The sequence below is a fragment of the Nicotiana tomentosiformis genome, chromosome 4 (genome assembly GCF_000390325.3).
Source record: "Nicotiana tomentosiformis chromosome 4, ASM39032v3, whole genome shotgun sequence".
NCBI classification, from domain to species: domain Eukaryota; kingdom Viridiplantae; phylum Streptophyta; class Magnoliopsida; order Solanales; family Solanaceae; genus Nicotiana; species Nicotiana tomentosiformis.
This window is the reverse complement of record NC_090815.1, coordinates 115,486,649-115,547,596: the sequence shown is the minus strand read 5'-3', so window position 1 is coordinate 115,547,596 and position 60,948 is coordinate 115,486,649. Positions and strand designations below refer to the sequence as shown.

At 35.7% G+C, this 60,948-nt stretch overlaps 3 protein-coding genes and 1 long non-coding RNA gene across 5 annotated transcripts; 1 reads left to right on the top strand and 3 right to left on the bottom strand.

Annotated features, from left to right (window-relative positions):
* Window positions 1-354: 354 nt before the first annotated feature.
* On the bottom strand, window positions 355-984 carry LOC138910401 (uncharacterized). Its single transcript, XM_070201637.1, has one exon. It carries the CDS (start codon window positions 982-984, stop codon window positions 355-357), a length of 630 nt encoding a protein of 209 aa, XP_070057738.1.
* Window positions 985-19,755: 18,771 nt separating this feature from the next.
* On the top strand, window positions 19,756-29,856 carry LOC104100558 (QWRF motif-containing protein 2-like). 2 transcript variants are annotated; one of them, XM_009607814.4, is made up of 6 exons: window positions 19,756-21,513; window positions 22,530-22,649; window positions 23,222-23,338; window positions 23,456-23,545; window positions 29,065-29,172; window positions 29,465-29,856. In XM_009607814.4, exons 1-6 carry the CDS (start codon window positions 20,056-20,058, stop codon window positions 29,537-29,539), a joined length of 1,968 nt encoding a protein of 655 aa, XP_009606109.1. In that variant the 5' UTR covers window positions 19,756-20,055; the 3' UTR covers window positions 29,540-29,856. The 2 variants fall into 2 exon arrangements, with proteins under 2 accessions (XP_009606109.1, XP_009606110.1); XM_009607815.4 differs by lacking the exon at window positions 29,465-29,856 and adding an exon at window positions 29,323-29,432.
* Window positions 29,857-35,442: 5,586 nt separating this feature from the next.
* LOC104100559 (uncharacterized) lies at window positions 35,443-36,581 on the bottom strand. Its single transcript, XR_011415602.1, has 2 exons — window positions 36,198-36,581; window positions 35,443-36,059 (listed from the first exon to the last, which is right to left on the bottom strand). It is a non-coding gene; the product is annotated as an uncharacterized lncRNA (long non-coding RNA).
* A 21,802-nt stretch (window positions 36,582-58,383) lies between these two features.
* Window positions 58,384-58,917, bottom strand: LOC138910399 (uncharacterized). The gene has a single exon (XM_070201636.1). The coding sequence runs from the start codon at window positions 58,915-58,917 to the stop codon at window positions 58,384-58,386; it is 534 nt and encodes a 177-aa protein (XP_070057737.1).
* Between the last annotated feature and the right edge of the window lie 2,031 nt (window positions 58,918-60,948).

The following is a 60,948-nucleotide window of genomic DNA, read 5'->3' as shown; positions in this document are numbered from 1 at the left end:
GGGGGCTCCTCTTCTACTTGACCATATTAATTTTTGCGTCCATGCTTAGTTTGTAAGTGGTTATTTCTGGTGGGATCCATGTCATATCAAGATGGGACCATGCAAAATAATCTATGTAAACTTACTATAAGAAATTGAATAATTTTTTTCCTGAGCTCGGGAGTTAATCTCGTGCCCAAGTATACCTTCAGATCGGGTAAATGCTTGATTAATACAACCTTGTTCCAGCTCTTCAACCATCGATTTAATTGCGTCGGAATCATCGGGGATTATAAAAGATCGAGGAACCCCGTAATCATCATCTTTGTAAGTCTTTTGCTTATCTGATCGGATCGTTACCAGAATTGGTAATTGCTATTTGGCTTTTGGATCGGCGCCAGAATTTGGTTCCTTCGGTGTTGTAAGCGTTGATATCGGAACCACTTCTTCGATGACAAACATCTCTTGTGCGGCTGGTTGTTCCTCGTAGATTGTCTTGATCCCCCCTGGGACTGAGAATTTTAACACTTGGTGAAGATTTGAGGGTACTGCTCTCATGTGGTGGATCCATGGCCTTCCGAGAAGGGCGTTGTACCTCATATCCCCTCCGATTACATAAAATTTAGCCTCTTGTACGATTCCGGCGGTGTTGACCGGTAATGTTATCCCCCCTTTGGTGGTTTCACATGCCATGTTGAACCCGTTTAGGACTCGAACTGCTGGCACCATCCTGTCTTGTAGACCGAGCTGCTCTACGACCTTCGATCGAATAATGTTGGCAGAGCTACCTGGATAAATTAACACACATTTGATTCTAATTTTATTTACGAGTACAGATATTACCAGTGCATCATTGTGAGGTTGTATGATCCCTTTTGCATCCTCATCGCTGAAGGATAAAGCTCCTTCACGTATGTAGTCTCGAGTTCGTTTCTCCCTGGTGACGAAGATTCTGGTGCGTTTCAACATTGGCCCTTGTGGGATGTCGACTCCACCAATGATCATATTTATAACGTGTTGAGGTTCGGTATCGTCTTGTCTTTCTGTTTGATAGAATACCTATTTCTAAAGTGGTTCTTTGCTTGGTCGCTCAAGAATTCTCGAAGGTGCCCATTGTTAAATAAACGAGCTACTTCTTCTCTCAGTTGTCGACAATCTTCCGTTCTATGACTGTGAGTTCCATGATATTGCACATCTGGTTAGAGTCCCTTTGAGCTAGATAAGATTGTAGAGGTTTGGTATCACTGATGCGCCCGATAACAGATACGATGGAGGCAACATCGATATTAAAGTTGTATTCTAATAGCCTCGATACTTCTTTAAGCTCGAGGGACCTGTCGAAGCCATTTTTTGTCATGAGCCCCCGATTTCTTCGACCTCGATCACTTCTCCTGTCGTTTCTTACGGGGTTCCACCCCGACCCACTGCTCTTTCGATCTCCAATATAGGGCCGATATCGATCCCCATTTGATCCTGGTTCACGATCGATGTCCCTCTTAGATCTATCGAGAGTCCTGGCGGCATATATAGACTTCGAAAGTGCCCCGAGTTGATCATCTTCGACTCTGATTTTCGATTGATACCGATTGTGTACATCGGTCCAGGTAACAGTAGGGTATTCTATCAGGCTTTGCTTTAATTGTTGTGAAGTCACCGAGCTTCGAATATTGAGTCCCTGAGTGAAAGCCTGAACAGCCCAATCACCAGCGACCGGCGGCAGATCCATTCGTTCCATTTGAAAATGAGACACGAACTCCCTGAGCATCTTGTTCTCCTTCTGATTTACTGGTTTCGACCTTGATGGCACCGACATGTGCTTTTACGAAAGAGTTTGCAAGCATAGCAAATGAGTCAATAGAATTAGGAGGTACGTTGTGATACCATATCATGGCTCCCTTCGACAGGGCGTCCCCAAATTTTTTCAGCAAAACAGATTTGATTTTGTCGTCTTCTAAGTCGTTCCCTTTGATGGCACATGTATAAGAGGTTACATGCTCGTTTGGATCGGTCGTTCCATTGTACTTAGGTTTTTTGGGCATAAGAAATTTCTTGGGGATCGGTTTTTGGGCCGCGCTTGGGGGAAAAGGTTTTTGCACAAACTTCTTGGAATCCAGTCCCTTCAATATCGGGGGTGCTCATGGGATTTGATCTACCCTAGAATTATAGGTTTCAACCCTTTTATCATTCGCTTCGATCCTCTTTTCCTCTGACTCTATCCGCTTTGTCAGCTCCTTGAGCATTTTTATAATTTCGGGGTTAGTCCCCAATTCTTGTTCATTCGACCTTACCACGGCCGATTCCGTTTTGCGAGTGACTTCTTGGGGCAGATCAGGTTCAACCCTGATCAGTGCCTGGGTTTGGCTATGTATCTGAGCTATCACCACCTGTTGAGCTTGAAGCATTTTGAAGATCATGCGTAGGATAATCCCGTCTTCTTCAATATTTTATGTGTTTCGAGCTGCAGATCGGGCTCCACCATGGACGCTATTTTCAGGGTCGGTAAGCAAGTTCACGTCGATGGTCACATGTGAATTTATATCAATTGGATCCGAAATATGAATTTCAATGACATCAACAGGTGGCCCCGTATTAGCAGGTGCCATGTTTTTATTCTCACCTTGATGACCGACCTCGTTGTCGATATGTAGATGTGCTATTTGAAAGTTTGGCATTTTTGGCCTGAAATCAAAGATACTTCAAAGAGCAAGTATAAAGTAGTGTGTGTTATGAAGATTTGTATCAAATAACCATTATTATCCTTAGCTCCACGGTGAGCGCCAAACTGTTTACCCCCAAAATCGGATAACAACTGAATTTATATGCGGTTTTAAGAATCTGTGATCTAATTTGATACAAAGTGAGAAATCAGATTTAATATGGAAGAATAAGTAGAAAAATAAATGCAAACCATGAAGATTGAACAACTTAAGCCTCGCAAGGTTGATTTCCTTCAAATTTAGATGTGATATTATTGAAGCCGGAATAATATGAACAAAGCTGGAAAAAATAGTATCTTGTTCTCTTAAGTATGTTACAATGAGTCCAATGGATTACTCTATTCCCATTATATATACGGGGAGATGAAACCTTTAAGACATTATTTTAGAAGAAATTATGTAGACCGTTGGTGTTAAACCCCATATTTTCGTGCATAAAAGTACGCCATAAATAAATTGATGGAAGCTCGAAAAATAAGATGTTACATCCCGCATTTTCGTACGTTAAAATTTCGTCGTAAGTTAATCGATGTAAGCTCGGGAAATGAGATTATAAGTATTATGCTATTTCAAGCAAGTGATAAGTAAATTCGTGAAGGTGAGAGGGTAAGCAAATTGATGGAAATAAATTTCGTCGAAGTTTGGCATTTTGGATAAAATACGACCCGAGCTAAAATACCCGATATTTATGGACTAGTACCATACAAGGTACCACATGGCCATGATAGTAAGGTGTATAAAGTGTATTAAAAGTGAGTAGTATTTTAAGTAATTTGAGATCATTCCTAATTATGTGGGTAACTAGTTAATTATTGGGTAATGGGATATTACCTAATTAATTAGGGATATATTGGATAAGAATTAAAATGGCATTATGTGTCAGCCCCCCCCCTCCCCATTCATATTAGGTGACTCATAATCTAGATTGAAGGTGGCCAACTAAAAGTTATACACATGACACTTACGTGTAAAGACATAATGAGAAGTTTGCCATTTTGGCTTCATTTGGGCATAAGATAATCAAGTAAGTAATCTTATCATTTTCTTCCTATTTCAAACATTGCAAAACAGACGTTAGCAATTCCTACAAGTATTCATAATATCTTCAAAGAGAATTCATAACATCTTCAACCAATTCCTACAAAAATTCCAACGATATTTCTTAGCACCTTAGCAGCGTGAGATTTTGCGATTCTAAGGGAGTACGGTGTAATCTTTTCCAAGAATATCATACGATTTTTTCCCTACTCCAGGTATGTTAAGGCAAAGCCCTTCCTTCATTTTGGCATGATATCGTAATTACATGTGTTTGATAACGAGTTATAAAGAGAAGTTCATACTCCCGAATTTATATACATTATCCTAGTCTTATAAATTACAGTATTCTCTTTATCGGGACTTCATATTTAATTAAGTATTATCTTCTTCCAGTCAAGAGAGCAGAGAGCCTATATATACAGTATTACAGTATTTTCATTACCATCGAGCTATAATAGATTGGCAGGCCCCTATTGGGTAACCTTTGATCAGATGGTAAGTTATATACGGAGCCTACTGTGGTCGAGCGCCTATGAGCGAGCCTACTGCGGCAAAGCTGTTATATATATACCGAACCTTATAGGTTCGGAGAACTATTTTACTTACTATATTGAGAGAATTGAGTCCGTATCAGCAAGTAAACATATCTTCATATTATCTTTGACTCCTTGTTACTTTCAGTTATTATATTATCAGTTCAGTTTCAGCTTTCAGTATATTGCCTTACATACTCGGTACATTATTTGTACGGACATCCCTTTTTCCTGGAGACGCTGCGTTTCATGCCCGCAGGTCTCGATAGACAGGCCGAGAGTCCTCCAAGTAGGTGATCAGCTCAGCGGAAGATGGTGGTGCACTCTATTTGCTCCGGAGTTGCTTTCTTGGTCAGTATAATTTAGATGTGTATTGTTTGGTATGGCAGGGCTCTGTCCCTACCTTTATGACAATTATTTATTCTTAGAGGCTTGTAGACAGATGTCATGTACGTAAAAAATTGTATGGCCTTGTCGGCCTATGTTCAATGTACGAGTAGTTATTTTGGTCTTATAGGCTCATATGTCTTATGTATAAGTTGGTGTTACATGTTGTATTCTACGTATCTTACGGAAGCCTCTCCGGCTTAGTTATCTATGATAGTACGATACGAAAAGATACGTTATGTTGGTACTCGGTTGAGTAAGGTATCGGGTGCCCATCGCGACCCATCAGTTTGGGTCGTGACAAAAGTGGTATCAGAGCAGTTCTGTCCTAGGGAGTCTACAAGCCGTGTCTAGTAGAGTCTTGTTTATAAGTATGTCGTGCACCACACTTATAAGCAGGAGGCTGCAGGGCATTTAGGACTGTCACTTTTTCTTCTTGCTCTAGATCGTGTGGTAGAGCTCACTTATAAGACTTCACATTCCTAAATTCTATTTTATTTATAATACAACGATACCTACATCCAAAAGGACAGTTGGTATGAGATTGAATATGGCTATGGAAGAGTTGAGTAAGAGCAACTCGATTTTTCATGATGCTTATGATGAGTAAATGTAAGGTCTTCAGTAGATCATGTGTGTACTAATATATGTAAGCTTCTTGATAAGGATCCTTAAGGCAAGAATGCCTATCCACTCTTACGGTAAAAAGGAATAAGAGAATCGGAAGGTAGACACAAGTTTCAGCAAGTAAAAGAAGCAAGGTGAAGAAGGGTACGAGGTACCCAGTTAATGAAGATTAATAGTATTTACAATTCAAGCAGAGAAATATAAGCAGTTTGAGTTACCTTCAACAGTAACAGAGGTATGTAAACAATTGGCCATACCCATCTCAGTTATGCCCTATGAGGGCTAACAGAAGTAGTATAAGAGAAGGACGGATATCAGGATCCGGCTAGGGTTAGAGTAACCCATAATGATAAATGGATTGTTTGTGTTAATTGACATTTCCGAAGGATATTGCAAATGTGCTAATAGATCTTCTTGTGAGACACCCAGATGGTACACTCTAAAATAGTACAGCTAGATATGAGTACTACAAAGATAGGCACTGGAAGCCTTGAAGGGATAAATATTACCTTAGTATAGCTCCAGTCCCTAGTAGGGAGAGAATGTTAGGCAATTCGAAGAACCAGTGGATGGAACAAGGGGAGCTAAAAGCAAACGAATGTCTTGTTGAAGTTTTCAGAATAAAGTGATAGAAAGAAATATTAGCAGGGAAAAAAATAAGAGAGTTAATGAAACATTATGAGTAAGATGTGATACATGGATGACAACGGTAGAAAAAAAATGACAGTATTACAGAGTCTATAGTCAAGTAAAAGAAAAGACGAGAGACGACAGGCCTTGTGACAACAAAAGAGTATGGGCCATAAAGTCATATCCTCATTTCGAGAAATAAGTTCGTGACTCTAACGTGATTACCATATGGAAAAGTTAGACCCCAGAGTAATAGAAATCAGTATGGACTGATGAACAAGATAAACTAAACATGAATTAGGGACTGAGTGATTTAACAATGGTCGGCATTATGAGAATTTCATATTTCATTTCGGCGATAATAGAATGGACAACAGAAGAAGATTCATGAGAAATTCAGAGAATGGTCATTCAGGAAGACGCTTCCCTAAAGCAAGCAATGTGAGCAAAGTTAAGTTTAAGGGATTGTGTGTGCCAGTTACACTAAGTACCACCCTCGCGAGTAAGGAATTTTGTTATCCTTGGTACAAAAGGATTACCGCAAGGCAAGTAAGGGTCATTGATGATGTGAAAAGATGCCAAAAATAAAGAGGCAAAACATCTATAGGTAGATCGTCGAAGCTCAAACTCTTAGAACTCCCCTAAAGGGGGGAATATGGAGTGATATGGCATTAAGTCAGAATTAAGTGGTTCTAGTAATTATGGAATAGTAAATGAAGAATGCGATAAAAATAAGAAAGGGATGAGATTGCACTTACTCAAATCCTACAGATATGCTACGATTCCAGAACATTATACAAACACAATGTCAAGGAGAGGAAGTAAGGGTTCTTGCCCGAGATGTTATTCATAGATAAGGAGCCAGTGCAGGACGTAGGTTAAGACAAAGGAAATGACCCAAGAAAGATTACGCGTAATATTAATATGAAAATTGGCCAACGAGTAGTTAGCAGTTGGTTCAGAAAGAGCCTAGTTATGGCTAGACAGGAGGTTACAGACGAATCAATAGATCATGCAAGATAAACATAGTAAAACCCAATATAGTGAATTCAACCTCGCAGTTATGACATTGTGATCCTTGAGAAATATTAAGATAGAAGTTGGGGTAGTAACGGTACCGTATGAGGGTTACGGAGATAAAAGAGAGTGCCACTGGGAAGACAATCAAAATATCAGCTCATAAGCAACCCTACGAGATGAAGGTAAGTAAGTAAGGATAATTACAAGTAAGAAGGAACATCAAAAATTCTATCAGGAATGAGATGTAATAAGATCGCAGCTTTACAAGAGTCAGAGGGTCCTCCCTAAGTACTACAACGAAAAACTAGCTGAGGAAATAAGAAAAAAGACTCAACCTAAGCACAGTGACCCAAAGAGGAAATGGTCTTGTAACAACAGTCTCATAACAACATTTCACGCACTCCATGAGAAAATGGCACCTACCGTGGCTAATGATCGGGAAGTAAAATCAAAAGTAATACTCGAGATCATAGGAGTTGTACGAAAATTCCGGCATGCATGGGAACTAAGATAAGCTAAGTATGCACGCAACAACAGGGCAGAAAGATCAGGAAAAGTAATAGCTCATGTTTAAAGGAAGCTGAGAAGGAGCGAAAGGAATTATTCAATCAATGATCCAAAGTTAGTTACGTTATGAACGCACTTAAGGTTTCAGAGTATTATCCATGCAGTATATATGTTGGCAAAAGTGGTATCAGCCGTAAAAGACTCCGGTATAAGTTAAAAGAAAGAATTGAGCCCAGGGCATAGACAAAGGATTGAATTGTTAGAAGATTGTAACATGGATATTCCATAGCACCCATGGAAGGCAAAAGTAATAACTAATACCATGAGCCACACATCGGAAGATAGCTTAAGCCTACATAAAGGTTGCTCAGAGGAAAGAGGAACCTAAAGAGATACATCAACTAAGTACATCAGGAGTTTGATTATTGGACCCATAAAATTATAGACATAGTGATTGAGAACATTGCAGGATCACTCTTAATATCAGAGGTACAATAGAGACAATACAGTAGCCATATTTTATAACGGCTCTACGATAAAGCCAGTTAGAAGTGTACCAGCCTCATAAGAAGTCACTACTAGAAATTCGGTAAAAACTGACCAAAAAATCGACCAACGGTGGTCGGTAATGGCCAATAACCGACCAAAACGCAACCATTTACGTGTGGACGGTATTTTAGGGGTCGGAAAGGCATACCGACCAAAGTTGGTCGGAAATTACCGACCAACTTTGGTCGGTCAATAAAATTAAAAAAAAATATTGCAAAACAAAACCGACCAAAGTTGGTCGGTTTTTTCCGACCAAAGTTGGTCGGTATTTTAATTATGTAATAAAAAGATTCACCATTTGAGAATCGAACCGGGGTCTGTACTGTGGCAGGATACTATTCTACCACTAGATCATTGGTGCATTTTATTTTAAGACTGTATTTTATTTGATTTATACTCTTTAATTATATTTTCGCACGAAAATAACCAACCAAAGTTGGTCGGTTTTATTAAAAAGTAAAATTACTGACCAAAGTTGGTCGATTTTTTTAAATGACCGGCCGAATTAACCGACCAATTTTGGTCGATTTTTGAATATTAATTTTTATTTATTTTAATTGAAAAACTGACCAAAGTTGGTCGGTTTCTTGAAAAATAAATTTCGCAGGACTCAAAAATAGTTTTCCGTATTTTTGCGCCAAAGAAAACCGACCAAAGTTGGTCGGTCGACCTTGGTCGATTTTTGCCGAATTTCTAGTAGTGAGTCAGTATGAAGCTCTCACCGAATCATGTAAAAAGATGCAATTATTATAATAGAAGTTCAAGTTGTGGATGTGAATTATACCTATGTGGAAGAGAGGTCATGAAAGAGAGAGAAGATGTGATGTGAGATTTTAAGGTAAGTAAGGTAAAGGTGAACAACGTACGAGATACTCAAATGCAGAAGGTTGTGAATAGTCCATACTTCGGATTGAAGGCTAAAAGCGCGGGGATTCAGTATCCAGGAATGATAGCGGCGTCGTCAGTGGTATATCTTCCAACCTATGGTTTCTAGGTACTAAGAGATCTAGCCAAGAGAGTAAAGAAGAGTTAGAGACGATGTGATGTCTTGCTTGACGTTCTAGAATAACATAAGGAAATCTATGGTGCAAGCAAGTTGAAGGGAGGTTGCGAGCAGTATAAATGGATATATGTAGGTCGCAAGCTAAAGTATGATAGAGCGACAAGGTTTTAGGAAGACAAGAGTAAGGACAAGAAAGGGTGAGCGAGAAGGTAACGAGAAACGGATGAGTCCTCGGGATTAAGCCCATGAAAACAAGATATTTGATGGCTTCTCTAAGTTATAGAAAGCTCAGTATAGCCTGAATGAACTCAAAGGAATCTAAGACTAGCAGCATTTGGAAGAGATGAAATGTTGCCCTGGTAGTAGAACAAAGGTATAATTGTAATAGATAAAGGATGACGTTTGAGCCCTCGATTGAGTAATGATTTGAAGAGGATTTCATGGATTGTACAGAAGTAAAATACCCACGTACGGCAAATCATATTGGGATGCTATAAAATACGATTACTGAAGTACAGTATCGCCCTTAAAGGGATCATGAAGATCACTTCAAATATTCCTCGATGCAACATAAGCCCTAGCGGCAATATATTACATAAGTTTCAAGTCTTCAAATGGTAGATTGTAGATCAACATTGAGGTGAACCAATAAGGGATGGATACAAGTTACAAAGTATGAGATGAGATTAGGCCATCAATCTTAAGATAAACAATAATGAAGGAGCGTTAAAGGACTTAGATTTATACATATGGGATAAGCAACGAAAGTAACCTGGAGTTTGGTAGCAGACCTCAGTAACGACAAATCGAAGTAAGAGTTTTGGTACAATATGATTTACCTAGATGCAGTAAAATTATGTGGATGAATAACCGGGTCTATAAAATAAGATATAACAATATTCGTAAGTTCAACAAAGTACCGAGCAAAGAACTTCAGTGTACTTATAGATGCCTTGAGGAACATCTTGCCAAACTCTATATATGTTCACAATGTAAAGACTAGAGATTGGCTAAAAACTGGAGGAAAAAGAAGAGAAGGGTCACATAGGCGCACTTACAAGGTCAGAATCGTACAACTTGCATGATAAAAGGTAGCAACAGTTATGAGATTGAAAGGATTCCGACCACAAGTCGTGGTGCGAGAAAGAGGCCTAAAGGGGGGAATGCCCTGGCCTTTGGATTTATCCGCAGAACAGTTACCTAGATGGCAAGAAGAGTACTAAAGTATTCGGAAGACATAAGTTACGAAAATAATAAGTACATCAGTCAACATTCGAGAACGAATGTTCCAAAGGGGGGAATGATGTTACACCTCATATTTTCGTGTGTAAAAGTACGCCATAAATAAATTGATAGAAGCTCGGAAAATGAGATGTTACATCCCGCATTTTCGTACGTTAAAGTTTAGTCATAAGTTAATCGATGTAAGCTCGGGAATGAGATTATTTTGAGATTATAAGTATTATGCTATTTCAAGAAAGTGATAAGTAAATTCGTGAAGGTGAGAGGGTAAGCAAATCGATGAAAATGAATTTCATCGAAGTTTGGCATTTTGGATAAAATACGACCCGAGCTAAAATACCCGGTATTTATGGACTAGTACCATACAAGGTACCACATAGCCATGATAGTAAGGTGTATAAAGTGTATTAAAAGTGAGTAGTATTTTAAGTAATTTGAGATAATTTCTAATTATGTGGGTAATTAGTTAATTATTGGGTAATGGGATATTACCTAATTAATTGGGGATATATTGGATAAGAATTAAAATGACATTATGTGGCAGCCCCCCATTTAGATTAGGTGACTCGTAATCTAGATTGAAGGTGTCCAACTAAAAGTTATACCATGACACTTACGTGTAAAGACATAATGAGAAGTTTGGCATTTTGGCTTCATTTGGCCTTAAGATAATCAAGTAAGTAATCTTATCATTTTCTTCCTATTTCAAACATGGCAAAACAGACGTTAGCAATTCCTACAAGGATTCATAATATCTTCAAAGAGAATTCATAACATCTTCAACCAATTCCAACAAAAATTCCAACCAGATTTCTTAGCACCTTAGCAATGTGAGATTTTGCGATTCTACGGGAGTACGGTACAACCTTTTCCAAGAATATCATACGACTTTTTCCCTACTCCAGGTATGTTAAGGCTAAGCCCTTCCTTCATTTTGGCATAATCTGATAATTACATGTGTTTGATAACGAGGCATAAAGAGAAGTTCATACTCCCGAATTTATATACATTATCCTAGTCTTAAAAATTATAGTATTCTCCTTATCGGGACTTCATATTTAATTTAGTATTGTCTTCATCCAGTCAAGAGAGCAGAGACCCTATATATATAGTATTACAGTATTTTCATTACCATCGAGCTATAATCAATGGGCAAGCCCCTATTGGGAAATCTCTGATCATATGGTAAGTTATATACCAAGCCTACTGTGGTCGAGCGCCTATGAGCGAGCCCAGTTGGCCGAGATACAGAGCCTAATATGGACGAGCGCTTATGAGCGAGCCTACTACGGTAGAGCATTTATATATATACTGAGCCTTATAGGGCCGGACAACTATTTTACTTACTATATTAAGAGAACTGAATCAGTATCAGCAGGTAAGCATATCTTCAAATTATCTTTGACTCCTAGTTACTTTTAGTTATTATATTATCAGTTCAGTTTCAGCTTTCGGTAAATTGCCTTACATACTCGGTACATTATTTGTATGGACTTCCCTTTTGCCTAGGGACGCTGCGTTTCATGCCCGCAGGTCTCGATAGACAGGTCGAGAGTCCTCCAAGTAGGCGATCAGCTCAGCGGAAGATGGTGGTGCACTCCATTTTCTTCGGAGTTGCTTGCTTGGTCAGTATAATTTAGATGTGTATTATTTGGTATGGCAAGGCTCTGTCCCTACCTTTATGATAATTATGTATTCTTAGAGGCTTGTAGACAGATGTCATGTATGTAAAAGATTGTATGGCCTTGTCGGCCTATGTTCAATGTACGAGTGGTTATTTTGGTCTTATAGGCCCATATGTCTTATGTATAAGTTGGTGTTACATGTTGTATTCTACCTATCTCACGGCAGCCTCTCTGGCTCAGTTATCTATGATAGTATGATACGAAAAGATACATTACGTTGGTACTCAGTTGAGTAAGGTACCGGGTGCCCGTTGCGGCCCATCGGTTTGGGTCGTGATAGTTGGCTCCCTTTTTGACTCAATCCCGTAATTTTTGCCGTAATAATTGGTCAATGGCGAGAATTACGGATACTTTTCATGTGAGTTGGGAAAACTTTTCTTCGCGGTCGTTAGAAGTGGGGTCGGTCGTGCCCCCGATAAACGCGAGGGCAAATCTGATGGCCTTGTTCGAGCTTCGATCCTCGATATCGAGCTCAGTTACATCTGTAACTTCGATCTCTTACGTAGGTGCCGAGCCTTGACCTATTGTTCCAGATGCCTCGATCAAGCATAGAGCTTGGTTCTACCCGTATACATCCCTCTTTCCAAATCGTTTTCTTTTCTTCCCTTTTTCTTAATTTCTTTTATCTTCATCTTTTTCTCTCTCTCTGCAATCCCATTTTTATTAGTTATTTAGATTATAAAAGTATATTTGCTTATGTTTTCTTGTTCTAGATCTCAGTTTTTATTTGAATATGCTTTTAACTATTTTGTTAATCTAGTTAATGTTATTTTTTTCTTGAAAGGACCAAACATTTTCAATTTAGTTATCAAACGTTTATTCATGTACCAAAAAATCTTGTAAGCAAACTGAATTAATTCAACATGGGTTGCACATAACTGAATTAATTTAAAACACAACGAACTGACCAAATGCACACCCTAATTTAACCTCGGTATACGTTAAAAGATAGTGGCACTCGTAACCATCAAATCTTGAATCTGCTTCTACTCACATCAGTGGCGTAGCCACCTTATAGGAAGGAGTGTCAAATGACACCCCTTCGCGGAAAAAATACATTGTGTAGGTAGGTAAAAGAAAATTTTATATGTATATATACTATGTATTGACTCCCCTTAATTTTCTGATATGTTTACTTTTATATATTTTGATACCCCTTAATGAAAATTCTAGTTCCGCCACTGGTTCCCATCGATCCGATATTTAAATAAAATCTAGTAATTTTCTAGCATATAGTTTGCTAGTCGATTATTAAAGTAAATCACATAATATTGTAACACTAGAATGTGGGGAATAGAACTTGTGAATAACCTATCACTGATGGCTAGAGTAGTAAAAATTGACAAAATTGTTGATCGAAGCAATTGACGTTGAAGATGAGATTCATGCAAACAACATAAGATTTACCCCTATAAATTCCTATAATATATCGTTTCTCGCCTTTTGGTATAACGAATTAAATCCACCAAATATCAATAACTATTTATTTTTACATATATCTGTGTTTGGCTTTTTTAATCATCCTTTCTAACTTACCAGTTTTTGCATTCTCCGCTCCCCCATCAATTGAAGAAACATCATTTCATCATATCATTTTCATTTTCTTTTTTGGTTGGTGAACGGAAAGTAATACGTAATCACATTTTTCCTTTTTAAAAACTTTTTCACAAAAAGAAAAGAGTTTAGAAAAAGAGCCTAAATGCATCTTAAATCAGTAAACCCAATGACGGAGGGAGGGCCGACGAGGGAGAGTCCAGTAGGACTGATAGGTTTCTTGACGGGCAAGCTTCTGAAGGTGCACATGTCCATTCTAGACGAATCTCACATCTGAATGAAAAAAGAAAGTAAAAACTTTATAAAGCACATTACAAGTTCACGTGTTACGCGCGCTTTTAGACTTCAAGATATCTTACCCAAAAGACAAATTTGTAAGGTTTGTTGGCCCCAAAACAAACAATGTGTGTCATGAGCTTTGATCGTGACACAATATGGCACCAGTGACGTACTTGAGGTTTGGGCATTAAGTAGTAAATTAGTTTCGTTACTTTATTAATTATCCAGCAATTATAGAAGCCAGAAGTGAAAGTTAAGTCATAACTCCTTTCCCTAACTGCCATTATTTCTTAATATAAATATGGCTTAACTGATCAAGGTATTAACAGGTGGACCTACTTATGATCATTAACACTTGATGTCGCCTGGGACCAAGATGTTGATTGTAGTTGCTCCAATTTTTGGAAAAGGTTTCATTGTGATTAGACCACATTATAAAAAATACCTATTTTATAATTATTTATGAGCTACTCCTGGTATTGCTCACAAATTACGCAGCTTATACAAATAGCTTAATAAGATAATCACCTCTGGAAAAAAAAAAGTAAATCATAACTTGCATATTTCACTAAGACGAGAAGTTGTTTGTGTTTTTTAGATCATTCAATAGGTTATAAACAATACAATGAAGTAGTATTGATTTTAATCTCTGTACACTAATAGTGCAAAAATTAACAATTTATATTATTAAATTATTTAAATGATAATTACAAGTAATCGTAATTCGTACATAAAGTGAGATCTTAATAATCTAAAATATAAGATAAATTACCTATTCTAACATATAAAAATATATATATATACTATAATACAAATAGTGAAACTTGTTATTATACTGTTAAAATTTCTCTATTATTTCTCGTACTCTCGTTTTCCTCAATTACCTTACACGTGCTAATTACATGATATATTGAGGATATTTGCATGGCTCATTTCCGTACATATATTTAGCTTTGCCGTAATAAAATGGTCGTTCAAGTTCCAAGTAGCAACGTAACTTCCTTTCCCTAAGTTAGTGTTCTTCCCAAATTGCGTACGCAAGGAATACTTTTTCCTTTGTTAGGAAGATTTCGATTCACCTCTTAGACCTAAAAACTAACAAGTCTATTACAAAATCGAATTATCAACTTTTATACAAATTTTCAAATGGATGAGATCGGTCAAGTAGTCTCAACTGAAGAAAAATTACACGTGTTTATGAATTGAACGAGATTCAAGCTGAAAAAATGATTAAATTTGTCAACGGTACGAAAGGAATAGCCTTGAACGTTCCCCACATTCTATTTCTACCTCAAATACTACAAGTAGTCAATTTTAAAAAATTTAAATCATAGGGTATCGCTTTCGCCACAACTCCTTTTTATATATAGAGAGACACACGACCCTTCTCACAAAAAGAAAAAAATGGTTAAAAAGAGAGAGGGAAGAAGAATTTATATAGTCGTGTCTTTATATTGATCTCACAAGTAGAATTCATGTAGCCAAGTTAAAAGGAACGGAAAGTTGACCGTATGACCACAAGTGGAATACAGAAAAAAAGTTGGACAGACAAAGTGAAGATATGATAGCAATATTCATATTCCCGTAAAAGAAATGAGAATAGTTATATTTAATATCCGAAAGAATACGATGAAATGATACAAATAGCTGGTTATAATTTGAGTAGAAGAAAATAATTCTACAAAATATTTTTGTATTTTATGTTACAGAACTATTATACCTTAGCTAGCATAAAAATTTGGGGTGAAATGAACTACTACAGTATATAACTAAAAAACATTTGTAATTGGCCATATATACCGTATTAAAGGATCCGGGAAGGGACTGCACCCCAAGGGGGTGTAATGCAGACAGTCTATACTAATACAAATATCAATGACTGATTCCACAACTCGAACCCGTAACTTATAGATCATACAAAAATAACTTTTACCGTTAATCCTAAGCTCACCTTGCAGTATACTCTATTAGAGGGGAAAAAAGAACAAGGGGAAAAAGGTGGGATCCAACCAGCAAAACATAACACCACTCAAAACATTAGAAGAATATTATAGGCAACAAGAGGAACTTTATACAAAATCAGGCAAATCATAGCTATGGACTCTCTCTTTAAGCTATGTTGGGTCGGTTAGGTTCCTTGCATTGGAAACAAACCATGTTTCTTGCAATAATAATAGTAATCACTTTTAATTTATTGCTATTATTTTAATGAGCTTAACTAATTTTACATCATAAGTACATTATAAAAGAATTTTAAACTATCATGTCACTTAAAACTAAAAGATAAAACACAATACATGTTAATAAGTGCCGTTATCAATCTGGAATATATAAGACAGATTACATGTTATATTAAGTTAAAATATTCTTTACACTGTTATTATATATAAGTTAAATTTATTATTAATTTTTTAGTTGAAAATAATATTGGTAATTAACATTTGGGTAGGTACTAATGCCAAGAAAAACGTACAGTTTCTTATCTTTGCACATTTCTCTCTCAAGAAAAATGATTACTAATCATGATGATTACTTTGTGAAAAGCTTATCGTTTATCATCATAATACTCCTCACTAGGACTACACCATATTTATCTTCTGTTCCTTCATTACTCGAATATCTTCTCTTTTACTTGCAATTATTGAATAGACATTTATGAATTGTCTTTTCAAAATTTTCTAAAAAGCCCTTGTCTGAATTTAAAAAGAAAAAAAAATTCTAGAAAAGGCAAAAGATAATGAAGTGGCTTCACTTTATAAATGATTCTACAACACGTAAAAAGGAAAAGTTTTAGTAGAGGTTTCTTGCTGGCGAAGGCATAAAGTATATATACAATGCATGTGGTAGTGTCAATGATATGGTCTTGTTTTTCATATTGGGCACCTCATATTTGCATAGGATCTTTAATTAATATGATCAACAATTACTAAGGAATAATTAGGCACTTGAGCCAAAAGCAAATAAGAAAAAAACTAGAGATGGTTGGGCAAAGTGTAATTATCAAGTAGTCTCTCGTGGTGGCAAAAGATACCACCAAATCGCAATTATCTTTGTCGAAGTTCAAAAACGTGCAATCATAAACAATGCATTCATTCCTTAACTACCACTTTTGAAAATTAGTATACTTAGTTTATTAAACATTTATACCATGCATTTCAAATAATAAACTTTTTAGATTCTTCTCTTTCTCAAAGAATAAGTAATAAGATTCAACTTTTTTTTATTGGTTTCTCACTAGGTGTCCGATACTCACTCTTAAATTTGGCTAAGCTGGATTTGCGTCGCGTAAGGGGACTAGAAAGCGTTCCCTACAGGAATTTTTTTCCCATTCTCAGAGCTTAAACCCTATACCTATGATTAAGTAAGGATAAATGGATTCTATCTATCTCACCATAACTTGATAGTAATTTGAACGATATCCGATCAATTTTATGGTTGAATCTTTTTGGATCTATGTGCCAATTACTGTCCTGAGAACTGTTTACATGTTGCGTGCAGATTAAAATCAAGGACAATTATATAAGTAAATAAGTGATTAAGATGTTAAATTAAGCTCGAGAAGATACAAAATTTGGTAAGGTTGTTTAGGTATAAGAGTAGCTAGCTAGCTTATGAAATTTCAATTAATTATTAAAGGTGGCTTAGGATGAAAACAAAGAGGGTAAAAGAGTTAACAGAACTCAAAGGGGTTTTGAATAAAGCCATCTTTTTCAATTTCTAGGGAGGTTTGTTTGTCGATGAAAGTTTGTTTGGCTTTAGCTATTGTTGAAGTTAATGACTTTGCTTAATTTAATCAGTTAATTCCTTTTCTAAGTTAGTTGGAGACTCTTCGTTCTTATGTTCCTATCTTTGTTCACTTCTCTCTAGAACTTTGTCATGGCCCTCAAAATATTCGTAATGAAAAACAAAATATAAAAAAAGGAGAAAAAAAAAAGAGATACTGCATTTTATACATCAATTATGAGATGTTCACATATAATTGTTGTATAAGAGCAAATTTTTCAGACATATTTTGTTGAGATGTAGAATTTCACCCAATTTTATACCCTTAGTGTTTCATTTTATATGAACCTAAGACAAGTGAAATAAAGTTTTTTTGATCATATTTTTATAAATACTTTTTAAATATTTTGAATTATTAGTTATTATGACTTATATAATACTTTTTATATAATTTTTAACTATATAAATTTTACTTAAATTTTTTTAAAATTCTATGTTCAAATTCACACAAAAATTAGTTAATTTAATGCTCATGCTTCGAAAAGATTCACAAACTGAAAGCATGATCTATTGTCACGATGTGCGCATCCACCATTATAGATCTTTTGCTTGAACTGTAGTAGATTTTTTTTTAAAAAATATTTGCTTTAAATTAACAGTAGACATTATTATAGATGAATTATTGCGAGTGATACTCTGTATTTATGTATTTAAAGTTAAATTTGTTGTGTTGAAAAAGATGTCACAAGATATCACCACAGCTTAAAAGGAAACCCTAACATCCGGTATTTTTATTGTATAGCTATAATTAACTACAACGAGAAAGTAGTTAATTATAGCTACAACAACGACGACGACGACCCAGTAAAATCTTACAAGTGGGGTCTGAGGAGGGTAGTGTGTACGCAGACCTTACTTTTATTCTGAGGGGTAGAGAGACTATTCGGTCTGGGGAGAGTAGTGTGTACGCAGACCTTACCTCTATCCCGAGGGATAGAGAGGCTGTTCGAACAGCTCTCTACCCCTCGGGGTAGAGGAAAAGTCTGCGTACACACTTGACCCCACTTGTAAAATTTTACTGGATCGTCGTTGTTGTTACTGTAATTAACTACTTACCCGTTGTACTTCACGTATAAACCCCAATAAGCATGCAAGTAGGTATAAACAGGGGACCAAATAGAGAAAAATACAAAATGAATATAAATGTTCTCCTTAAAAATAAATACCAAGCAGGGTGGAGGTCAAGTTGGGGGATGGGTGTGTTAGTTGAGTTGGGTAACCATTGATTACATGTATAGGCAGTTGTATAAATTAGCTCACCTTACAAAAACCATAGCTATTAAATTATTAGTTCTAGAAACAAAGAAAAAAGACGAAAAATACTATAATCGTTCTTTATACACTTTTCACTGCTCATAGTTGCAATCAGGGGCTGAGCAGCAGATCGAGGAGCGGGCTCGGCCGAACTCAATAACTTTGGTTCAAATTCTATATAAAACTCTATATTAGTCTTAAGAAATTTATTTAATACGTTCAAATTATTAATTTAGAACTCAGTAACTTAAAGTGACTAAAATACTGAACTCATAAACTTCTGGTCGCAGTGGCTCAAGCTAATGTTGAAGACTTGATTTAATTAATGCATGCGATGGCAACTACCAAAGTGTCCAGTGCTAGTATATTCTGCAGGGTATTAATTTATTGCTTTAATTTCTGGTTAAAGTCCTGTGAGTAAATATAAATTTACAAAAAAATATATTTACAGAAGCTATATAGTACATTATTAGAAGTATATTAAAGACAACTTCTAATATTGCAATTGGCAACTTAAAAAGTTTTGCTAAAACATTTCTGAATTTTGTATACGAATAAGACGAGTATGTAACAGTAATACAACGCTTGGATTGATCCAAAACTATCGCACGTATTAATGTGGGAAAATTCCATTAGAAGAGACATGATTTGTGCTGTAAGTAATAGTTATGATTTAATTAATCAGCATGATATTGGCTTTTTATGATCCCGTAATTCCATATACCTGATTTAAGCTCCACGCTTGGGTACTCTCTGAAATAAATAAACAAAATAAAAGATACTCTTAAAACAATAATAAAATACTAAGATAGGTTATTAAGTAATCATATAATTTACCTAATCTAGTCATTAAAGTATCATAATCAACTATCAGAGTACAAACCATAAAGCCTAAAAGCACAAGTTCTCAATGCGTTTCCCTTTTTATCACTTCGAAAACTCACTACAGTGGTACGACAGTTATGCTCGCAAATCTTTCCTTCAGGTCCCACTTTCACTCTCTCTCTCTCTCTCTCTCTCTCTCTCCGTATATTTTCGTCGGACGTTCGTAACGGTCATATTTTCCGATAATCTTTCTTTCTCAAAAAACTCCCAATCTAATAATCTCTACACATAAATACACGCATTAATATACATAATTTTCCGCTTAATCTTCGTATTTTGCACTGATTACTCTATAAATTCAGCTGAATTTTTGGAGAATTAGGGTTTTAAGATAGTGAAATGAAAAGTTTCCGGAGAGATGTGAAGATTGTGTGAGAGTAGGAATGGTAGCTGCAGTATCAACAACGAAGCTAAATCCTAAGGTTACGTCGAATTGTTCGAGTTATCAGAATCCGAAAAGGCCGCCATTGTTGCCTTCAGAAGCTGAGAATAATGGACGTTCTAGAAGACCGAAAATCAAAGAGGTTAGTTCCCGGTACCTTTCGACTTCTTCTTCATCTTCCGTCTCAACGACGTCGTCGAATAATACATCGACTACTTACTCTTCGTCGTCAAACTCCGTTGCCTCATTGCGGAGTCAATCGCCGATGCTGACTAGGACGGTTCGACCGGTTGCGACGCCGGTTCGGGATTCCGGTTCGGTTAAACGGTCCCAATCAGTGGACCGGAGACGGCCGGTGACGCCTGTATCAACAGAGACGTCTACTGCGGCAAAGCAGCTATTGAATTCCAGTAGGAGCTTATCCGTTTCGTTTCAAGGTGAATCATTATCTATACCTGTCCGTAAAGCAAAACCTGCTCCTGCTAGGAACAATTTTGGTAGTACTGTAAGGAAGGGTACGCCGGAGAGGAGGAAAGTCACGGCGGAGTTTGTCACGCCGGAGAGGAGGAAAATTGCGGCAGCTGCAGAGTCAGTTACGCCGGTGAGAGGAGATCGGACTGAAAATGTAAAGCCGAGTGATCAGCATAGGTGGCCGGGGAGGTCAAAGTCACTGAATTCAAGTTTTCTTACACGAAGCATGGATTGTGGTACTATTGACAAGCCAAAATTTGGATCTGAAAGTGTCATTAAGTCATCGATGAAATCAGTAATTGACATATATCACAGAGCTAGAATTGAAAGTAAATTGAAACCTCAAAGTGTTAATGATAAGATTGATATGAAGTCAGCTTATGGATCAGCTATATCTGTTGATGCATTGGCTTCAGATAGTGAAAGTGTCTCTTCAGGGAGTACTACAGGTGTCCATGATGGTCCAATTGTGATTCAAGGGCGAGGAAGTCAACGAGGTATAGTTGTGCCTGCTAGGTTTTGGAAAGAGACTAACAACAGGATCCGACGAGGGCCAGAACTTGGTTCTTCTGTGGAGAAAAATGGTACATTGAAAACAATGGCTCCTTCAAAGCAAATTGGTAATAAGAAGTTTCTGATTGATAGCCCCACAACATCACCTCGGAGTGTCCCAGCTTCTAAAGGTTTATCTTCTCCTCTTCGAGGGGGTCTAAGACCAGCGTCACCAAATAAGGCATTGACATCTCCTTTAAGAAGGATGCCAAGTCCTACAAGAACAAGAAATGGTATTATGGGTTCAATATCTAATAACTCATGCATCATGCCTTCAATTTTGAGTTTTGCTGCTGATGCAAGAAGAGGGAGGGTAGGAGAGAACCGGATAGTTGATGCACATGAATTAAGGCTTCTATATAATCGTCACCTTCAATGGCGATTCGTCAATGCGCGAGCAGAAGCTGCACTAAAGGCACAGACAACAACAGCGGAGGTAAAACTTTTTTAACATGCTTTTCATTCTCTAAATTTTGCTGGTGACAAGTTCATATACAATTTGTATTTTGTTCAACAATCTACAAAGAACCGGAATCATCATCTTGGATTTTATTATCAGTTGCGAACCTTTGTAATGAGTGTTATTTGTGGAAATGCAATCAATCTATCAACTATGGCTTAATTCCAAATTAGTTGGGATTGGATTTATGGTCTATATCCATTCCACCTAATTTAGCTCATTTAATTCCAATACTGGTAGAGTAAAGAGCAATTAGAGAGATGAAAATTTGCCATTAATGGTGAAGGATTATCTCGGATCAAATTAAATAAGGAGAGTATATGAGGAATTCAGTTCACGGTTTAGATGAAGTGCATTGAGAAATAGCAGTAGACTAAAACTTAGGAGATTCGCTTTTCTGTTTCAGTTTTCAAGTAGATATAGAAATACCTCAACCAGCGGTGGTGGGGTTATACTGTTCAAAATACGTGATTGAACGGGATAATAAATATATCCTTCTTTCTGATCTATAACATTCTATACTTGAGGATTAGTTCCTATTCAGGGTTTTGTCTGATTTGATGATTTAACCCAGGGGAATAGTTAAATATACCGGTATAAACTCCAATACTTAATAAATACATGATATGCGTTGTTCTTTTTTACTTGGAACTTTAATTGCTAAGCAGACATGTTTTGCGTATGTTGAATCAAAGCCTAAGACAGTAATTTCTTCTTAAACTTATTCACTTACTTTCATACTCCATGTAAATGTAATAAAATCATGTATCATTCTTAACAATGTGAAAAACCAAACTTCAAATTTTAGAATGAAAACTGTAAAATGTGTAGCAACAGTTCATTATCAAGTTAAATTTAATATACAAATCAACCCGCATTAGTGTAAGTTTCTTCTACCCAAGAATTTACAGTGTAAACAGAAATTCAGCTGTGGTTTAGATTAGAATCTGTGAAGATTTGGTGTCACTAATGTGAAATTTTCTTTTTACCAGAGGAACCTGTACAATGCTTGGTTGACTACTTTAAAATTGCGGCATTCTGTTAAGTCCAAAAGAATTCAGCTGCTGCTGTTGCGGCAAAATATGAAGCTATATTCCATCCTCAAAGGACAAGTAAGCCCTCTTTTCAGTTCTTTTTCTCTTCAAACCAAATTATTTTCAGATATATAGATAGACATCAAAAAGATGCTTTTAGATACACATACATCGATGAGATAACCACTTCTTGCTTATAGATCCACAAAGTCATGTATGCATTTGAAAAGGAAAAACAAGAAACAAAGATGAAGAGAATAAAAGTTTACTTGCTATGTAGAAAGAAAACTGAAGGCCCCCGGGGGTTTGGGGAGGGGGAAATGACATGGAAATTATTGGAGTTAATGCATAATGTTTGGTTGATTTGCTGTAACTAGTGGACAATATATTGTTGAAGGAAAAACGTCTGCCAATTACATTTATTATGCGCCCTGTTATATCTCAAATTGGTGTTCATCATGCGCCTGAGGTGTACCTGCTGCCTAAGTTGGCTGATACTTTTTTATTTGGTGTGAAATGAAAAGTATATATACTTTGTTTGATTTCGTATACTAGCTTTTATATTGTTTACTTTGATTCGTTTATTTTTTGTTTATAAATAAACTTCAACCTTCTTTTACTGTCACTTTCTCTTTTATGGACAAATTCAGGGGCCATTTTTGGATAATTGGAGTATGATTGATGGAGATCATCGCAATGCATTGTCAGGGGCTATATGTGCTCTGGAAGCCAGCACTATTCGTCTCCCTGTTGTGGAAGGAGCTAGGGTACTTTTTCCTTTTCATTCTAATTGAAATGATCTTTTATGCAAATTCTGGTTGCATTCTTTTACCTATTGGTATTAGTGTTTCAGGAATAATGGTTTCCGCTTCTATTATCTGCAGGCAGAAGTTCAAAATGTGAAAGATGCTATTTCTTCAAGCGTTGATGTGATGCAGGCAATGGGATCCTCAATGTGTTCTTTGCTTCCAAAGGTAATTATTCTTTCTTTGAATGATCAAATGTTAATGCTCGGGGTTCTTTCTGGTTATGGCCAGTGGACTAGTATCTGTTTTCAAGGGGGTGAGGGGAAGGAAGGCTGTGAACTCTCCCAATTTGCATAGCCACCTATTTTTACTAGGATGTGTCTTATCTGCAATGCGAAAGTGGTACTCTAATGCATAAAGAATATCTACACTGGTCAACTGCATGCTTTCTTGTGTTCTAACTTGCTTAGGAAGCATTTACAATCAGTAAAATATGATCTATCTGTTTTCAAGGGGGTGAGGGGAAGGAAGGAGGCTGTGAACTCTCCCAATTTGCATAGCCACCTATTTTTAATAAGGTGTATCTTATCTGCGATGAGAAAGTGGTACTCTAATGCATAAAAAATATCTATACTGGTCAACTGCATGCTTTCTTGTGTCCTAGCTTGCTTAGCAAGAAGGCTGTGAACTCTCCCAATTTGCATAGCCACCTATTTTTACTAGGATGTGTCTTATCTGCAATGCGAAAGTGGTACTCTAATGCATAAAGAATATCTACACTGGTCAACTGCTTTCTTGTGTTCTAACTTGCTTAGGAAGCATTTAAAATCAGTAAAATATGATCTATCTGTTTTCAAGGGTGTGAGGGGAAGGAAGGAGTCTGTGAACTCTCCCAATTTGCATAGCCACCTATTTTTACTAGGGTGTGTCTTATCTGCGATGAGAAAGTGGTAATCTAATGCATAAAAAATATCTATACTGGTCAACTGCATGCTTTCTTGTGTCCTAGCTTGCTTAGCAAGCATTTAAAACCAGTAAAAGATGATAAAACCGAGGTGCACGATAATAATAGGTCTTACTAAAATAATTTCAAATTACTTTTAAAGTTTTGTTTAGTTTGGTGTTTTCTCTTGTTTTTCCTTTTTTTCCACCCCTTTTTCCCCCTTGAAGTTTATCTATATTTTTTAGCACAAGACTTAAGAAGCCGGGGAAAGAAAGCACGCACAGAGATGCTTACTATCATTTCTTTTTTAGCTTAAGTTTGTGCAATCTTGCTAGAAGTCCTGGCGACTAAGGTTGGGACCTAGAAGTCGAGGAAGTCGGAATAAAGATCAGGGAGACCAGGTTTCAAAGCCAAAAAGCTGGTGACGTCTTTCTATATGCAAAAGTTTTGGTGGGAAGAGTTACCCGATATATGTACAGGTGGGAGATATAGGAACGGGGGGAAATCGTCAAGGTGTGTGCAAGTTGATCCGTACACCGCCATAATTAAAAAGATGTTCTTAATAGTCCTGCAAATATTCCCTAACAAAGGAAAAAGTGTGTTGCCTCAACCATGGAGAATCTGTTTTAACATGTGAAAGTGTTCCTAAACAATATGCGGTACTGCTTATTTTGTTGCAGAAATGCATTAAATGAAGAATGAGAGCTAAATTGTTTATAGAAAAGCGGGACCCTTACCACTATTTTGGAAAGTGTTTGGGGCGTGTCCTAAGGCGCCTCGTTGGCAGAACATCCTGAGACAAGTGAGTTAGGTACTGCCCCATCACTTGGGCATACGCTGCCAGTGCACCTCATGCCTCAAGAACGATGTGATGCTCGGAACCATCAGTTTAAAATCTGAAAAATATTAACCTCAGTGCCAGATGGGATGAGGTTTGGGTGAGAGATAAAAGGTTGATTGTTATGATAAGGAAGAAGGCAAAAGATTTGAGAGTGTAAGTGGAGGAAGAAACAGAAGCAAAACTGAAGAAAAGAAGTCCTCGTGGGAGGACCTTGGTTACGTATATTGACTAGCTATGGAGAAAGACAATTAAAACTGAGTATGAAGCGATTGGAGATGACAACAACAAACTTTCCTTCAGGCCTTTGAGAGACTTTTTTCTATTTTATCCTGAGAGAGTCAATAAGTAGGGTCGTCTGAGTGTAGGCTAGTAGCTTTAATGGAAGTTAATTTTATCAGGAAGTCCTATGCAGTGTTTTAAAAAGCATGGGGCGAGGCGTTTTACATATGCCTCAGCAAGGCGTAAACCCCGAGGCAGGGGACGTAAGCCCCATAGGTATTTAATTTTTAATATTTTATAAAAAAAATATAATTATATTAAATATTTATAAACAATTAAAATTGAAGAAAACTATAAATATGTGAAATATATATATATATATATATATATATATATATATATATATATAAAATGTGTGTGTGTGTGTGTTCCATCCCCACAAAAAACTAATCAAAATAATTTATTATACGCTACTTAGAAGCACAACTAACTTGAGTCGAAAAGAATAAAGTTTTCTACATGGAGGACAAAAAGGATGACTAACCTGTAATTTGAACTTTGAACTTGCTGTTATGAAAGAGAATGGAGTTCTCTTTGTATTTGTTAAAAAAAATTGAATATTCGTTGCTTTTGGGAGATATTAGCAAACTAGCGGACAAGATAAAGAATTGGGAAAGACCATGAATTAGGGCTTCAATCAATAAAAAAAGGTCTTGACTTTTAAATTTAATACATTTCAGTTCCTTTTTAAAACTTTTGAGTAATTACCAAGCTCACTTTTGAGAATTTGGGTATATTATAAAGAACTTATTCAACAAATTTTGTTTTAATTTGAAAAAGTCTCTAGGCTGATGCATCACTAAAAAAACGCGCCTCAAACGCCCGGGCATACGCCCCGAACGCTCAGACGTATACCCCGAATGCCCGGACGTACGTCCCGAACGCCCGGGCGTACGCCTCTTGAGACTTTCGCCACACCTTCGCCTCAGGGCATTTTTGGTGCTCCTCGCCCCGAAAACGCCTTTTAAAACACTGGTCCTATGGATAAAGGAAGGTAGTATTAACTATCTATAGAGAAAGGCAAATAAAACTGAGTAAGAAGTGATTGGAGATGGATAAAGGAAGGTAATACTAACTAGCTATGGAGAAAGGCAATTAGAACTAAGTAAGAAACGAGTGGAGGTGGCTACAACAAACTCTCCTTCAAGCCTTTGAGAGAATTTTTCTGTTTTAACATCTGAGAGAGTCAATGAGAATTGTCGTTTAAGTGTAGGCTTGTAGCTTTATTGGGAAGGTAATTTTATCAGGAAGTGTTACAAATAAGTGAAGATAACATAGTTATCTTTTGAGTTGAATTAATTGGATTTAAATTTGGAATGAAATACTTCTTGATAAGTCCCACCTGCAATTCGAGCTAGGTGGATCACTGACAAGTGACAACGAACTATTTTGCCTAGTATGGTCCTAAATTGGTCGTACAATTCATTTTGGTCAAATCATCTCAATAAATTTTACTGATCAAAGAAGAATCTAAAGAATCTTTAAAGAAATGAAATTAGTATTTGATAAGAAAGATTTACTGTTTGTGAAACTTTGCTAAAGAAACTAGCATTTTCCCTCCAATTTTGTGTGCTATATATATATATATATATATATGTGTGTGTGTGTGTGTGTGTGACAACGGACTATTTTGCCTAGTATGGTCCAAAATTGGTCGTACAATTCATATTGGTCAAATCATCTCAATAAATTTTACTGATCAAAGAAGAATCTAAAGAATCTTTAAAGAAATGAAATTAGTATTTGATAAGAAAAATTTACTGTTTGTGAAACTTTGCTAAAGAAACTAGCATTTTCCCTCCAATTTTGTGTGCTATATATATATATATATATATATATATATAATTTATTCTACAAAATGTTGCAATTCTTTTAAAATTTCTACAATTTTTATGGTCTTTGATTTTTTTTTTTAATTTATAAAATATCTAAATGTAAAATTCATGGGGCTTATGCCCTTTCTCTCAGGTATATTAGATAAAACTCTCGTCTCACTCCACCTCCTTTTAAACATTGGCGCACTTGCAAAGTTTGTGGTGCTTTCTCACACCCATTCTCATTTAGATTTCGGCCTCTAGTGTCTTCCTGTGCGATCTTGCTACTTCTTTTCAATGCTATTGTTTTAGGTTTATTTAACTTATGCTGTAATGACTGACGAATTCACAATAGAGAGGATTGTGATTGACCAGCCTTGATCTTTGATTCACATTATGAATTCAAATAACCTTCAAATGTTTGTGATAGACTTGTTGTGAGCTGTAGAAAATATCGAGAACACAATCAATCAACCAGCAACTAAGCCTCAAACGAGGTGGAGTCTGTAAACAAAATACAAAACTCTACCCAACTTAGTCAAACAGTCATAGGGTTATTTAGATGGTCATGGTCTTGATTTTAGATGTGTATCTCTGTTTCAGAGGTAATTGAAATGCCAAATTTAAGTAAAATTGGGTAAAAAAGCATACCATCTGAAGCCAGACAAAAAGCCATGCATGAAGAATAACAATGGATTGAGGGAAGACAGAAACGCTATGGATGATATAAGCGTTTTCAATTCTCAAAAGTTCTCTAATTTTCTTTAGTCATTATTTCTGTAGAAATCACAAAAACACATAAAATTATGTAAATAAATACTAACAGATAAAACAGAATGGAGAAACATCCAAAATAATGTATAGCTTTTCGAGTGAAAGTCGAAGTAAACCTCAAATGTGAGTTTGAGTGCAAAATTGAGTTGTTTCCGTTATTCTTCAGCAAAAAAATACTTCCACAGTTAACTATCCTAGTCCTGTATTCGATTTGCTTGAGTCCCTTCTATCCATTTCTTCGAGTCATTGTTCCACACAGCTGCACCTCTCCCTTTTTGCCAAAAAATGATGCATCATTTTTCTTTCCCCACTTTGGTGGAATTCATTTGCGTAAATCCCTAAAATAAGCATCATTTTTTGTCCTCTCTTTGGTAGAGTTGTTTTGCAAAACAACCTGGTGCATGATATTGTTGCTTTCCGTACATGGTTGAATGATATGAGCTGGGACTAATTCCAGCATTAAGTTTTTTTTTGCAGCTGTACTTCCTCAGAGAGCATCTCTATCGTTCATTCTCAAAAAAGAGAACATCTCTATCGTTGAGTTTAGGAGTGATCTCGATGGTTTTTTACAAATGTGTTTTTTGTTGAAATTTATTTACATGATTTGTTAAATGCTGATACATCTGAGTTTAGCTAGAATGACACTATTGAAATAGACTGGGCATTACACTACCAAGAAATAACATTTTACCCATTCACAAGCTGCAAAAATTCAGCTCCCAATAATCTCAACAAATTGTCATGCTGTGACATTGTTAGTAACTGGTTGTGGATCATTACTTGTCCTATAACTTTGTCAGATGAGGTATCTGTTGTAACGTTCTCGTTTAGTCATTTTTTGAAAGAGTGTAGGAATATTCGTCCTTAGTGCTTGCAGCTGGAATTTTCATTCTCATTTCTGGATCAGTAAAGCAAAAATCTTAGCGCTTGAATATCAAACCTGCTTTTCTTATAATCTGTTCATTTCTCAAGGATTCTGATCATAGTTTGCCTAGTGTTCAACTTATCTTCTCAGTTAATAGTCCAAACTTCCTTCTAGTTTGTCGGTGCACATCCCTCGGATTGCTTTAACAAGGTTAATTATATATGTGCACAGGTAGAGCAGGTGGATTCTATGGTATATGAACTTGCAGATGTAGTGGGTAACGAGCGTGCTTTACTTGACCATTGTAACGATCTCTTGTCATCACTGACGGCTCTACAGGTAAAGCTGAATTTCCTTTATACCTAAAGCTTTTGAAGGAAACCATTTGAGAAATGATCATTTCTATGTTGCCCTTGAGTTGAATAATGTGTTTGAGTCATACTTCATATCAAACGATCTATTCTAAATTGTAAAAAGTTTGTAAAACAGGTGAAGGAATGTAGCCTAAAGCTTTTGAAGGAAACCATTTGAGAAATGATCATTTCTATGTTGCCCTTGAGTTGAATAATGTTCTTGAGTCATACTTCATATCAAACTATCTATTCTAAACTGTAAAAAGTTTGTAAAACAGGTGAAGGAATGTAGCCTGAGGACACATTTATTACAATTAAAAGACTCGGTTTCTTGCTCAACAACAGAAGTGTAAAGCTGATCTTTTTTGACTGCTTAACGGAAACACTAACATCAAAGGAAGCTCTTCTTTAACCCAAGTGATGGTGATATGACAAATTGGTTTCTTTTATAGCTAGAGTTACCTGATTCAGGCTTGTGGAATGCTGCAGTAATTGCATTTTGTATGCATCGTGAGTAGGAAATTGCTGCTTTTATGTTTCATAGCAGGCTTATATCTTCGGCTTTTAGCTTCAGAAACATTTATAGATGTATATATATACTTCCATCTTTAAAAGCAATCCCTTCAATGATAAGTTGGATGAAGTAATAAATGGAAGATCTTTGCACACACGTTGGTAACTTTTGAAACTTTTCATACAAGGAATTGTAGAACCAGCGTTTAACGGAAGTAATAAAATAAGGTAATTTTTTTTCAAAAGAAAACTAAATTACGAGCGTTTAATAAATTAAATACATATGGATTAGTTCTTTATTAAATTACATACATATCAAGCCTTATGAAATTTGCAGAAATCTTTCATTTATGCTTTATGTTTTCCACATCTAATCTTCGAACCACCCAATCGGTAGTCACATCACTAGAATATTCAAATGATAAGATATTTTGCAAGTGTAGACACTTAGATGTGAATGGTTACTTTAATTTATGGCATTATCAAGTAGTAGTTAATAAAAATAAGTGTGTTTAAGGGAAAAGAGTCCACTTTTCCTGGGCAGCCGCCAGCTTGTACCAGCTTGTTTCCATGCTCCCAGACTGAGGTTGCGCTAGAAAATAGGCATTGGGATTAGCAGAGGCAAATCCATAATTTTTAATTCTATGGATTCAAGATTTCGATTTTAACCACCGAACCGATCACCTTGTTTGAGTTATGGGTTCAAAGCTGAATTTTTTCGACTGTTTTAGTGATTTTATACAAAAAAAATACGGGTCTAGAATAAAAGTTATGCGTTCAATTGAACCCATAACTAAACTGTTGGTACGCCCTCGGGGTTTAGGAGCTTTCGGATCGAAAACTAGGTTTGCTAAAACTTGATGTATAAATAATCTTGTTGCAGTTAAGGTTTCCAACATTTTTTTAAAAACTTTTGTCTTTTGTATTTTGCTTAATTAGGCATAAATTCAAGTACGTGGAGGTCACGGGTTCGAGCCGTGAAAACAGACTCTTGCAGGAATGTTACGATAGACCCTTGTGGTCCGGTCCTTTATCGGACCTCGCGCATAGCGAGAGCTTAGTGTACCGGGCTGCCCTTTAGGCATAAATCCAAGTAATTGACCCTAAAATTTTAATAACTCGTATTATTTTATAAGATGATATTGACTAGATATTGAGCCTAAAATGCTAAATTTGAACTATATGTAGCACCCTTTTTTGGTATAACTGAGGGACTCAGTAACCAAAATGTGTGGGAAAAAAGAATATAGTGACCTTTTTATATATAACGCCCTTTTAAAGGGCGTTATACCTTAATGGCCGTTTGCCCGTTAAAGTATAGCATCCTTTAAAAAGGCGCTATATTTGAATCCACATGGCGCAGGAAAAGCAGCTAAATAGAATTTAATGTACCAAAAGAGGAGTAGAATGCTGAGTGGTGCAATGGTTAAAGGCTAGGTACAAAATTGGTTATGGCTTTTGAGGTCCAGGGTTCAATTCCTTCTACCAGCATTATTTTGTTTTCCTATTTCTTTTTCATTTTTTTTTCTTTTCATTTTTTTATTTAAGTATTTAGATATAAATACTTTAATATTTATAATTACTTTTCAATGTAATTAAAATAATTTCATATTTATTAGAAAATTATGATTTTTGAATTCATTTAAAGTAAAAAAAGTGAAGCCTTTTATTATTTTATTAAAAAATCTATCAACATTTTTAATAGTTGTTATTTTGTATTATACGTAAAACAAAATTATTTTTTTCTCCTTTTATTTTTCAAATTAGATTATGAGTTTTATTTTATAGTTAAAATTTTCATAAGAGAATAATATATATATAGTTTAATCTATTGCTTGGAATTCTTTTATTTTTTAAGATTTTTCTTTTTAAATTTAGTTATTAAAATTTTAGTTATTAATCAAAATTCTAATTATATTTTTTATATTCTTCCTGAAATATATTTTTTATTTCTCCTTTTATTCCTTGGCTATTGTAATTGTATTGTCCATTTAAAAATTTTAAATAAGAATATGGTTCTCCTTATAATCCATTAGGATTATTATTATCTAAGTAATGGAATATAATTCTTATATTCTTATTAGGAAAACTAATTAAATGGTTGCTTATAGACTAAATTTTTTCTAATAAGAGTTATCCTAAACTAAATTAAATATAACCATTTAATTTATGAAAAAACATTTAATAAATTTTTCTATACTAAATTTTCATAAACTAAATTGTATTATAACTATTTAGTTTATGAACAATCATTTAATTAATTGTCCTAATAAGAATATGAAAATCATAATCCATTACTTAGATAATAATAATTCTTCGATTATAATTTTAAAGATTAAATAGTTATAATAATTTATATTTAATAATAAGAAAATTATAAGATTTATAATTAGATTTTCGATTAATAAAATTCATAGAGTATAAATATAACTAAAATTTTAATAATTAAATTTAAAAAGAAAGATATCAAAAAATAAAAAAATTCAAGCAATAGATTAAACTATATATATTATTCTCTTATGAAAATTTTGACTATATAATAAAAATCATAATCTAATTTAAAAATAAAAGGAGGAAAAAATAATTTTGTTTTACGTATAATACAAAATAACAACTATTTAAAATGTCGGTAGATTTTTTAACGAAATAATTAAAAGGCTTCTTTTTTTTTTTTACTTTAAATGAATTCAAAAATTATAATTTTCTAATAAATATGAAATTATTTTAATTACATTGAAAAGTAATTTTAAATATTAAAGTATTTATATCTAAATACTTAAATAAAATAATGAAAAGAAAAGAAAAATGTAAAAGAAATAGGAAAACAAAATAATGCGAACCCGGACCTCAAAGCCAAAACCAATTTTATACCTAGTCTTTAATCATTGCACCACCTAGTACTCTACTCCTTTTTGAATACATTAAATTCTATTTATCTGCTTTTCCTGCGTTATATGAATTCAAATATAACGCCTTTTTAAACGGCGCTATACTTTAACGGTATTTGCCCGTTAAAGTATAGCGCCCTTTAAAAGAGCATTATATATATCCACACTTTTTGGTTCCGGACTCCTTCATTATGGGGTGATTTGGGAAGAGGAAAAAATGCAGAGTTTAACCACATATCTCAACCATGGTCAAGTGTTTGTGGAGAATAGAAAACAAAAACAGGGGGACCCACTCAGGCGGATGCGGCGAGAGGCAACCGCTAGCGAATCTGCTTTTGTCCGAATAGAAGAAGGAAGTAAATTCAAGTGACGTGGTTCCCACTGCTGAAGGTGGGAAGCTAAAATGTGGACCCCACGCTGATGTGTATCGCATGTCTTTTGAATAGGTCTCTCTCTCCTCCACCTCTCCTTTCTCTCTTCCAACCCTTTTTCAATTCTTCCCTTCCCAAAAGGCAAATGTATCATCCCAATATAATAATTAGTTTTGCTTACAAAAATTCACATATTTATATCCTAGATTACTATATAAATTGCTGTCACATACAAACGAACAAAAGAAAAACGTGGGAAAGAATTACTCTTTCTGTTCCATTGATTTGATATAGTTTGGTTGAGTACGAATTTTAAAAAAGAAAAAAATATATTTGAAACGTATGGTATTAAACATGTCCTCGTGGTCATGAGAGAAAAAAAAGTTGCAAAAGATAAAAAGGTAGTAACATTTTTCTTGTTTAGATATAAGGAACATGGGCGAAGCTTCAAGCGCCTACAGCCAAGTAAGAATGTTCAATTGAACAGCCTGTGCCAGAAAATTACTGTATACATAGGTCAACTTCTATTATTATTATTATTAGAGTACAAAACAATACTTTGTTCCTTTCCCTTGTATTGAATTGAAGTATGAACTTTATCGATACATTTGCATGTTGACTATCTATTGGTTGTGATGAAATTAAAGACGGTTCTTTAATGGAGCTTTGGCACATATTTGATGTTCTCCACTTATGAGTTCTTTCCTTTCTTCAAAGTATAACCCTTTTATGTATGCAATTAGTTGAGTGTGACTGTGAGTGATGAGATTTGTATAGTTCTCTAGATATTATGATGGTCTCATTTACCTCTTTATTGTGACAGCTCACACTTAACCTTTCAATAAGTCCATGATTGCGAAATGTGTCTAATACCCAATTGGAGTAATCCTTGTTTAAACTTGGGAGACGTTTATGTTTAGTTGTGCGGTACTACGGTTAAAACTAAACCCTTTATCTCAACATTACAGTCAGTTTGAGCATGAACTTGGTAAAGTAGGAAAAAACTAGTGTAAAATATTCTGGCCAAGTTTCACAAAACTGAATACATTAATAAGAAATATTTAATTTATAGTCATGCAAATATTATTAGTTTGATCACAATTAACATACTTTATGCCCAAACGGAAATTAAACATGTAGAGCCTCTTTGCTTCCGCACAAAGTCTTCTCTTCTCTACGCATACAACCCATTGTGCGGCTTATGCGGAGAAGCAATTGCTGAATAGTACTCAAGCTATCTATTTCTTTTTCATAATCATAGTTTATATATGCCTGAGCCAGTTTATGCGCACTATCACTAATTTTATATCTTCTACTATAGCAGATTCACAGATATTAAATAATTTTATCTACCAAGGCTCGGACATATGGAAATAAATTGCCTAATCTATTTTGTCTCCACTGAGAATTAGGACCCGATTGGCCACAGATTTTGTCAAAATAAATTTGGATTTTATTTGGCAAACACATGTTTGACCATAGATTTTGCTTATATTTTGGCAAAATTTCAAATCCCAAAACCAGCTTAATAGCTGGTTTTGGGCCAAAATATCACTATTGTATTTTTCTAAAATTGCCCCAAACTTTTGTATTTTATAAAAGAGTCCACCATTTATTATTTTGTAACAATGTTGCTTCGTCTTCTCGGTAACCTGATAGTGTATCATATAGTTCATTATAAAAATGATAATTTTGTATCAAATTTATTTATGTTCAGGACTATGATTTGCGATAATATAATGAATGTTATTGATAATGGTACTGTTGGGTATTTGTGATAGTTTTTAGAACTTGTGGGTATAAGCCATGTTTCATGTTTTTTCAAAATAAATTTGGGAAATATATTTTGAAAACTGATGTTCAAACACATTTTCATCTTCAAACCAAACTTCACCCAAATCAGATTTTTCAGAATAAATTTGGAAATCTATGGCCAAACGCTAGTTTAAACCTGAGCTCTTAGGGTTTTTCAACTCATTTAATTGACTACTAGGTCACACCATTTGGCGCAACTCAAGCTATCTAATATTTATCTTATTACTACACTAAATATAGAGCACATATATCTGTTATACTGACTGTGAATAGATTTTCCTTTTGGTAAGTAGTACTTAGTATTAAGTTCTTGCTCTGTGCGGAATTCGGGAAAGGGCCGGACTATGTGACCAGGAGGTCACGGGTTCAAGATGTGAAAACAGCCTCTGGCAGAAATACAAGATAAGACTGTGTACGATAGACCCTTGTAGTCTGACCCTTCTCCGGATCCCGCACATAATAAGAGATTAGTGCACCGAACTGCCCGCCAAGTAGAGCTTAGTACTCTTGTATTTGGTGAATAGAGATGACGTTACGAACTTGATTGTGTAAAATCAATTTTGCAACAGACTGAAAATTGTACTTACTATGTTACAACAATTACGTTCCAATCCTAGCTAAAGCTGGGGTGGAATTGTGGCATAATCATATAAGACGAAATAAAAAGTAGAAGTCGTATTTATTTCATTCATATTTATTCAGCCAAAAAAGATGTCAGTATGACAAAGCAACGTCTCAACCAAGTTAGGGAATTGACTCAAGATCTCTCATATTTAGAGATCAATTACAGTTTCCGATAAAATTCCAACTGACTTTAAACTCAAAACATCAAACTCAACTGGAAATTAACTATTATTATTCCTACTTCTAAGTATCTCAAACGAAGAGATTAAGCAGTTTTGGCTCTTTATTACCACTATCCAAACCCAGTGACACATCCGATAACTCAGTCTCTGAACCTATGGACGACGTCGTGTTCCATCTCTTCTCCAAACCGACCCACTCCGTTGTATCGATGTGATCCGATCCATCAGTAAATGATCCGGATTTGTTTGAGAACTGATTTGGAATATCCCACGCGCCGCCGCAGCGGAAGGATTCGAAGGTCTCGTTCATGTAAGGAGTAAGAATTCCGGCAAAAACTGGCCGTAGATTGCCACCAACGAGAACCGTCTCCACCGCCTTTTGACACACGTGCCAGTTACCCGTCGATAACAGCCCAACCGCACCGGTCACCGGATTCACCGTCCGCCCGCACGCTTCGAACAAAAGCGATTTAAACAAAGCTGTGAGATAAAGTTCATCAATTTATCAGCCAGGTAAATATCCATTTTCCTTTTCTTTTCTTTTTTTAGAATATAAAACTCAATAAAATAAAAAATAAAAAAGGAAATTCGTGGTAGGGGTGTGTTTGGTAGCAGTACCAGGTCTTCGATTTTCGGGAACAGCGGCGATGAAGGCCATGAGATCGCTACGCCCAAAAAACTTGGAAACAAAAAGAGTAGCGTTAGCTTGAGCGCGAGGATCATCAATTCCATCCAAACACGCCCTTAAGGTACAATTGTCACTGCATCTTCTTCGTAATACTCTACAACCATTGCAGCTCATTTTTCTAGGAGAAAACTATTTTTTCTATTTCAGAGTCCACCTTTCTTCACACTAGGGTCTACGACTAGAGAGAAATGGGGAAGCGATATAATATAGACAAAGTGAAGGAGAAAGAATAACTATGGTTAAGCAAGTGTGGTTAGTGTAGTAGAATACAGTGGCTGTACTGTATCCAAAAGCAGATTTAAAATTTTTTGTTAGTTAATGTTTCAAGTACTCTTAAGTATTAAGTAGGAGTACTTTTTTCCTAATAATAAGTACAACTCGACAATATTTTTTATTCTTTGGTAGTCTTGAAAGGACACCAAGTTTAAGAAGTTTTTCCACAAACATGCCATATATAGAGATATATCAATCTCTTCGCGACAAATTAAAAAAAATTGTCACATAAAATGATTGAGAGGAAATAACTATGTACAAAATGATTTGTAATATCATATTATATTTGTTGCCATATCCATATGTGGCTCTGTAGCATCAAAGAATGTAGTTTAACTGTTGATAAAGTTAAAATAAAATCACACTAGATCATAATTCAAATTCTAATAAAACAAAAATTAGATGGTTTGATCCATCTAATTTGTCACAATTTCGAGCAGTGGAAGCAGCCATTAATGTTTGCATTAAGGTATGTGATTTAAATTGCATTCCTAGGGGTGCGTCATTCCCCGTGCTCTGCGAGAATACGAAATACTTTATACACCGGGTTATCCCGCGGAAAAAAAAAGAAGATTATGAGGCTCGTGAGGAAAAAGAAGAAGTATGAAGCGTCTGCATTTTTTTCCTGTCGTGTTCCAAAGTTTGGGTTCGAACGGCTCCGTGTCTCCGCAACTTTACATCTCAATTTAGAACCTCTACCATTGGATATTTGGATTAATGGATTCTCCCTTTCTTTTCTTACTTTATCACGAGATGACATTTGACTCTTATTGTCCTTTTATTTGTACTACTACTCTCCTACTTTCCGTTCACCCAATAGATCATCTTGAAGTTGTTTTAAGTTGGTAATCTCTTCCACCATTCCTTTATTTCTTCTATTTGCTTGTTACAACTTAAGAATAATTCTCTTTTGTCCTGCTTCAATTACCAAGAACAACTCATATGCTTACCGACAGGAGCGGAGGCCGAGCGCGGGACGCAGGTTCGGAAATTCAGTAGTTTTTGTTCAAACTATGTATTTGTCTTAAAAAAATCTATTGAATAAGTACAACTTGTTAATTTAGAACCCAGTAACTTAAAAATATTACAATCCCGAACTCATAAGGTTCAAATCTTGGCTCCGCCTCTTCTTACCGAACTTTTGAGTTGTGACACTTGGTCCTCTTGAAGTTGTTAATACAAACCTTAGAAGTTATATCATAAAAATATATTACGTAACTCGTTTCATTTTACATGATAATATTTGACTTAGACTATATATTATATCGGTTGTTATGACAAAATTATTAATTGAAAAGAACCGTGATACGGAAAACATTCCATCAAAATTTAGGATTGAAAAGTTTGAAGAATTTGAGTTCTTAGAAATTGTGCAAATTGCATAAAAATGAAATAACGTAAACATTTTAGGACGTCCAAAATGGAAAACATTCTTATCTTAATTGGGATGTGAATGAATTAAATGATAAAGGTCGCCTTTAGGTAAAAATTATGAGAAGACAAGACAATGTGAGAGATCGTATCTGAGTAGCCAAAGCTAAAGGTGATTTAAGTACTCCAAATACCTTAGGTAGTCAAATGTTCAAAAGATAATACAATTAAACACGATACTTCAAAGTGATTTTGAAGCTCTTGTTTGGGTGCTTAATTTTTATCATAGGTTGATGTAAATTGTTTATCAGCTAATTTTGTTTTTTGATAAGTTGATATTGTGTATGCATAAGCTACTTTCTTCTGGTGTTTTGTCACATCTTATTGTAGTTTCTTACAATTTAGCTAATTGAGATAATTAAAATAAGAGCTAGACTACACATAATGCTATTTCTCAGCTCCTAACCTTTTGATCTGAAATTTTTCATAGACACTCTAACTTATCCAGATAATCTGTTATTATTCATGTCAGATATATTCATTTGTCATATTCATACGGATTTGATTGAAATGAAAATAAGAATAAAAAAGATTCTCTGTGAAGATGGTAAGTAGAAGCCGCAATGTTTTCAGTGGTTATTGGGTTGGGTTGAGTAGGAAGTGACTCAATCGTTCATTGCAGAAATGACATCCGGAAGACATTCTAGAGGGTTGTTCCTTTAGAAATTAGCCAATGTGTCATGAATTTTAATTTTTTAGTTTAATTTTTTCGGACACAAAGTCCTAAAGTTAAGATTTTTAGTTTAAATTTCCAAAGACAAAATAAGTACTGGTTAATTCTTAAATAGCACTCCTAAAAATAGCTATTTGTGTACCTCCCCTCGTCCATTCGGCTTGATGAGTACTTTCCTTTGATAATTCATCTCGTTTTTGTTTACGTTGAGAAAAAAAAAAAGAATTAACTTAAGTAGCTGTCTACTCAAGCGCTTAAATATATATATATATATATATATATATATATATATATATATATATATATATATATATATATATATATATAATTATTATATAATTTATGTATACTGACTAGAAAGAGTATTATAGTAAATTTGACTGGCTATTTATATAAAGATTTCATCTAGTTTTCGTTTGCAACTGACTAAGAATAGTCGGACCAACTATATAGAGAACATATATCATAACATAATATGAAATTTTAGTTGCAAAGAAAACTTAGCAGCTATAGTAAAGTGTTGTTTTACAGGATGATTGTTACATAGAGGTCTAATTATCTATCGTGGTTTCTAAAAGTAGTTGTCTCAAATTATTTGTCATTTTAGAAGTTCAAGACTAAATTAATTATTTTTTTCTCATTTTACCCTTAGTAGTAGTGGTTCTTGAAGATGGAGATGTCACATAAATAGAATAAGATATTTAAGGAAGATAAATTATATCTTAAGACATAAATTAGGATAAAATAGTATTAAAAAAAACTCCTTCTAATTAATATTTCTTAAGGGCCGTGTAATAGAAAAATATGACAGATAATTTGAGAAGGAAGGAGTATATTTTTGTAATTTTGTAAAAGTAATTATAATTTATTTAAAATAAGTTTTAAATATATTATATTTTGCGTAAATTCCTCAATAAAAACATAAACCAGAAAGAAAGATAAACAACTCACCGCAAAATGAACACCTTGTTAGTTTGAGTGCCCGTATGGATTACTGAAGAACTTGATTCTTTACTGTGTTCCTTAACCGTAAAGTAAATAAGCAATACAATGAACATGGTAATTTTTAGGTGGAAAATCACCCGGCTCAAAAGGTGCAAAAAACATGACCTACCACGTAGTATTTTCAACTCCAGCTCCACTAGAACAATGAGCCAAAATGTATCAATTACAAGGCTGTAATTCAATACTCTCCAGTATTCCTACTACTCCTATTTGATTCATAAGTTACTCTAACTTGTAAAATAAAATATTCAATCCAACTCACTAATTATTTATGACATTTTATTACAACTCAATTTCCTAAAATACATTCACTAGACTGACTCGGAAGAATACAAAGCAAGTACTCAACACAAGTAAAAACAACTTATGACACTTTAGTTGATGTGTGAAAGGATAGTTCAGAAGTCCAAAGTCAATCCTATTTAAACATGACTTGAGATCTTCTACGAGTCCTATTCATAGTCAGCTTCCTCTTTGATAGGACTCCTACTTTTCCAAGGATTTCACAAGCTTTGGGACTTTTGTCTCTGAGCTTACTTATCTGTATCTTCTTGAGCAACGACCCTTATCACTTATAGAAACCATCTTCCACCAAACTCGGACATGGGTAACTTTGAGATGAAGTTAATGTCTTGTTCATACGTACAAGTATCCACCCTTAGGAGCTAATCCTTTAACCTGAGGAGCTGGTTCTTCACAACAGTTAAGCAACTATATTGAGGACCTGGTTCTTTGAGCAGGTAGTCACACTTTGTTAATCATCAAAACGTTAATACTCAACGAATTTTCCTTTTTTGATGATGACAAACTTTATACACAGTACCAGGCAATCACATCTAAGAACTAGATGATCACAACAAGCACTTCTGACATACATGTATGTTCACAACCCACCAACCTTCCAATCTTATTCCCCATTTTGACATCATCGAAAGAACACAAACACATGTTAGACATTAAGCACATATAATGTAAGATTCATGGCCAAACATGCGACAACACAAGCATAAGAAAAGGCAAATAAACTAGGTTGATAATCCAATAGAGTATAAATCAGTAAAGTAGAGCAGTAAGAGACATTAAGTAGTGCCAAAAGAAGCGCAGGGCCTTGTCATTATCATTAGAAAAAAATAAACTAAGCATACTACCAACAACTCAGACTAAGACAAAAGGAACAAAAGATAAAGCATCACTACAATAGCAAAAGAACTAAGGACAGTGGGAAGGAACTGGTTCAAGGGTGAGAAGCAGAGGGGGTCAAAGCTTTCACAAGGGTAGCAATCTGTTGAGCATAAACCTCCTTGTCTCTTCTGAGCACTTCCCTGAGTTTCTTTGTTTCCTTTATCAACTCATTATTGTCCTCACGAAGCTTGGCATTCTCTTTAACAACCAACTCTAACCTCTTGCTAAGTTCTACAACCCTACTGCTCCCAGGAAGAATGGCAGATTATGTAGGTCTTCTAGCCTTGATCTCCTCATAGCCACATTGCTTGAGGGTAACAACATCCAAAAAATCATTGTGGTTTCCAAATTTAAGCTCATGCAAGGCAATGTTGAGCTTGTCAAATAACTCAGTCAACATGAAACCATATGGCATATCATGCTTTGGTTTGGAAGTATCCGCAACTCTTGCCATGTGCTGAATCATCAGGCTAGGAAGATTGATAGGTCAATCAGTGTCAAGCAGTTCCATCACAGCCATGTCTAGCAGAGTGGCTTCATGCCTTCTCTCAGACCTCTGAAGAATGCGAGAGCTGAAAAACTGAAACAGTAGCTTGTGAAAGGGAGTCATGTCAGTCTTGTACAGTTTCTGGGGAGCATCTAGTTCAAACTTTTGGGAGAACTTCCTGGTAACCACAATGCTAGTGTCAACATCATTATCTATGGCTGGCCACTTCTTCTTCAAACAATTGTCTAATCCCAAAGAAGGGATATTCAGAAGCAGCCCCAGTTTCTCAGCATCAAACTCCATGTCGAAGCCCCTACTTTACTCTTAACTACCTTCCCATCAAAAGTGAAATTTGTGTAGAACTCCACCACAACAGGAACACATACTCGGATGGGGGGGAAAGCTTTGACAAATATGTACTTCCACCCATATAACTCAAGTTTTTCAACCAATTGAGCCATTCGCTTCTCATCAGTGTTCGCAAGAATCTTCCCATTTATCATTTTTCTGTTTCTAAACTCTATGAATCGATCAACTGCAGTTGGTATATTCTTTCTTGTCTTACCCCTACTGGCCCTTGCAGAAGAGGTAGTAAGTTTGGTGACTTTGGCTCCCTTTTTCTTTGGCGTGGAAGACTTTGCTGGCAAGGCTGAGTCAGATTCATATTCTCCATCCACCTCAACAACAGGTTCCACAATTGAAACCTTCTTCATTAGCTTCTTTGCACTTCTGTACTCCTTCATGATTTGTGCATTAACGATTTTTCTTTTACTCCTTGTGAGGGGAGTTCTAGCAGGAGGAACCACTCCTTTCTTTGTTGAGATTGTTGTCTTTGTAGTTTTCACAGTGGTCTTTTTGATCTTCTTTCCTACCTTAGATAGTGGCATATCATCTTCATCACTGCTAACTTCTTCATTTCCAGTGAAAGGAGTTAACAGAGACCCGGGTTCTTGAGCCCTTGTCTCTTCATCAATTTCTTCTGAAGAGGCTATGACAGTGTTTCAAATTGTCATGGAACCTTCAGAATCCTCACTCACATTCCCCTCTTCTTCATTACTCTCATCATCACCTCCTTCACTCCCACTTACCTTTTTTTTATCCTCACCCTCACTTTCAAAAAATTCCTCTTCTTCACTCTGATTTTCTTCTTCTGCAAAATTATTAGCATGTTCACCTGTCTTATCCTCTGTATCACTCTCCTTCTCATCTCCAGATACTCTCTCATTCTCACTTTTTTTCTTCTTCATTGGCTATGTTTTGAGCATCATGTTCTTCATGCCTGATCACAACTTCTTCTTCTTTTTCACCTTCCTCATCCTCATTCCAACTGAAATCAAGGCCATCAGAAGCCTCCTTTTACACTGGTTCTTTACGTCATACCCCTTCAACCACATGCTCCACAACCGTTGTATCTACTTCCCTTCCTAGATCCCATGTATACTCTTTTACCGTGACTATTGACTTCTCACTAGTAGGTGAAAGAGTATCTAGGGGTGCAACATCTATAGCAGAAGCCAAAACATCCAACTTGGAAGTAGGATGTGATACTTGATCAGTAGTACCTATACTTGATTCCCCCTGAATCAGAGGTTCTTTGACTCTAGTGTCTCCCTGCATAGCAGCCTCAGAAACTTTCTTGACAGATTTTCTTGAAGTTGCTTTGACCTTTGTTATCTTAGAGGTATTTTTCGTAGGAAGCTCAGAAGCATGGGTAGTTACTTTTGAAGGAGGGGGTATGGGAATGATAGGAATAGGAGCGGTAGGAACAGGGGAGGATGAGGTAGGTATGGTAGAGCATATTGAATGAGAAAGAGCAGATGTGGGTGTGGGTTCTCTTGAAGGCTTGTCATTTTTCTTCGATTTAGGCTTCAAGATTTTAGGTTTTGCTTCAACCCTGGTTGATGATTTAGCTTTAGAGAGTGTTTGACAGGCTTTAGCCATGATGATCAGATGGGAGGCTCAAAGAAGAGAAAGAAAGGGTTAGTTCTTAATAATTGCTTTCGATTATTGCTTAGGGTTTGAGAGAAACAGTGAGATTAGAGAAGCTGATCATAAGAGCCTTTTAAAGGCGTTACTTCTGATTTGACTGGAAGAGAGAAGATGACCGAATTTGAGTTTTAACGGGACTCTTATAACGGTTACTTTGACTGTAAGGTTTTCAGGAGTAATTGATCTCTAATTGCACAAGGATTCCCACTTACTCTTTGACTAGAAGATAATTAGAAGTGATGCCAACAGAATTAAAAGTCTGAGTATAGCAGTAATTTTAGAATATAAAGTCCTAGTGACTTAAGACAGTATGGCATATACCTGAGTCAATAAACCAACTCCTTAGCAACTCCTTATTTGTTTCTGCAATAAAGTTTCAGGATTTCATATTAGTATCATGCAACACAGTGAACAACCACATTTTCTAAGAAAGTGTGTGAGCTTAATACAAGCACAAAGCTGAAACAAACACATTGCACTTAATTATCTACATCTTATTATGCTTTTTCTAACCAATCATTGGGAGTCAACTTAGTGGGAGGAGTTGATTAGACCTAGTTCTAGTCTATTCCTTTCAAAGTGATCCCTACTAAGAGCTTTAGTAAAAATATCAGTAATTTGATCTTCAATTTTATAGAAGTTAATTGAGATATTCCCATTTCCAACATTGTCTCTGAGAAAGTGATGTCTAATATCAATGTGCTTTGTTCTCTTGTGTTGACATGGATGTTTAGCAATGTTTATTGCACTAGTGTTATCACAGAAAATGGGAACACAATCAACAAATATATCATAGTCCCTTAGTTGTTGTCTTATACATAGTAACTGAGCACAACAGGATGATGCTGCCACATATTCAGCCTCAGTTGTAGATAAGGCCACTGAGTTTTGCTTCTTGGTTCCCCAAGACACCAGACAAGAACCTAGAAAATGAGTTGTTCCTAAAGTATTTTTCCTCTCAACATGAGAACCTGCATAGTCAGCATCAACATAACCCACTAGATCAAAGTTGTACCCTCTGGGATACCATAGATAGAGGTCAGGGATCCCCTTGAGATATCTTAGCATTCTTTTGACATCCTTCATGCGAGATTCCTTGGGATTTGCCTAAAATCTTGCACATAATTCCACACTAAACACTATATCAGGCCTGCTTGTTGTGAGCTACAACAGTGACCCAATCATTATATTCTTATATATCGCTTATGTTCCATACTTTTTCCTAGTTCATCAAGGTCCAACTTTGTTGCAATGGCAATGGGGGTATCAATAGACTTAGAGGAGCCCATGTTGAATTTCCTCAGTAACTCTTTGATATATTTCTGTTGATGTATCATGGTTTCGGTCGGTGTTTTCTTGATTTGCAGCCCCGGAAAGAAGTTCAATTCACCCATCATGCTCATTTCCCATCATCTCAGCAAATTCCTTGCACATTGCTTCATTGGTGGCCCCGAAGATAATATCATCCACATACACTTGTACAATCAGAATATTCTTCCCTTTGCTCCTCAGAAATAGAGTGTTGTCCACCTTTCCTCTTACAAAGTTGTTGGCTAAGAGGAATTTTGAGAGCCTTTCATACCAAGCTCTAGGAGCCTGTTTCAGACCATAAAGAGCTTTATCCAGTTTGAACACATAGTCAGAAAATTCTTCACTTTCAAATCCAGGAGGTTGTTTGACAAACACTTCCTCCTTCAGGTACCCATTCAAAAAGGCGCTCTTTACATCCATCTGGTATAAAGTGAATTCCATGTGTGTAGCAAAGGCTATCAGCATTCTTATAGCCTTCATTCTAGCTACAGGTGCAAATGTATCATCATAGTTAATGCCTTCCTCTTGATTGTATCCCTGAACCACCAGTTTGGCCTTGTTCCTTGTAATATTTCCTTGTTCATCCAACTTGTTTATGATAACCCATCTGGTACCTATAATAGTTTTGTTCTTGGGTTTCTCTACCAGGTGCCAGACCTTACTTCTCTCAAACTGATTTAGCTCTTCTTGCATGGCTATGATCCCGTCCGGGTCCTTTAGAGCTTTTTTGATAGTCTTAGGTTCAACCTATGAGAGGAATGTTGTGTGTGCACATAAATTTCTTAGAGAAGACCTGGTTTGCATCCCTGCATTTGGATCAGAGATGATATTCTCAAGAGGGTGTGAGTTTTGATGCTTCCATGGTCTGATCTGTATACCCAGAGAAGATTCTCTTGGGGAGTGATCCAAAGGAGCAGGTTCAGAGGTGTGGCTTCATTTGTCTAGTCAACAGTTAGAGTAGTTTTTTCTTCTTCTTGCTCCTCATGATCACTGTCAATTTCCTTGTGGTTTTCATATCCGTCTTCATCAGATTCCTTTGTATCTCCATCACCAGTGAATCCTATGTCATAATCTTCATCCTACAGACCTTTCTCAGCCAAATTGTTTGATTCATCGAAAATAACATGAACGTTTTCTTCCACACACATAGTTCTTTTATTAAAAACCTTATAGGCCTTACTATGTGGAGAGTAACTCAAGAAAATTCCCTCATCACTTCTGTCATCAAACTTACCTAGAGCTTCCTTCCCATTATTATGCACAAAACATTTGCACCCAAAGGCTCTCAGGTGAGTGATGTTGGGTTTTCTTCCTCGGAGTAACTCATAGGGAGTTTTCTCAAGAATGAGTCTGACCATGCATCTATTTAGCAGATAGGAAGTTGTATTGATTGCCTCAACCCAGAAATTCTTAGGCAGTCCACGGGCAATCAACATGGTCCACCCCATGTCTTCTAAGGATCTATTCTTTCTTTCTACAACTCTATTTTGTTGTGGAGTTCTAGGTGCAGAGAAATTATGGTCAATGCCATATGAGCCACATAACTCAAGGAATTTTGAATTTTCAAATTTAGTTCCATGGTCAGTTCTTATACTTAAAACATTACAACCTATCTTTTGTTGAATCATTCTGACAAATACAAAGAAAATATCAAAGGTTTCATCTTTAGATCCCAAAAACAAAGTCCAGATATACCTGGAGAAGTCATCAACAATCACAAACACATACCTCTTACCTTCTTTGCTCCTTATTCTCATTGGTACACATAGATCCATGTGAAGGAGTTCCAGAGGTTTATAAGTACTTACAAACCTCTTATATTTAAAGGATGACCTAACATGTTTCCCTTTAACAGAGGTATCACATACCTTGTCAGAGGTGAACTCAACTTTAGGCAGCCCAAGGGCCAAGTCCTTTGCTGCCAACTTGTTGAGTTAAGAGAGACTCGCATGTCCCAGTCTTCTATGCCATAGTAGTGGATCATCTTCCACTACACTCAAGCATGTGTGCTCACTCTAAGAAAGTGACATAATCGATATCTTGTAGACATTGTTATGTCTCTTTCCCTTTAGCACAATTTCATCGGTATTAAGCTTAGTGACAATGCAAATTTTGGAATTGAATTTTACCTCATTTCCTTTGTCGCACATTTGAGAGATGCTAAGAAGATTGTGTTTAAGACCTACCACATAATACATATCTTCTATAGCATGAGAGAGTGACTTTCCAACCTTGCCAATACCTATTATCTAGCTCTTTTCCCATTTCCAAATGACACACTCCCTCCTTGGAAGGCGTCGGTGAGAGAAAGCTTTTCTTTTCTCTAGTCATATGTCTTGAGCATCCACTGTCTAGATATCAGTCCTAATTAATTCCTCTCACCTTAGCCTGCACCAAAATTCACAAGTTAGTTTTTGGAACCCAGACTAGCTTGGGTCCTTTTTTGTTTGAAAAAAGGATGAATCAGATCCCTTCTTGCCCAGAAGGGGAGGGGATTAGAAGTTATTTTCTTGTTAACCTTAATCCACTTATTATGGACAGGAGGATTAACCTTTGGCTCTTCTTCCATCTTCACATTTTTAGCAGTACCAAAGGTGTTTCTAAACTGAGCATGAATTAAGGCAGGACAAGTGTCTCTAAAGTGTCCAACTCTTCTACAATGAGTGCACATGGTATTGTCATATATTCCTACATAGTTTGGGTCAAACTTTGGGACAATTTTTCTGTAGTCAATTCCAGATTTTTTAGAACTACGGTTTTTATTCAGTCAATTCAAGACATCAGAAGATTTATGTCATTTGCTTAGTCTAGAGAGTTCATAATTAACCTTTTTCTAGGTTTTCATGCATGACTTTATTTCTACATTCAACATCATAAAGATTATCATTAGCAATTTTTAGTGCCTTTTCAAGCTTATCCTGCAGATCGCTCATTTTTTATTTGCCATGTGTATCAGGAGACTTCTCATTCTTAGAAGTAAGTTTAAGAACCTGGTTCTTAAGGTCTTTGACTTATTTCTCTAAACTAGCTTTGTCAAATTCAAGCTATTTGATGTCAAGTTTGACACAAGAAAGGTTGTTGATTAGTTGATCATTTTCATTACCCATTTTATTCATTAAGGTCACAATTATGGCCATCAGTTGCTTTTTGGACATGGCATGAATATTTTCGTTCAAGTCAGATATACTTACCTGGTTAGCCTTATCTTCAAGTTGTGAATCACTCATGGTCATCATTCCTATCACTTCTTCCTATGTTTTTGATTCTTCAATCGTCATCGGAGCCACTTTGATGTTTTCATTCCCATAGTCAGTTTTCAAGATCCTCCATATGTCATGAGTAAACATGAAAGAGGACACTCTGAGGAGGGTGTTTCTAGACAGACTTCTGTAGAGCAAGTCATTTGTTTAGCATTTTTCTGAACTAGCTGACGATCTTCCTCATCGTATTCATCTTATTGTTTGTTGCACTTGTTACCTTCACCGTCCAATTTTGTTGGGAGAATTGGTCCATGACAGACAATTACCCAAAGGTCGAAGTCAGTAGCGTGAAGAAATATTTTCATACGTAGCTTTTATTCATCATAGTGGTGTTCATCAAACAAAGGAGGTCTTTCAATGTGAATCCCAAGTTGTACTGGAGTTCTGTCCTCATATCTTGGTGTTCATCAATCACAACATAGAGACTTATAGTCTCATCCTCCTTTTCTTCCTCTTGATCACTTCCATTATCCTCATTTTCTGCTAGGAATGCATGTTTCATGGCTTCAGTAAATCCTTTGCCTAGGATTTTTTCTTTGTTGGAACCCTTTTCTCCCATCTTCTCCCGTTTCTCCTTTTCAGCTCATTCTTTCCTCTATTCGATTTCCCACATTGGGCAGTCCTTTACCATGTGATCTAGCTTGCCAAACTTGTAGCACCCATCATAGTTAGCTTTGTCAATCTGCTTGTACTTACTACGGGTCTCTCGCTTGGATGCACTTTTGGGATTCTTCATGAACCTAGCTCTTGAACTTGGCAAACATTGCTAGATCAAGATCATCATAATCAGATTCATCATCCTCAGATGCTTTAAGAACCAAGGCCTTATCCTTCTTTGGTTCTTCTTTGCGCAGTTCTATCTATCTCATTTCATGGGTTTTTATGTTTCCAACCAACTCATCAAGTGAGATTTTATCCAATTCCTTGGCTTCCTGCATTGCAGTGACTTTTGATTCCCGTGAAGCTGGAAGGATTCTTAGAACTTTGCTAACAAACTCTTCTGAGGTAAACACATTTTCAAGTGATTTCAGTTCATTGGTTATTATAGTGAACTTAGTCATCATATCCCGGATGAACTCAGACTCCTTCATGGAGAAAAGCTCATAGTTTCTCATGAGCAGTTCAATCCTTGATCTCTTTACTTGATTTGTTCCTTCATGAGCAGATTAGAGTGCATCCCATATCTGCTTCGCATTAGAGCACACATAAATTTCATTGTACTCATCAGGACCAAGTCCACAGATAAGGATTTTCTTAGCATTTGCATTCTTCTCCATCATTCTGAAATCAGCTACCACAAATTCGGAGGGGTCCTTAGGAAATGTTTCACTTTGTGCATTTTGTTTAGTAGGAATCAAAGGACCTTGGTTTACTATAGTCCATAGTTCATAGTCTTCAGTTGTTAAGAAATCTCTCATTCCTGCTTTCCACCAACTGTAATATTTTCTTTCATTAATTCCAAGTAGAGCACTCATTTTTTTCCCAAGATCTCTCTAGGTGTTAGACGTATAAATAAAAGAACCTACTCTGATACCAATTGGTAGTTTGAGTGCCCGTATGGATTACTAAAGAACTTGATTCTTTACCGTGTTCCTTAAGCGTAAAGTAAATAAGCAATACAATGAACACAGTTATTTTTACATAGAAAATCACCCGGATTAAAAAGTGCAGAAACCACGACCTACCACGTAGGATTTTCAACTCCAACTCTACTAGAATAATAAGCCAAAATGTATCAATTATAAGACTGTAATTCAATACTCTCCAGTACTCCTACTACTCCTATTTGATTCACAAGTTACTCTAAGTTGTAAAGTAAAATATTCACTCCAACTCACTAATTGTTTATGACGTTTAATTACAACTCAATTTCTTAAAACTCATTCACTAGACTGACTCGGAAGAATACAAAGCAAGTACTCAACCAGGGGCGAAGCTATGTTGTCCCAAGGGTGGTTAGTTGACCACCCTTCGCCGAAATATTATACTACGTATAAGGTAAAATACTACTTGTTATTGATTAAAACTAGACTTTGAACACCCTTGCATAGCCCACTGGCAAAGGGTGTTCAAATTTTGAACACCCTTATTGAATTTTCTGGCTTCGCCACTGTACTCAACACAAGTAAAAACAACTTATGGCACTTTAGTTGATGTGTGAAAGGATAATTCAGAAGTCCAAAGTTAATCATGTTTAAACACGACTTGAGATCTTCTAGGAGTCCTATTCATAGTCAGCTTCCTCTTTGATAGGACTCTTACCGTTTTAAGGATTCCACAAGCTTTGGGACTTTTGTCTCTGACTGACTTATCTGTATCTTCTTGAGCAACGACCCTTATCACTTATAGCAGCCATCTTCTACCAAACTCGGAACTGGGTAACTTTGAGATAAAGTTATTGTCTTGTTCATACATACAAGTCTCAACCATGAGGAGCTGATCCTTTAATCTGAGGAGCTGGTTCTTCACAACAGTTAAGCAGCTATATTGAGGACCTGGTTCTTTGAGCAGGTAATCACACTTAGTTAATCATCAAAACTTAAATAATCAACATACCAAGCTTTTAATTAAGAGCCACAAACTGTGACCAGCCAATTGGCAACTAAACCAGCGGAGTGTCCCGTCAATTTTCCTAGGTCGGCATACATATCTCCTCAAATATTATTTAAAATTTAGAAATAATCCCACTATTGGACTATCCAATTGTTATGCCTTTGCCGACTGCTAATTAAGCGTTACAGTACCTTACCTAACAATCTTCTAAATGGCAACCAAATTAAGTGTGTTGGACCCCCTAAATTTCAATTTCATTTTCTTTCCAGTCTTAATTGGCCAAACCCTTCATATCTTTAATCTTTATGCACTAGAATCTTCTTTTCCATGCTGATCTAAGATGATGGGCTGGCTATCCACAAGTCTTTCGCTGGTGGGACTTGTTAAATATCTTCTTTTTATTACACTAAATAACGCCTCAATTAAAATAAATTGAGATCGGTTATCATAAATGTGTGATATTGTTCATGCATTTTTTGTACTTATTTTTTTATAAAACAGTAGTAACTATCCTCTTGCATCCTCGTTCTATTTTATTTTTTATCTTCTCACATTTTCTTATCATCTTCAAAAACTATGAGTTATGTCAAACCAAGGACATTTTTCAATAAGAAATAATAGTCAGCATATCACCGCTTATAGCTCCAGAAGTAGAAGCAATTAATCTGAATTTCTCTAATTAAGTTTCATGCAGTAAATGTTGATTTATGCCCTTCAATTCCATTGGAGGTTTCACATTGTAATATGCTGACCATCAACTCATAAAGGAGGCTGATTTTTAAATTTATTCCGTAGGATAAATACGGGAGAGTCATTTATTTCTTGTTAAATCTGGCTTGTTCAATTTTAATACATTCGATCATCATCATATATTTATAGCTCAAGCAATGTCAACGATTATTAATTGACGTTAACCTCCTAGCCAGTAGGGCAACTTGTTCACATTCTACTAATCCCTAACTACTGTTGAACCAATTGATCAAACTTTGTGAGTGTGAACTTTAAGTGTTTAGAAATATATCTAATTAGAAAAGTGTTGACATTGTTAATAAACCAGTAATTACAGGTTTTATGATAAATCTAGTTCTTATTCCATGAAGTTTAGGCGCATGCTTGAGTTAATTTAAGTCTAAAATTCAACTCATCCTTGGATATAGTTGTGTGTAAACTAAAAGCTTGTAATTTGGAACTATCATGTGCAAATTAAAGAAGATTAAAGTGCAACGGATCTGACTTCTGAGGCAAACTTACTCGGAAATTCATAAATCACGTTGATAATGTTAAACGTGCGAAACATGTAGTACTAATAAACTAGAAGAATATTAAAACGTGTGAAAGGCCCAAAAATGACCTTGTGGTATTCGAAATGGATCAATTATAACCCCGTTTAAATTTGAATCCAAAAATGACTCTGCCGTTATAAAATGGGTCTAATAATACCCTTGTGTTATTCAAAATGGATCAATAATGCCCTGAATTTTTATTTTTTTTTAAAATGCTTTTAAAAACTGAAAAATATATATTCTGTAAAAACTAGAAAAAGAAAGGAATTTGCAAAATATATATTTTTAAATCTTTTCAGTTTTTTTAAAGTATTTGTTATGTAAAAACTGAAAGAAAAAAAAATTTAAAAACTGGATTTTTTTTTTTAAAAAAAATTTAAAACTGGAAATTTATTTTTAAAAAACCCGACATATAACGGTAAATGAATATTTAAAAACCTACTAAACCGACATAATCGTACCGTGCCGAACCGATTTTTAGGTTTTTTTAATAAAACCGTATGTTTTTATATAAATCTATAACTGTACCGATAATTATGGTAGATTTTTTATTTTATAAAAATAAACCTAAAAAATATTGAACCGTCAAATTGAAAAAAAAAAGATTTTGCAAAATATTTTTATTTTTTTAAAACTAATGCATATGTAATCCACTGCTTTAGGAGAGTTTTGTTTTTCAATAAATTTCCAATTTTTTTAAAATTTTTGTTTTTTTTCCAGTTTTTACAAAACAAATACTTTAAAAAAACTGAAAAGACTTAAAAATATATATTTTGCAAATTCCTTTCTTTTTCTAGTTTTTACAGAATATATATTTTTCAGTTTTTAAAAGCATTTAAAAAAAATCCAGGGCATTATTGATCCATTTTGAATAACACAAGGGCATTATTAGATCCATTTTATAACGGCAGGGTCATTTTTGGATTCAAATTTAAACGGGGGTTATAATTGATCCATTTTGAATACCACAAGGTCATATTTGGGCCTTTTTCCCAAATTGTATTTATCGAAAATCTAGGTTCATTTTTTAGGAATAAAGAATTAGGGTTCTTTGTCTTAAACAGAGAGTATTTATATATATATGTCTTAAACATAGAGTACATTATTCCACGTTTTTACAAATCATTTTGATCACGAAACTTCGTTACCATGCATGCGTGTTGTTTTTTTTTGGTAAATTTGGCATATATGTATTCGTTTTCCCCTTTTACAATTTGAAAAAAGGTACATTGTTTACTTCAGCACACTCAGGAGGAAATTGGAACGAGAATAACGTGGAAAGATTACTATTTAAATGAAAGTTTTGTCTAATATTTGATGTTCCGATTATTGAAGCCATTAGTTGTCTGTGCCCATTGTAGTAAGGCGAGAGTTTTTGGATATAGATGGTGGCAGTTGTAAAATAAAGTCTAAAAACAATCGGGAGTTCATTGAATCGATTGAACCAGTTTTTGAATTTAAATTAAGAAATTATACAAAACCTATTCGAACAAGAAAATAGAAATAGGTGGTTATTAATTAAAGCAGTAGTTTATGCACTTTGTAAACTTCTGATTCCTTTTGCTAGAGATAAATTATTGTTTTTTCTTAATTTAAATTTTAAAAATACATAGAGATAGAGACGCACGTAATGCACCTCTCCAAAATGCAATAGTGGCCACCAACCTAGACCATGGGCCTTCGGATCACCCATTTACCCGGTTCGCGCATGGATAAATTAGTAATTACAATATACTAGCTAATACACCTCAATTGATTAAATTAGAGGACGGAAATTCATTGTACGGAATGAGCTAAACTATGTACAAGCTGGTTTATTAACAGCCATTATAAACAAACAAAATGGTTAATTAAGTACTCCTTTCCTTCCATTTTTTTTTTCTGTTATACCTACAGTGTATATTACTCATTTCAAATCATTTTCTCAAATCCAATAAAATATGCATCAATTAATATGGGTATCATGATAAATTATGCACTTTAATTATTATTTTTTACGGAACATGAAAAGTCAAAATGTGTCATCTAAAAGTGAACGGGGAGAGTAGTTGATTAAAAAGAAATCAAAGGGCGGCGGCCATTTGTCATCCAAACCACATATACACCACATAAAACGTGCTTGTGCTTATCCACGCCCTATTATTCATTGCATTCACTCCTTCTCAACACCTGTCACCTGTCGCTAACAACAATTTAATTAGAAGCTAATTTAATTACAAAACTTGGCAGTCGTATATAATTATATTCCCTTTTTCCTTTTTTATTTTTGGGTTTTAGTGGGTATGATTTGTATTGATGTTCAACCACATAATTATCAAAACAAAAAAAATTCAAAAATCAATGATTTGTTATAAATAAAGACTATAAAGTAAAGATAAGTGTATAGAGAAACTGATATATTATTCAATTTTTAAACTTATGTTCATAATGAACTGAAAATTCATCTATTTATAAAAGAAAGGAAGCAACTGCGAGGCTTTTCAGGAAGCAGCTGTGAGGCTTTTCAGGAAGCAGCTGCAAGGCTTTTCTTTAGCTGCTTGTAAGTTGTCTGCATGAGGTGCTCGCAACCTGCTTGTTTAATAAGAAACTGCTGCAAACCATTTCATTGAGTTGCTTGCAACCTGCCTACATCACCTGCTTGTAAGCTATCTGCATGAGCTGCTTGCAACCTACTTGTTTAATAAGAAGCTGTTGCAAATCATTTCATTGAGTTGCTTGCAACCTGTCTGCATCAGCTGCTTGTAGATAAACTTCAATAGAGTACTAAATGGATAATCTTCTTCAAGAAGATTATCTATAGCGGAGTAATGAATGGACATCCAAAATATAATATTTTCATAACACTCCCCCTTGGATGTTCATTAAAAGATAATGTGTCTCGTTAAAACCTTACTAGGAAAAATCCAGTGGGAAAAATCCTAGTGAAGAAAAAAAAGTACACATATTTAGTAATACACATTTTTAGATGCCTCATTAAAAACCTTACAAGAAAAACCTTATGGGAAAAAGCTTAGTAAAGAAAAAAGAGTACGTTGCGTATTTCACTTCCCCTGATGAAAATCTTATTTCAAATATTTGAGTCTCCGCATTCCAATTTTGTATACCATCTTCTTAAAAGTTGAAGTTGGCAAAGATTTAGTGAACAAATTTGTTGGATTGTCACTTGAACGGATTTGTTGCACATCGATGTCACCATTTTTCTGAATATCATGTGTGTAGAATAATTTTGGTGAAATGTGTTTCGTTCTATCTCATTTTATAAATCCTCCCTTTAATTAGGCTATGCATGCAGCATTGTTTTCGTATAAAATTGTGGATCTTTTATCACATTCCAAATCACATTTTTCTTGAATAAAATGAATCACTGATCTCAACCATACGCATTCCCTACTTGCTTCATGAATAGCTATTATCTCAACATGATTTGAAGAAGTAGCAACAATTGATTGCTTTGTGGAGTGTCATGATATGACAGTACCTCCATATGTAAACACATACCCGATTTGAGATCGAGTTTTATGGGGATCAGATAAATAACCTGCACATGCATAACCAAACAAGATATGCACTACTTTTGTTAGCATAAAACAAACTCATGTCAAGAGTTCCCTTTAAATATAGCAAAATATGCTTAATCCTATTCTAATGTCTCCGTGTAGGAGAAGAGCTATATCTTGCTAGTAAATTAACAGAAAATGTTATGTTAGGCCTTGTAGCATTGGCAAGATACATAAGTGCACCAATTGTACTGAGATAGGGTGTTTCAGGACCAAGGAGTTCCTCATCCTCTTCTGGAGATCAGAACGGGTCCTTATTCACTTCAAGTGATCGAACAACCATTGATGTACTCAATGGGTGCGCTTTGTCCATGTAAAAGTATTTTTAGACCCTTTCTGTATAGGCAGATTGATGCATAAAGATCTCGTCTACTAAATGTTCAATTTGCAGTTCAAGACAAAGTTTTGTCTTTCCAAGATCTTTCATCTCAAATTCTTTCTTAAGATATTCAATTGCCTTTTGGAGCTCTTATGGAGTTCCAATAAGATTTATGTCATCAACATAAACAGCAAGTATAACAAAATCTGATGCCATTTTCTTTATAAAAATATATGGACAAATAACATCATTTATGTAACCCTCTTTAAACAAATATTCACTAAGGCGATTATACCACATGCGCCCAGATTGCTTTAAATCGTACAAAGATTTTTATAATCTGATTGAATATATTTCCCGAGATTTTGAATTTACTTCAGGCATTTTAAATCCTTCAGGGATTTTCATGTAAATCTCATTATCAAGTGACCCGTACAGATAAGCTGTAACCACGTCCATCATATGTATTTCAAGCCTTTCACTAAGGCTAAACTGATGAGATATCGAAATGTTATGGCATCCATAACGGGTGAATATGTTTCTTCATAATCGACTCCACGTCGTTGTGAGAATCCTTGTGCGACAAGACGAGCCTTGTATCTTTCGACTTTATTTTTGTCATTCCTTTTTCACACAAAAACCCATTTATGACCAACTAATTTTATACCAGTATATGTTTGGACTACTGGTCCAAAGACCTATCTTTTAGCAAGTGCGTTCAATTCTCATTGAATTTCCCCTTGTCATTTTGGCCAATCAGATCTTTATCGATATTCTTCGACAGATCGGAGTTCAAAATCCTCACTATCTTGCATAATGTTAAGTGAAACATTATAAGCAAAAATATTATCCACCACTATTTCAGATTGATTTAAATTAATCCTATCACCAATTGAACTTATTAAAAGTTCCTTGCTCACTTGAGTCTTGGGTTCAGTGATTTCTTCAGGAATCTCAGAACTAATCAGATCTTGGGTCTCTTCAGGAGATCCCTTTATAGTATCGTTTTGATCATTTGTCGATTTTCTTTTTCGAGAATTTCGATCCTTAGAACTCAAAGGCCTACCACGCTTCAGGCGTGCTTTAGGTTCACTAGTTCTCATGCTAGTAGATGGTCCTGCTGGGACATCAATTCATATAGGCATATTCTCTGCAAGGATATGTGACTTAGTTATCCTTTTCAAATCAGTAAACGCGTCTGGCATTTGATTTGCTATATTTTATAAATGGATTATCTTATGGACCTCTTGATTACATATAGGGGTACGTAGATCGAAATGAGATAATGATAAAACTTTTCACACAATTTCTCTTTTGATTTCCTTTATCTCTCCCCCTAGTTGTGGGAAATTTGTTTCATCAAACCGACAATCTGCAAATCGAGCAGTAAATAAATCTTCCGTCAATGGTTCAAGATAGCGAATAATAGAGGGTGATTCAAATCCAACATATATTCCTAACCTTCTCTGTGGCCCATCTTACTACGCATTGGTGGTGCTACTGGCACATATACAACACATCCAAAAATTCGTAGATGGGCAATATCTAGTTCATGACCAAAAACTAATTGTGACGGAGAATATTTATTATAATGTGTCGGCCTGATACAGATAAGTGATGTTGTATGTAAGATAGCATGGCCCCAAACAGTAGTGGCAATTTTGTTTTCATAAGTAGTTGTCTTGCTATCAATTGTAGACATTTAATAAATGACTCTGCAAGGCCATTTTGAGTATGAATATAAGCTACAGGATGTTCAACTTTTATCCCAACTGATAGACAGTAATCATCAAAAGCTTGAGATGAGAATTCTCCAGCATTATCAAGGCGAATAGCCTTTATAGGATAATCTTGGAATTGCATCCTTAATCGAATTATTTGGGCTAATAGCTTTGCAATAGTAGACACACATGAGACCATCTTGAATATGCATCTATTAGGACCATAAAATATCTAAACAACTCATTTGGTGGGTGAATAGGTCCACATATATCCCCATGTATACGTTCTAAAAAGGCAGGAGATTCAATGTCAACCTTCATTGGTGGTCTAGTGATCATTTTGCCTTGATAACAAGCATCACACGATAATTCATTATTTGTAAGAATCTTCAGGTTCTTTAATGGATGCCTACTCGAATTTTCAGTAATGCGCCTCATCATTATTGATCCAGGATGGCCCAAACGGCCATGCCAAAGCACAAAATATTTGAATCAGTAAACTTCTCGTTTACGATAGAGTGTGCTTCAACTGTACTAATCTTTGAATAGTATAAGCTAGAAGATAAACTTGGTAACTTTTCTATAATGCACTTCTGCTAGAAATATTCTTTGTAATACAAAGATATTCCATATTCATTTCATCTGTCGTCTCAATATGATACCTATTTCGGCGGATATCTATAAAACTCAACAAGTTTCTTCGGGACTTGAAGGAGAATAATGCATTGTCTATTATAAGTTTTGTTCCTTTAGACATAAATATAATGGCTCTTCCAGAGCCTTCAATCAAACTTATATTACCAGAAATTGTTGAAACATTTGCTTTTTCCTTATGCAAATAAGAAAAGTATTTCTGATCCTTGAATATGGCATGAGTTTTTCCACTATCAGTTACACAAATATCTTCATGATTGGTCTTTGATCCAAACATAATTTGAGGATTATCCATATTCTTCAAAATGACATAAATAAAATATGTTATAGTAAACATCATTATCAAAGCATAACTTCTATTTATGTACAACAATTACATAACCATACTATCTATTACAAACAACCAAAATTAAAATATTTACATTTCTACAGATTCATTACCGATCATATGACTTGTTTCTCCTTCTGGGAGTGCAAAGTAATCATCTACATCCAAAGGCATGAAGTCTAAATTATTTTCAGAAATAACATTTGTTTCAGCATTTTTATCTACCTTCTTCAGGAAGGCTTGATAAAGCTCAACCAGGTGCTTTGGCATACGACAGGTACGTGACCAGTGCTCTTTTCCTTCACATCTATAACATGCATTTTCTGGCTTTTCTGCTTGCACCGCTTCAAACTTTTGTTCCTTCCTTTTCCACTGTTGGTGGTGAGGACGGTTCTTTGGTGCATTATTATTACCATGATTAGAGTTTCTTTCCCGACCACGGCCATGACCACGACTGGGGCCACGACCTCTTCCACGCTTAGCTTGGTGGAAATTTATCTCATTCACTTCAGGGAATAGACAAGAACCAGTTGGTCGGCTTTCATGGTTTTTAATTAATAGCCCATTATGTTGCTCGGCTACAAGAAGATGTGAGATAAGTTCAGAATACTTTTTGAATCCCATCTCTCGATATTGCTGCTGCAGGAGCATATTCGAGGTTGTCACGCCCTAAACCTAGGGAGGCGTAGCTGGCACCCGGTGCCGTACTGGCCCGAGCGAACCACTCTGTAACTCTTTTTTTTTCTTTGTAACTATCATGGGCCAACATGGCCACAACTCATAATATATAACCATAAGTGGGCAAATGTTGTATCACTAAACAATTTTTCTTAAAACATTAATACATATGGGTCGTCAAGGCCTCTGACATACTGTACAAAATGAACCTCTATCTACAAAGCCTCTAAAATTATTTGACATCAAATAGGACAGGGTACCGGCCTACCCATAAGTATGTAGAAAAACTTTGACATGTTGACTCATAGAATCGGCTGCACTCCGAATGAGGTGGAGTCTTACTGTAACGACCCGGCCAGTCGTTTTGATAATTTAAATTTTGTCTGGAGGCATAAGGCCCTGAGCAGCTTCGTATTATGTGCCTTGACTTGCGTTCGTAGTTGAATTCAATTATCGGGTGATTCGAAGTGATTTGGGACACTTAGCCCCTAAAACGGAAGCGTAAGTCTTAGGATTTTAACTATAGTCGGTACTATGAAGACGACTCCGGAATAGAATTTTGTCGGTTCCGTTAACTCTGTTGGATGATTTTGGACTTAGGAGTATGTCCAGATTGTGTTTTGGAGGTCTGTAGCTCATTTAGGCTTGAAATGGTGAAAGTCGAATTTTTGGAGATTTTGACCGGTAGTGGACTTTTTGATATCGAGGTCGGAATGCGATTCCGGAAGTTGGAGTAGGTCCGAAATATTGAATATGACTTGTGTCCAAAATTTGAGATCATTCGGACGTGGTTTGATAGGTTTCGACATCGGTTGTAAAAATTTAAAGTTTCAAGTTCTTTAAGTTTGAATTGGAGGGTGATTCATGATTTTTAGCATTAGTTGATGTGATTTGAGGGCTCTGCTAAGTTCGTATGGTGTTTTAGGATTGGTTGGTATGTTTGGTTGAGGTCCTGGAGGACTCGAGTGAGTTTCGAGTGCTTAACGGATCAAAAGTTGGATTTGAGTTACTGCTGAAGTCTTCAGGCATCTGTCATTTTCGCACCTGCGGTGGTGAGACCGCAGGTGCGTGATCACACATACGGGGAGGCAAGTGTAGAAGTGGAAAAATGGAGGAGTGCTAGGGGTTGCAAGTACGAGGTAAAGGGTCATCGCAGGTGTGCAAGGTCCGCAGAAGCGGAAGGGATTTCCACAGGCACGCAGGTGCGGCCATTTCATCGCAGGTGCGAAGGTAGAGGGGGTAAGTGAATTGCGTAGATGCGCACCTTTTGGCCGCACAAGCGCACCCGTAGGTGCGAGCCCAGGCTCAGTAGGTGTAAGCCCAGGCTCCGCAGGTGCGAAAATACCTAGGCAATGGTTAAAACCGAAGGGCTTCGCGATTTTTGTCATTTTTTTGGACTTTGCAACTAGGTTTAGGGCGATTTGTGAGAGCATTTTCGAGAGATTTCTTGAGGTAAGTCCCTTGTGCTTATTTTTGATCAATAATCATGCTTCCCCATGTATTTTCTCACCTAGTTAGTGTGTATTTAAGATGAAAATTGGGAGTTGGAGGATAGGGATTTGGGGAGTTGGATTGTGGATTTGGATGACCATTTGGTGTCGAATTTTAGTAAATTTAATATGGTTAGACTTGTGAGTGAACAGGCTTTCGGATTTTGTGACTTTTACCCGATTCCGAGACATGGTCTCGTGTCGACTTTTTAGGGCGAATTTCGGAATTTTTGTTAAAGTATTGATTTAATTAATTAGATGAGTCTATTATGATATTAATTATGATATGTAATTATTTTTGGCTAGATTTGGGTCATTCAGAGCCGGATATTCGTGGAAATGGCATTCTTACGGATTGATTGAGCTTGACTCGAGGTAAGTATCTTGCCTAACCTTGTGTGGGGGAACTACCCCTTAGGATTTGAGTCATCTATGTTGATTGTTGTCTGTGTACGCGAGGTGACGAGTGCGTGCTCGGACTTATTTG

Coding starts and splice junctions, on each gene's coding strand:
- LOC138910401 (XM_070201637.1), bottom strand. CDS start 984: ATGATCATTGGTGGAGTCGACATCCCACAAGGGCCAATGTTGAAACGC.
- LOC104100558 (XM_009607814.4), top strand. CDS start 20,056: ATGGTAGCTGCAGTATCAACAACGAAGCTAAATCCTAAGGTTACGTCG. Junction 23,546..29,064: donor TGTGTTCTTTGCTTCCAAAG/GTAATTATTCTT, acceptor ATATGTGCACAG/GTAGAGCAGGTGGATTCTAT. Junction 29,173..29,464: donor CATCACTGACGGCTCTACAG/GTAAAGCTGAAT, acceptor TTTGTAAAACAG/GTGAAGGAATGTAGCCTGAG.
- LOC138910399 (XM_070201636.1), bottom strand. CDS start 58,917: ATGGGATTCAAAAAGTATTCTGAACTTATCTCACATCTTCTTGTAGCC.